Source organism: Peromyscus eremicus, chromosome 10, assembly GCF_949786415.1.
Source record: "Peromyscus eremicus chromosome 10, PerEre_H2_v1, whole genome shotgun sequence".
Classification (NCBI taxonomy): Eukaryota; Metazoa; Chordata; class Mammalia; order Rodentia; family Cricetidae; genus Peromyscus; species Peromyscus eremicus.
Window position 1 is genome coordinate 54724471 of NC_081426.1, and position 72089 is coordinate 54796559.

The window sequence follows — 72089 nt, forward strand, 5'->3', positions numbered from 1 at the left end:
CTAATTATTTCATTTCCTAAATAGGTAAAAGTCACTTTTCTAGACTGTAACTTTAAATGAGCACTCAAAATTTATTCCTGAGATTGAGTAAAGGTAAAAGTAAAGAAAGTAAAAAATTAAAGTGTAATTAATATTATATTGATGACATAGACAGGACATTCTGCATTAATAAAGTAATTCTTAGATAATGGAGAGAATAAATAAAAATTCAGAACTCAGGAAATATGAAATGAAATGTGCATGACACACTGAATATCTCACTGATGAATATTAAAGAACTAACATGCTTTGTTTGTTATTAAATGCTCTCAATTCTGTTACCAGCAATCCTATTAATAATGATAAAACCAATACTTAAGAGATATGGACTTTACACATTTCCATATTATGTAATAGATTCTATTTATTATCTGACATATCCACTTAACTGAGTGTGTGCTACATGTCTCAAACATTTACCAAATACTGGATATACAAACACACACAATGTGTTTTTTCTTTTATTTAAAATAGATTTTTTAAATATACTTCCTGATTATGGATTCTGCTGGCCTACTACTCCCAGTTACTCTATCTCACCTCCTCTAGATCTATTCCCTTTCTTTCTCTCATTAGAAAACAAACAGAATTCTAAGAAATGACAATAAGAATATTTTTTCCTCTTGAAAAATGGATTTTCCCTGTTTAGTAAAGAAATATAAGCTCTATAAGCCCATATGTATTTATTAAAGTATAAGAAGCATAATTAATTAATAAATACATTTATTTATATACATATAAAATTAAATTTACATTATATACCTTTTTCATGAGAGATTTAACACCAAAGTTAGTTAGAGATGTATCAATTCCCTTAAGTCACTATTAATCCATTAATTTATAGAGATTAATATAGGCTTAGACATAATCAAATATGTCATTATACCCACAATGTGTTTTTATGTTGACCATCCTTTTTTTTTTTTTTGGTCTGAGTAGTAGTGAAACTCCCAGTAAGAAGTTACTGGGGACTGTAAACTCCTGTGTTCATGTTGGGGATGGCAACTGTGTATCTTTTTTTCAGGTCTTCCAAGCTGCTGCTTTGCCAGTGTTGATTTCTTCGCATCTACTGATTTGTAAAATGCTTGAATCACAACTGACAGAATTCTCAATCTATTTAAATTTCAAGTTGAATATACTCATTTAATTTGTTCGCAAATCACAAGGAGTAAGCGATACCCATTTCCTGACTATTAACTACATATAATATATCATGTAGTGTGTTTCCTACACTTGTAATAAGTTCTATGTTTCACTTTCGAATTTTGAATGAATTTTAGCAACATCTAGCAAGCCAATAAATACCCTTTATTTTGGAAAATTATTCTTTAAGTATTATATTAAGTTTTGATTTATATAATTTTAAATATCTTCAAAAAAGTCTTTTATTAAATTTAGTAAATTTTTTGTAGTGCTAAGAATCTAACCTAGTGCCTCTCACCTTGTTGATAATCACTCAACTGTTGAATTACATCTCCAACCCAGAACAGCCTAAAGAAAGACAAGTACAACCACTCATTTTTTTTAAAAGTTGATACACAATATTCACAGGCATGTTGTTCCAAAACATTTTTCACAGAATAAAGAAAATAAATATTTTTGAAGGAAGCATTTAGAATCGTTTTTTCTATTTAAGACTCAACATACGCATTGGCCATGCACTAATTAGAGATGGTGTGCTGGGATGCTGTGTTTAAATTGCTATTTGAAATGTTTCTGCTACATTTCAAAATGTGATCACACACTGAGTTAAAAGCTTTTTCACAAGTACCTTGACTTCCAGTTTCAACAGTCCTATAAAATTTAGCTTTCTCGTCAAAGTGGTTATTAAAACTTGCTCATTCTTACTGTTGCTCCAGCCTGAGGAAGCACTGAGATGCTATAGTAACAGCTGTATAAACACTGTCCTCATGGAAAATTGTAAATGAGAAGAAACAAAATCCAAGGATAATTATTAATTTTCTTTCACTTAATGTGATTATTCACTATTACTTTTGTCAATAGATTTTTTTGATTGTCAATGGATAATACAGAAATTTTAATATAAAACATTAAATATGGAGCAAGAAATTTTATTGCATAGATTTGGGGCAATTATTAAAATACACATTGTCCCCCCAATTTTTCATTATTATGACACTTTGTGCTTTTAATTCTTTGCATGTATCTCTGACAGAAACTTACTGAATGAAACTCTGGGGGGAATCATAAGATTGCTTTCATCAATAGGAAACCATTTCTGCCTGGAACCGTTTCTGCTGAAGTCAAAACTTTGTCAAGGTGAAAGTTAGAGGAAGAAACTGAGGACCAGATGAGTTTTGTCATCTGTGTGCTTCACAGTATTTGTCTAGATTAATGACTGATACACAGCGGGTATTCTCTAAATTTTTTTTTTGTGAAAACTTGGAGGAAATAAATCATCACATTAACAAAATTAAACAAAACATTTTCGATAAAATGTTTTGATATGTCTTCATATCAGCATAATGTTTAATTATTTCCTAATGTTTAAAATGAAGAAGGATAGAATGTAAACCACTTGGCTTTTGAGGCATATATATTTTTACAGGTGTTATCATCCGTAGATTAGCTACCATTTTTAAATTAAACGTACACACTTGGGAATTTCATAGTCCTTTTCTTGAGAAAATATTTCCCTTCAAATATATCCAGCCTCACTGAACACAGTTTTCAAATAAATTATTGTCTCCCATTGACTAAAAGCTTATGAACATGAAAATTTCTCCAGAAATTAAATTGCCCTTCCAAATAACAGAAATATTACAAGCCAGACTATTACATTTTTATTTTATTAAAAACACACAACATTCTTAATAATTAAAGAACTTGTTAGTGAATCTATTTTAGTGTTTTCTTTGTAATTACAGTAGTTGGTAAATGTATGAATTCAAATGTTTATGCATCACTCACATTTTACTTCAGAATACTGGCCAGTGTAAGATATACTCAGTGGTTTATTTTGTTGTTCCATTATTTACACTCAGATAATACTAAATTCCATCATTGGATTTAAATATGAACTGATACCATACTTAAGTGTTTTCCTTCTTCGAAAGAACAGATAAACATAAGAACTAGTGTTCTTCCATGAACTGATGGATCGTGAGTTAAGGATTATTCTAAGAAAAAGGCTTTGCAAATTCTAACCTTGTTGATATAACTTTAATATTAATGGAATTTCAAGGAAACCTGGAAAAGAGTCTGTTAGTTCTGAAAGAATTTTCACTGGCTGAATACTTATTTTCATGACTAACATAAAATAAACTTTTAAATAGGTAGAATTATGAAGAACCCTACAATACACATATAGAATAACTGACTTCTTCTAAGATGAAAAGGCTTAGATTAATCATCTACCCAGAGAATGTAAAAGCATAAAGAAATTATAATCGGTATGATTTCATCTACATAGACTAATTTTTACTTTAATCTATGTTTATATATAATAAAATATTCAAGATTACAGCAGAATTCAAAAGGAAAATGCCTATATTTAAATCTGTTAATAATAATGATAGGTGTTTCTAATTTGGAGAGATTTTTGAGCAATATCTGTTCATTTTTCATTCTCAAACATGCTGGTTACATATGAGCCTGGTCAATTCATATTGTAATCACTATGCTGATTAATTAACATTTAAAATGAATAAGATTGCTTTCATCAAAAGTAACACATTTCTGCTGAAGCCAATAATTTGTCTAGGTACAAATAGGAAAAACAGATTAGATACCAAAAAGTGTTGGTATCAAATAGCTGGCAGTCTTCAGACTTTATTAGCAGGAATATTTCTGCTATCACAATGCTAAGCATGTGAAAGCAGATATTCAATGCATTTTAATCAGTTTACTGTCTGAATATTCATAAACAGTAATGCTCTATGTGTACTCATTTTTTTCAAGATTTTTTAAAAAGAAAATTTGCAACTATACTTTAGATAAGTGCATATTTTAAGTGTAAATGTATGAGAAAGTGCTAAATGAATATTCATTATGTAACAATTTCCTAACTACAGGAAATATTTAAGACTTGTGGCTCCATGACACTCTCCAGTTACACTCATTTTACCATGAAGATGTTCTCATTTTTCTTTGAGTTTGAATAAATAGTGTGTGTTTGTGTGTGTATCATACATTTTTTTATCTATTAATTCATTGCTAAGCACTTAAGATTGATTCTCTAGAAGTTTCCTATCTGTGACATTGTATGATAAACATGATACACTTGGGTGTGTAGGTGTCACTATAGAAAACTGACAGATTCTTGTAAATACGTTCTTAGGAGTGTTATGGTATATCCACTTGGAAGCCATGTTTTTCATGAGTTAACTAGGTTTTCTTCTCATCATAAATGATTAATGGTTCATTTTATCTTATACCCTTAGCAGCATTTCCTCTTTAGTTGATTATTACACTCAATAACAAGCTGGAAAAGCTTCAGCACAGACCAGAATTTGTGGCATACAGAACTGCCAAGTTTTACCACATATTCATTAATCAGCCACTACTATCTTGTGTATATAATCTTGCTCAGAGAGATGTATCTATATGCAAAGAAAAAAGTCACTTCCTATGTTAAGGGAAAAAAAGAGTAATTTTAGACTGGAGTTATAGATGAACTCCTATTTTCTGATATATAATATAGATCTAGTCAACTTGTTTGCCAAGTTAAGTGCTACAGAGAATTATCCTACACCGTATTAAAAGTTTTATTTTTGCATATTAAATGTCATTGTACAGTATTAAGGTAATTTGATTCTAATATGGCCATAAATGTAAAACTGAAAACCTATGGCTAGAACATAGGCATAACTCAGGCTTACCTCATTAATCCATTAAGTATGGAAGTAACAGCCAAACTTCTGGAAACAAAGAGTTTTGAGGGTGAGGGTTTGGAAGCAGCAGTTAAATTTGGAAAATTGTTATCACTCTTGGTTATGGCCATCAATATTTTGAAATACTTAGTGATCATTTTCTGAGTTGAATCCTAAAATTGTAGGTAGCAAGTAAAGTCATTAGTGAATATGTACTCTTCAAAAAGACACAGCCATTTTGAGTACTCTAATGTCTCAGATCTATGGGAGTGGCAAAGTCTTTCCTGGGCAAGGCTCAGAGGGAAGGTAAAGCCTTGCTCTGGTCTGCATGCAAGTGTTGACAATATTTGCAGAACATGTCCACAGTAGCTTTCCTCTCATGGATATTTACAGCCTAAAGACTGCCCCTGCCTAGACTAGCTAAATCTGCTTCCCTGTTCAGCATTTTGTAACAAAAGTGGCTTCTTGTTTATCTGTATATGATGACTCCACCTCCCTATTGAGCTATGTATAATAAAAGAGCTTGGCTTCTTTGGTATAGTAGTTTCTCCATCAAAGGGCCAGAGCAGCTGTTTACAGCTTTCCTATGTCCAGGTGTCTTGACAATTTTTCCTAAACTTGCTGCTCCAGTTAGCCCAGTCCCTAGAACCATGCTAGTACATTGAATAAAGATATGCTGATTTTAGAATATAAGCATTCTAGAAGACTCAAATAAGACCAGGTATGTTCAAGGTTGAATTTAGATATTAAATGTGAATAAAAGTATTTAAATATACTAAAATGAAAGACTCTTATCAGTTACAAAGTATTAGCGTCTTCAAAGTTAGGTTTTTGTCTCCTTTAATATTTAAAGAAAATTCTAGGAAAATTTTGCATTTTGAATTCAATATCCATTCATCCTTATTAATACCATATATAGCGTACTAAGAAATCTTAAAAACATCACCTGTGATCCACATCAATGACCAACATGGCATGCTATCTTATCATGGGACAATAAGTGACACAGAAGTTGATGGCCATGAACATCAGTCTAAATGAAATTAAAGCTCACTCAACAGGAGGGAAATCATGGCCCAGGTAATCTAGCCAGCTTCCTGGGGCTAGTGAGATCACATAAACAATGCACATAAACAATGACTGTCTAATTTGTTCAGAACAAACCATGAGGACTAATGGAAAGTATTTATCATTATTTATCTAAATTATTTATCTAAAAACAATATTGACTCATGAGTTTATCAAATTTAATTAGAAACAGACACATGGGAGTTTGCATACACATGTCAGTTTACTGAACATACCAGACCAATGAATGATGTAGCCTCCTATCTGGACCATATAAATAAGAACACCTTACATTGGCATGTGGTAAATCTACTGACACTAGCCAATGAATATGTCATGGAGTCAGCAGGGCACAGCTCACTGTGAAACTATTCTTGGGGCTTCAGCTCAAAATTAACCCCCTGACTAAACAGTCCCATCATGATTTGACTACTGGTCTAAACCTAGTACGTCAGGTTCCAGCTTAGTATTGTAAACAAATCCTGCACCTCAAACCAAATCTATTCGTTGAGAGGCCTGTGCCAAAGCAGTCCTGTCAATCTTTTGCCTACATTAATCTTCGTCTTGCTACCTACAGAGACTTGCTTTGCATCCATTTCTGAGGGGTCAGTCTCTGTTCAAATGGTGTCACTAAAATATAGGAAACATGAGAAACACCAATACCTCCTGCAGCTGTTTGGGCAGGACTGAGACTCTGGAACACAAGATGACACATAATGGAGTCCCAGCTAACTGAAGACCCTCTAATTTGGCACCAAAGCCCAAGGTTTTGCCTGCTTTCTGTCCTTTGTCTGCAGACACACTGTGTGAGCATAGCGTCCCCTCCCCAACCCCTGCTACTCATATACTCTCACATAATGTGGGTAGCATGCTATTTGGACTCATTGAATAGTAACTTGATATGACGTTAGCTGATTGGATATATGCATATATGCCAGTAAACATACACATTAAACCAGTTGTGCACCTCAATACTGATCTTCTGAGGCTACTTTCCAGGAAAATCATCGTAACTGTTTCTTTATCCCTCCCACACCAAGCCACTGTTGAGAGGGAGCAAAAACCCCACACATTTTAGCCTCTGCTCTATATAGTTTCTGACCCTTCCTTAGAAATCTTCTGACACACAAACTCACATGTGTGGTGTGCGTGTGTGTGTATGTGTGTGTGTGTGCGTGTGTGTGTGTGTGTGTGTGTGTGTGTGTGTGTATCATTGTGTGAAGTGTAGCATTGGACATGACAGGTAATTTAAATAATAAAGCTTTGGATAAAATTACCTATGCTTTCCCCTGACCAGTAAAGGCAAGTGAAATCAGGAGACTTGGAGGATTCCTTCCTATAGAATTATCAAGATACAGATATCACAGAAAGTCAGCCTTTTCTGTTGAGTTCTGACATGACTTGCTCACAACAAACACACTGGTTGAGACTTCTCTATTAAAGACTGTGTCTTAGTTTGGGTTTCTACTACTGTGAAGAAACATCATGACCATGGCAACTTTTATAAGGGAAAACATTTAATTGAGATACTGGCTTACAGTTTCAGAAGTTTAATCCATTATCATCATGACAGGGAGTATGGTGGCTAAGAATATGGTGGCATGAAGGCAGACATGGTGCTGGAGAATTCTACATCTTGATCCAAAGGAAGTGAACTGTCTCCCTGGGCATGTCTTGAGCATATAAGACCTCAAATCCTGCTTCCACAAGACAAACGTCCTCTAACAATACCACACATACTCCAACAAGGCCATACCTCCCAATAGTGCCATTCCTTTTGCATGTGATTTTCCTTCAAACCACCACCGACTGTACTATATTATTCTGATACTCTTCTCCTATATAATTCATTATTCTGCCACTCATAGCCCTCCCGCCAATCCTGCTCTTACGTCCTGAATCAGTAAAATGACAAGAATATTTTCTACAGTGTTCTTGAGCAAGAAGACATCGTGAGAAATTTTGCCATTATACATTAATTCATTAGTTCCCTAAGTGACCTTTATCAGAGGAACCTACCCAAGCACTGATAATACAAACTTGGCGGCAATCCTAGTAACTATGCCAATTCAACAGCACAATATACTTCTTTTGAGAATGTTTGGGTATGTTGTAGAATATTAGTTAAGATATGTTGCATTCATTTATGCTGTGAAATATTTGTTTAACAATGCAGAGGTGTGTTGCATTCTATTATGTTGAATTTGTTTAACTCTGTGAAGCTGTATTATTTTGCCTGCCTAAAACACTTGAGTGGTCTAATAAAGAGGTCAATGGTCAATAGCTAGGCAGGAGAAGGATAGGCTGGGGTGCCAAGAAGAGAGAATAAATAGGAGAAATCAAGGTTCAAAAAGAAGATGGAAGAGCAAGAAAAGGAGATGGAGAGGAGGTTACCAGGGGCCAGCCATTTAGCCACACAAGCAGCCTTAGAGTAAGAAAGGAAGAAATATATACAATAAACAAAGGTAAAAAGCTCAGAGGCAAAACACAGAAAAAGAGAAATGGGTTAATTTAACTTAGAAAAGCTGGGTAGAAACAAGTCTAGCTAAGGCAGGACATTCATAAGTAAGAATAAGTCTCTGTGTATTTATTTGGGTGCTGGGTGGCAGGCTTCCAAAGAGTTAAAAACAAACAAACAAAAAACTACACAGGTACATAATTTTCTCAAGAGAAAAGAATAGATAAAGCTAGATGAAAACTAATAAAAATAAACAAAAAATAGTCAATTATAGTATATAATATATTATACATCATAAAATACTACATTTAAAGATAGATTCATATAGTCATATAGTCATAACACTGGTAAAGAGAATGGTAACTGGATTTTGAGACCCATTTTAAAAGTAGAGGTATTTGGAGTTATAGCAGAATGAAAGAAATAAAAAGGAGCTGATTTTTCGAGGTAGTAGAAAAGTTTATAAAAAATGTTTACAGAAAGAAATGACTCTAGACATTTCTAAACATGTAGCAATGATTGTAGAAATGCATCAATGATTGTTGTAGACATAAATAGAAAACCTACAATTAAAAGCACTCCTAAAACATTTAGAGATTTTTATTTCAATCAATTATATTTTATTTCATTCAAATTCAGAATGCAATGGCAATGTGATTATAATGCCATATTCCTAATTCAATCAAGGTCAACATGGTCTTATATTTTATTCCAAATTTACTTAAAAATATAAAGACTTTAGGAAGACATCAGTATACTTGACATTAATTGACACTTTTGACATCACAACAGGAAAAGGTGCAGATTTAAATTGGGCATGAGTTAACCCACACATTCTTATTTCTAGCAGTTTCCACTGGACTTTGAGGCAATATTACTGAGGGACAGAGTTCATGGATGATAATAGAAATAGAAAAATGCTGTATTGCCAAAGTTACAGGAAATCTATGTGATTTGTTAAATTCCGTTTTACCATTATCCTCTTTCCTATTTTAAATAAGAATAACAACAAACAACCATTGGTTAATCAAACCTGACCTCATAATGATTTTTCTTTACCAAGTAAACAAGCTATATGACTATCAAATAATCGACTATGAGGAGCTTTTTGAAATTGTTAAAAAATTGAGCTTCTGTCTTCAGTGAGTAGCTCAGCTCTGCACTAACAGCCAGAGCTCAGGTTACTATCATCTGTGAAGTTCAAGTCATCTAGAGGTGACAGAACTATCATTTGCAATCCCTAGGCCAAGAAATAACATAATTCTTCTCTACTACTTTTCAAATGACTATATGAATTTACATTCTCACCAGCAGTTTGTAAGAATATCCCCTTTTTTATGTTATTTGCTTTTTTGTGTGATTACACCCATTCTATCTGAAGTGACATAGGACCTTAGTGTGGTTTATATTTGCAACTCCTTTATGACTAGTGATGATGTGTACTTTGATGTTGTGTATTTTTTGAGAAAGCTCTGTTTAGGTCACTTTCCACTGCTGTGGATATCTCTCTGTATAAATAAAATGCTGATTGGCCAGTAGCCAGGCAGGAAGTATAGACAAGATGAGCAGAGAAGAGAATTCTGGGAACAGGAAGGCTGAGTCAGGAGCCGCTGCCAGCCGCCGCCATGACAAGCCACATGTAAAGATACCAGTAAGTCACAAGCCATGTGGCAACTTATAGACTAATATAAATGGGTTAATTTAAGATAGAAGAACTAGATAACAAGAAGCCTGCCACGGCCATACAGTTTGTAAGCAATATAAGTCTCTGTATGTTTACTCAGTTGGGTCTGAGTGGCTGTGATACTGGCAGGTGAGAGAGATTTGTCCTGACCATGGGCCAGGCAGGACTGTAGAAAACTTTAGCTACATTCCATTTAATTTTTTTTTTTTTTTATGTCATTGAGTTGTTTGAGCTCCTATTGTAGTCTGGGTTTTACTTCCTTGTTGGTTGTACATTATATTTTTAATTTTGAAATCAAATGCATTTAATGTGTATTTTATGATGAATTAAACATATATAATATGTAATCATTAAATCAAGACAATGAATATTTCTTTGTGTTGTGAATCTTCTCACTTTATTCTTTATGAAATATATTAATAACTTATTGTCAGCTCTAATGTCTATATTTTACACAGAGTATTAGAATTTTTTTTATCTGACATGTGTTTACTTCATTGTACCAAGTGTCAACAAAATATTTCCACACACATTAAAAAGAAAAAAAAAAGAAATTCAGGCACATAAAGACCTTAAGAGACAAGATTTTATGAAGATTGACTCATGTGCAGTGCCTACCTGCTCAGAAAGCATTAAACATAAGACTGAGAGTCTCCTTGTATGCTAATGAAATTGGGAGGTTAATGGGAGATTGGAATGTAGATAAGGGACAAAGCAATGGGACTAGGTGGAAACATACCTTTGGCTCCTTATGTCACTTTTTAAATGAATATATTTGCAAACTAAACTACACAATATTTAGAATGTGTAGCACTTCGTAATTCAGTACAACATTTGTTGCAATGATATTGGAGACACTTTGAATTTGGGTGTAAATTTTCATCCAAATAGTTATTGACTGTTTAATTCTCCAGAGTTGCAGGAGGCTTCATGCAGGTCTTAAAGTCTTCTTCACTATTATATGCTAGTAGAAAATGTCAATTACTTCTGGGTTTTGTTGAAATTTTAGATATTGTATCATGCCAAGAATTTTTTTCCTGAAAGTACTTGTAATTATAGAGTAGGCAGCTATTAACAAGCTATTAATGTTTATAAATTGAAGCAGATATCCTGATCTGGTAACTAGAAATAATCTTTCCTATTATTTTTTATGTCTTGTAGGGGGTTTGATCATCAATTCTGAGAGAAAGGAGAAAGTACTGAGATTTAGTTGATTGAAATGACAACACTTAATATAAAAGATAAAATTAAGTTAGACATAGGATAAGGTGACAAAACATTTTTGACAGTGCTAGAGCCAATGTGTCTCAATGGCTTCCTCTGGCTGCTTTCACATCTTCCCAGGTAAATTATCTGAGACAACATGGAAATACCCTTACACAGTGCAGTGTATGTTTAAGTAAACTCTTTTTAATTCATAGTCCTGTGCTTAACCATTTTATCCTAGAATATATGTGTTCAACATGCACCTAGAAGCTTAAGCAGAAGAATACACTTATTGGTGGGTATGGTCTAAAAATTCATTAGTCTTAACTACTGAGTAATTAGCTAGATATTTATCTGACTTGATTAATTTTAAGGCTATCTTATTCAATAGCTTATAAAACTAAGGATTGGAATTTCTGGGCATTGATTACCTGTTAGATGAATTTGCACCAGGTCACGACTCTGGAATGAGATGTAACATCCTGAATTTACTCTAAGGTCATTAATTGTGAACTATCAAATCCTGTTTCCATGAAACCTAAATCACTTAAGTTAATTGTCTAGCAGTGGCCTTTGCCATGAGAGTAAAGCCCTTTATTATAAGAGTCAATCCAAATGGGCCTGTTGATCTCCTAGACAGGGAAGCACCACTCAAAAAGCAGTCTGTTAGAGACATTTCTGAAGTAGTGTAAAACAATTCCAACTGTAGCTCTGGGCAACCTCATCCCATGAGGGTGTGTGTTAGCCTGAAATAAATTCTGCCTACCTTCTGAACTTTGCAGTGTCTGTCCCCTCTGAATTCTTCCCGAGACCATGAGAACAGGGTGGCTAAGAATAAGAAGCACTGAAACTGCAATTCCAGTGACAACATGAGTTAGCTTGAAAACTAGACGTTTCAAAGCCTTATTTCTTGTTTTTCTCTGAGTAGATTCATTTGTATACATATATATGCATTTGAATGCATACATATCATATATGTATATGTAAAACACACATACAAATATATATTCACATATTTACAGACACATATATGTACATGCATGCATACATATTATACACATATATGTAAAATACATATATATGGGCATATGCACACATGTATATATGTATATAAATTTATACATATGTGTAATGCATATGCATATATGGATATAAATATGTGTGTATATATATGTGTGTATACACATATCTGTATATGGGAGAGAGAGTGTACTGAATTTTTTTTGTTTGTTTGTTGTTTGTTTTTGTTTTTCGAGTCAGGGTTTCTCTGTGTAGCTTTGCGTTTTTCCTGGAACTCACTCTAGTCCAGGATGGCCTCTAAGTCACAGAGATCCACCTGGCTGTGCCTCCTGAGTGCTGGGATTAAAGTTGTGTGCCACCATTGTCCGGCAGACTTCTTTATACAAAAGTAAAAGTATGTTCTGATATTTGTTATCTTTAAGGCTTACTTTATCCTCTTGGAATGACAGAAACTTTATGAAGATATTTGAAGCTTTCACATAAAAAACAATGGTTACAAGAGCTTGTTATTGTTTTTATTGTAATAGAAAAAGAAGGCCACAATGTAAAAACAAACAATAATATATGAAGACAAGTGAGTATCATCTTTCTCCAGAAGCCTTGCTTAGGTTTTATTTGAAAATTCCTATCTTTTCAAAAAAAACTTTTTTTTTGTATTTCAAGCAAGAATTATAAATCTCATGAAGGCTCTTATAAATTATCTTTGTAAGTGGTGCCATCAACAACTTACTTTAATCTATTAAGAATTCGTGATTTGTGGTTTACATAAAATCTCAGTAAAATTTTGAGCTGAAAGGAAATCTATAATGCTCTCAATCTCAATATAAAACATAAGGGAGGAAATCTAAGCAGAAAGCTGGAGATACAGCTCAGTGGTAAAGGGGACATACCGTCCTTGCAGAAGACCAGGATTAGGTTTATAGCATCCCCAAGGGAGCCCACAACCATCTGGTAATCCACTTCAGGGAATCTTGCACCTTCTTCCGGTTTCTGCAGGAACTTCACACAACTGATGCACATAAATTCATGCAGGGACATACATATGAAAATAAACGGGTAAATAAATCTTTAAAAAGAAAAATAATCTCTGCAAATGTCAAGGACATTTTGACTACAGAAAGGGTCTGTTAAAATGGGAACACTAATGTACTATTTCCAAAAATAGATGAAAACTATTTGAATTAACAAATACAGATGGGTCTAACCATCATAACTCCATAACATATTAGCAAATTGTTTTCTAGATTATAGAATCCTATTTCATTGGAAATATTTGGGCCGGAAGCAGAAACCAACTAAAACTCATAAAGTTATACCAGCTATTGATGGGAGCTTATAAGGAAAAAATGAACATAAAGCCTTCATATCTTTGAAAACTGCAATTCTTTTAGTGATGAGTAATGATTCTAGGGTATTGATATCTATGCAGAGTGTAGAAGAACCTTCAAGGGGCAAGGACACACAGCAGCAAAGCCAATAAAAATGCTAATTGTTACTGAAGTTAATTATTAAGTCATTAAAAATAATCATTTCCCCTGATTTTGAAATCTGAAGTATGATCCCAGCTTTGTGAAAATCAGTCATATTAGCATATTATTGATGGTTTGAACTTCCAATTATAAAAGGCTCAGAAGACAGCTAATGGCTCACATCATATGAATTTGTACAGCAAATTAAATATAATACTTAATGAAGCATAGAGGCTATTAGTGCCATTACCTATAAACACTTGCAAAAAATTTCAAAAAGAGGATTAATATGTGTTACTCCAAATTCTCAAGTGACATCTAGCAAGGTCAACTGGAACAGATGAGGAAATATTAGAGCATTGTGAACAGATGGCAACAGTCTTTCACGTTAGTCAGAAACGACCCTTATACAGGAATATTGTTCTATAGAGGTTAGGACATTTGTTGAAAAGAAAGTAGATATCCAAATATTACCATAAATAATTTCATAGTTCACCCTGTAAACTAGACACAATGTCTTTAAATAAATACATTTGAGTATTTTATGATTTGGGATTTAAAAAGAAGAAGAAATGAGTAACACATGTTAGAACATGAAAACTTAATTTAGATAAACCTCAACTATAATCTTATCCTATACTTAATACTCATGTAATAAAAGCTGAGGCCATCTTAATAGGCCATTTTTATTAATGATGTTGGTAACTTTTTTTTTTTTTTTTTTTTTTTTTTGGTTTTTCGAGACAGGGTTTCTCTGTGTAGCTTTGCGCCTTTCCTGGAACTCACTTGGTAGCCCAGGCTGGCCTCGAACTCACAGAGATCTGCCTGGCTCTGTCTCCCAAGTGCTGGGATTAAAGGCATGTGCCACCACTGCCCGGCGATGTTGGTAACTTTTATAACATAAAGATAATGAGACTAAAAGGAAGAGACTATAAACTATAATTTATTCAATCAATAAATAGCCAATAAATTTAATTCTTTATTAGAAATTAGCATAGTTGATAATATCATAGAACAGTATATAGATGATAGATAGATAGATAAACAGATAGACAGACAGATAGATATATTCATTGTTATGATTTAACATTGAAAATACTCCTAACTTTTAATGATATCCTCCTTGAACACAAAAATGGGAGTATTTCAGGTCCATGTATGCAAAGATCTTTTTAAAGGCCACTTTCTTAGAACTTCTTACCTCCCATCTTTCAAAGGGAAAATGATATTAAAAGGAGTACCATATTCCTTCTTGATAGAGGAATTGTTCTCTGTCAAGAAGGAATATGATAATCCCTACCAGTATCCTTATTATTAAAACTTACTCCATTTTTTCTGATACTTTGATAAAAAGAAATTTATTTTCTATATATTCCTCTAGATTCTCATAAACAGAGGTGCATATTGTTGTCAAAGATTCAAGGCACAGAATTTGCTTCATTATTTTCAAGTAAAAGAGAAAGGAATATAACTATTCAGGGATGCGTGCTCAGGTTTATTATTCTTATATTTGGTAATAAACACAATGAATAATTGTGGTTAGATAGAACATTTTTAAAAGTCATATAGAAAGAGAAAAGACATACTCAAGAGACACAAACTCTTTCTATTTCATTTTTTTAAAATTTGCTATTTGCCAGAACACAGCAAGTAATAATTTCAAGGTTGATAAAACCATGCTATTTCCACCTACTTCAAAAGTAATTTGAATAACCCCTTTGAGTTTAGTGCATTCTAACAAATAGATACTCATGATATGGTATTTGACAAATTCATCCTTAGTGAAGACATAAGTTATTTTATCCAACTCTCAGGTGAGCCCATGATGAATGGCTGCCCTTTCCTTATTAACAAGGTCATGATTCTCATAGAATCCAGAAGAAGCCACATTTCTTCATGGACCAAGTGACTGGACAAGCAACTGAATGGAATGCCTTCCAGCAACCCCTGAATAACCATTTTAGTTTGCTATCACCCATTTTACACCACTATTTCTGGTCTTAAACTTATTGAGTGCTCTCTTCTTATCATAAACTTTCCTCTATATCTATTCTGTCGTGTGTGTGTGTGTGTGTGTGTGTGTGTGTGTGTGTGTGTGTGTACGTATGCTTACTCAAAAAAATGTTAAAACAAAGACTACTGGGAGAAAATTTGAGAAAAAATATTTATTATACTTAATCTACTTTCAGTAACCTCTGGCTAAGACGTCATAGGCTCTAGAAAAGAACATACATAATACTGTGATTCTGCTAAATGAATACAGTATTAAACAGCGTCTTCAAGACTTGTCCTTATTTCTTTTTTTTTTTTTTTTTTTTGGTTTTTCGAGACAGGGTTTCTCTGTGTAGCTTTGCGCCTTTCCTGGGACTCACTTGGTAGTCCAGGCTGGCCTCGAACTCACAGAGATCCGCCTGGCTCTGCCTCCCGAGTGCTGAGATTAAAGGCGTGCGCCACCACTGCCCGGCTGTCCTTATTTCTATAAATTAATGCGTCTCTCACCATTCATCAGGGAATCTTTTATTTGTAGGAGATGGTAATTAGCATAGACAACCCCACTTGGTCAATGTGTAGGAGGGAATAAGAGGATGCAGAGTGCTCAATCCTGAATAGGGTGTTTATGTCAATTTCCCACATCCCAAGGCTTGGGGATCAGTGTGGCCAAGATAGTGGAGATACTGTAAGAGACATAAGAGTGAATGAGTATGGAGAAATAGTGCCCTTCTCTCAATATGGATCAAATCTCAGTATGGACAACGCAGGCAGACATCACGAAGGAAAGTCAGGGCAGAAACTTGGAGGCAGGAGTGGCTGCAATGGCCATTGAGAGATGCTGCTTATTGACTTACTCCACATGGTTTGCACAAACTGCTTTCTTAAAGAACCTAGGACCACCAGCATAAGAATGGAACCTCACACAATGTGCGGGGGACTCCCCGGTCAATCACCAATTAAGAAAATGTTCTAGAGGCTTGCCTACAGCCAAATCTTATGGAAGCATTTTCGCCATTAGAGAAATTTCTCAATTTGAGTTCTCTTCTCTTAGAATACTGTAGCCTGTATCAGGTTCACATTAAATTGGCAAACATATTTAGACATTAGCTTTAAATTTTAGATACATATTATTCTTTTGGAATACCCATAAAGGTTAGGAAACTAGTAAGGAAAATGGAGTGCAGAGGTGCTTATTAAGGAAGCAGAGATAAAATTTAATGTTATAAAAATTAAAAAGGTACAAAATGAAACAGGAAGGATTGAAGGGGTGGAGAATGGGAGATGAGGGCAGAGGAGGGGATATGAGGGGGAGATAATTTACACTAAAGACCATTAGACAAACTATAATGAAACCTAATGCTGTAGACATTTCAAAAATAAATATGTCTTAGGATTTCTGTTACTGTGACGATGCACCATGACCATCACAACTCCTATAAAGAAAAACATTATGTCCAGGTTGTTCATGTAGATCTCAACCATTTCTCTGTCATTGGGTGATCCCTGTGTCTTTCTTGGGGTCCTGTTTTCTAGGTAGCCTCCCTGGAGTTGTGAGTAGCAGTCTAGTCATACTTGTTTTACATCTAGTATCCTCCTATGAGTGAGTACATACCATGTTGTCTTTCTGAGTCGGGGATACCTCACTCAGGATGATATTTTCTAGATCCATCCATTTGCTTGCAAACATCATGATGTCATTGTTTTTCTCTGCTGAGTAGTATTCCATTGTGTATATGTACCACATTTTGTTTATCCATTCTTCAGTTGAAGGGCATCTAGGTTGTTTCCAGGTTCTGGCTATTACAAACAATGCTGATATGAACATAGCTGAGCAAGTGCTCTTGTGGTGTGGTTGAGCATTCCTTGGGTATATGCCCAAGAGTGGTATAGCTGGATCTTGTGGGAGATTGATTCCCAATTTTCTAAGAAAGCGCCATATTGATTTCCAAAGTGGTGGTACAAGCTTGCATTCCCACCAGCAGTGGAGGAGAGCTCCCCTAGCTCCACATCCTCTCCAGCATAAGCTGTCTTCAGTGTTTTTGATCTTAGCCACTCTGACAGGTGTAAGGTGGTATCTCAGAGTTGTTTTGATTTGCATATCCATGATGATTAAGAATGTTGAGCAATTTCTTAAATATCTTTCAGCCATTTGAGTTTCCTCTGTTGAGAATTCTCTGTTTAGTTCTATAGCCCATTTCTTAATTGGACTGTTGGGCATTTTGATGTGTAATTTCTGGAGTTCTTTATATATTCTGTATATCAGTCCTCTGTCAGATGTGGGTTGGTGAAGACATGAGTGGGGGTAATGAAGGGCAAGGGTCGAGGGACAGAGAGCTTAGGGGAGTGGGAGATCCCAGCTGGATCAAGAACAGAGAGGGAGAACAAGGAATAAGAGACCATGATAAATGAAGACCACGTGAGAATAGGAAGAAACAAAGTGCTAGAGAGGTCCACAGAAATCCACAAAGATTCCTCCACAATAGACTACTGGCAGTGGTGGAGAGAAAGCTGGAACTGACCTACTCTGATGATTGGATGAGCAAACACCCTAATTGTCATTCTAGAAACCTTATCCAATGACTGAGGGAACTGGATGCAGAGATCCATGGCCAGGCCCTAGGTGGAGCTCCAGGAGTCCAATTGGCAAGAAAGAGGAGGGTTGTATGAGCGAGAATTGTTGAGACCAAGGTTGGAAAAAGCACAGGGACAAATAGCCAAACGAATGGAAACACATGAACTATGAACCAATGGCTGAGGAGCCCCACTGGATCAGGCCCTCTGGATAAGTGAGACAGTTGATTAGCTTGATCTGTTTGGGAGGCATCCAGGCAGTGGGACCGGGACCTGTCCTCTGTGCATGAGCTGGCTGTTTGGAACCTGGGGCTTATGCAGGGACACTTGGCTCGGCCTGGGAGGAGGGGACTGGACTTGCCTGGACTGAATCTACCAAGTTGAACTCAATCCTCAGGGGAGTCTTTGCCCTGGAGGAGATGGGAATAGGGGGTGAGCTGGGGGGAAGGGGGGGAGCAGGAGGGGGGAGAACAAGGGAATCCTTGGCTGATATGTAAAATTAAGCTAAATTATAAAATAAATTAAAAACAAAAAAGAAAAACGTTAAATTGGCACTGACTTACAGTTTCAGAACTTTAGTTCATTATCATCATGAGAGAAACATGGCAGCATGTAGGCAGGCTGGAGAAGGTGCTGGAGAAGGAGCTGAGAATTTTACATCTTGATCTACAGGAAGCAGGAAGTGAACTTATTTGCTCTTCTTCTGAGACCTCAAAACCCTCCCCACAGGGTGAAAACTTCCTCCAGCAAGGTCATGCCTACTCCAACAAAAGCCACATATCCTAATAGTGCAACCCCTATAGGCCTGGTATTTCAACACATAAGTCCATTGGGGCCATTACTATTCAAACCAGCAGAAAATACATATGAGTACATACAATGAGTTAAAGTGGAGTTACACTATAATGTGAGGACAGTACCCCAACTAGACACCACACACTGGCAAATAAAAACCTCAGTACCTCTTTGTGAGTTGTTTACCAGTGGGTTCCCAAAGACCCCCAAACATGACATACTATTGACATTGCATTTGTTTAGTCTCAAGAACTGTGTTGTAAGATTCTTTTGCTGGAGGTATCACACATCCCAGTCATAAACATGGAGAAATGAGCTTCTTTGACTTTTGAAGTACTCTGCCGTATGCTATGCAGTTGATTGTAGGGACATAGTGCTGCTCAAGGCATATATATATATATATATATATATATATATATATATATATAGTTTTGGTTCTTCAGTTCATCTTTCCATCTTCATTATCATATGATCTGTATGTTACAATACAAATTACTTCACTAGCAATTTTTATGTACTTATTTGGAAGTCAATAATTATGGATGTTTTCTGTCACTAGAACATGCTATAATTTTCTCTTTATTTTTAAAGGATAACTGTACATACTATAAATATTTTTAAAGATAGCAAAGGAGAAGACCAATACAATAGAGGGATCATTTTCTTGTTTTATGTTACGTTTATTTTTTAGTAAAAGTAGTCACTATACTTCTATTCTTTGTATGGCAAGTCTTTTGTTCTGGGTACTTTTAAAGTTTTATGAAAATCAGTTATAACATATGATTTTATTTTCATAAAAATCCTGGATCACAGTTTGTAATCATTGACAAACTTATATATAGTTGACTTTTCCCCTAATTTTGGGGGTTCTTTTTCTTCATGATTTTAAGATAAACAAAAAAATCTTATTTCACTCCTTATTATATGTACTTTTGCCCTTAGAGAAATCAATATTAACTACCTATAAATATATTTCTGGATATTTTATAGAAAAGCAGAAGCTCATACTTTACACCCATACTCAAATGTGTTGTCCTTGTATGAAATTAACGTATATTTATTTTTTTGCACCTTGCTTATGACATTTAATAAAGTATTATGACTCTTCTTTCATGTAGTTAATATCTAGGAAAATCCTAAAACAATTGGCCAAATAAAAGCCTGATATTTTATACTAAATAGACAGTATAATTATTTTAAGCATTCCTTTATTATGATTTATGTAGTTTATAGTTGGTTAACAGTTTTTAAATTATAATTAATTTTCTGTTCCTAATTGCTATAAAGACCCTCTCCAAAATTGAGTTCTCAAGAAACTACCCTTCTCGGACTGGTTTTATTTGAGATTTTTAATAACGTGGCTACTCTGTGTCCTTATTCATCCTTGAATCTGAGGTTCAATGAGAAATCAGGATTCCTACTTTTAAAGCTGAACTAGGATTTTCCTTGTTGCAACCAATTTTAGTAGATTTTAGAAATATCTCATAAACAAGCAATGATAAACCCCTATACTGGAACCCTTACATTTACATAATAGTTTTAAAGGTATGGGGAAATCAATGAGAAAGAAATAATACCTCGACTAAGGTTCTTTTTGTTGTTGTTGTTGTTGTTTTTCGAGACAGGCTTTCTCTGTGTAGTTTTGGTGCCTGTCCTGGATCTCACTCTGTAGACCAGGCTAGCCTCGAACTCACAGAGATCTGCCTGGCTCTGCCTCCCAAGTGCTGGGATAAAAGGTGAGCACCACCACTGCTCGGGAGGCACAGCCAGGTGAATCTCTGTGAGTTCGAGGCCAGCCTGGACTACAGAGTGTGTTCCAGGAAAGGCACAAAGCTACACAGAGAAACTCTGTCTCAAAAAACCAAAAATAAAATAAAAATAAAAAAATTAGATTTATTTATTTATTATGTATACAGTGTTCTATCTACATGCATACTTGCAGGCCAGAAGAGGGCACCAGATCTCATTATGGATGGTTGTGAGCCACCATGTGGTTGCTGGGAATTGAACTCAGGACCTCTGGAAGAACAGCCAGTGCTCTTAACCACTGAGCCATTTCTCCAGCCCTCAATGAAGGCTCTTAAAAGGATCAAAATTAACTGGAACAAAAGAAACAGGAGGAAGCCATTATATTCAGGATCCCATTGTGTAACAAAGGCTGGGCATAGACATGATGTTCAGTGGGCAATGTGAGTATTTCAGGTTTTAAGTGTATGCATTTACAGGGTGCTGTGTGATGTATATTCATACACATCTTGAACTATGTAAGCTAGAACAGACCTCAAATGCTCTCATATCGTTGTTATACAAGCATTCAAAATGTATTTCTTCTAATTCTTTTGAAACTTCTTGCTTCTGTTCTCTTCTGTACAATAGAGTCCTAGAGATTGTTTAGACAGTTGGTTGTATGTGTCATTGACAAACATTTGTGCATGCTCTTTCCCCTCAGCCTTTGACCACGAACAACTTCTGTTCTTAAATTCTATGAGATATATTTAATCAACTCAAAATTTGAAATGCATGGTTAGAAATGGCCAGAAGACACCTACCAAGACTCCTGTAGGTTAGTTTGTTCTATTGAAGACATTTTCACTGATTTTCTTTTCGTTTCAAATATGTCAGCTAATACAGCCACTTAGCCTTTTATGTCTTAATTATTTTTCTTCAGTTTTGAAACAAGAAAAATAATTTATCTCAGCTCTCTTTTGCTTCTGATTTTGAAAAGTAGTCTCACTCACAAAGCAGAAAATATGTGCATTAAATTATAATGTATTAGTTACATTAATATTTTCCAATAATTTTTTCCACACATCTTACTTTCAAGATTTCCTATCAAAATAGCCTCATTAAAATTGATATGCTAATGAGAAAGTTTGCCATTTAATTTGCCTCACATTGCTCTTCATTTTGGTTCAGGACTTTTTTTATTATGATTTTTAAAGCAATTATTTCAGATGGGGAAAAAAGTAATTTTTAGGTTTGTATAATTGCACAGATGTTAATCTGTTATCTAGAAAGAAGATAATAGCAGGAGTCTGATTTTTCCTTCAAAGAGGAAGTATAAGAACATGCTCACATTACATTATCCTTTGGTTAAAAATTCCTCTAAATCCATTTAAACTTACATACACCAAGCCTAATAAAACATGTGGTACAGAACTTGCTTTTGAACATCTGATATTTGCAAAGTAGAGTAGAAAACAAATTAGCAGATGGAAAAATTGGTAATGAGTGTCATAAGATAAATGGCAGACACCTTACTTCTTTTTATGATTTTGTGTAAACTTAAAGTTCAAAGGAATGAGTTCTATTCACTCAAATACTTTGAATGCTTTTTTATCAGTTGAGCTTTGAATTTTGAATGAATTTAAGTAAGTTTGTCTGTGAAGGCATCAGAAAAATGATTGTATTCTTATTTAGACATTAGGAAATTAACTTGACTGTCATCTGAGCCTTTCCTGAAATATAATACTATAGAGGATGCAGTACATAGCACATAACCTTTTGTGTTAAAGAGAGTTCATCAACACTAGATTGTATTTATTGATGTAACTTATAAATCACTTTTTGTGTTATTTTATTTACTCTATAGAATCATGATCTATTGTATCTCTAAAATTGAATAGTCTGTTCACAAAAATCATATCTACTTTTTCAATGTAATTATTACTTTAAATAATATTAATTCAAATGTGCTGAGTTGTATAGCATTCTAGAATTGGTTGTTATCAAATTCTCCCCACTTCTTTCCATCATTGAGTTCATAAAGAATTTTCTTCTTAAGATATACTAATCTCACATTTTTAATAATGTGGCTACTCTATGACCTTACTTATCCTTGACTGTGAGGTACAAAGACAAACTAAGATTTCTCCTGGAATGCAACGACTAATATCTTCAAAAGGAATCCAGGATTACCAAGGATATGACTTTAGAAGTCTAAGAATTCAAGGTCACCCTGGATAAGCTTGGATTCTTATCTGAAGCTTATTCAAACCTTCTGAATTGGTAAAATTGAGCTGTAAATGTCAAAAAAACAGACTTCCTCATGTTATTTACTATACTTTAACTTCTATTCCAAGCTAAGAATACCAAGAGGACAATTTCTTCTGCAATGTCCTTGTGGAAAATTTCAAGTCTTAAAAGCCAGGCATGAAAATGGAGGAGGGTGGGTGCAGGAAGAAGGCAGAATGCAAATGGATCTAAATACTTTATAAATGCTTGTTTTAATAGTTTTTAGAAAACAAACTGCTTTTTTCTTTTCAGGAGTTTATTTATTTGTTATTTGTTGTTTTTATTATATTGTTTATCAAGATGCTTTTGTTTGAGGTCTGTAGAGATGGCTCAGAGATTGAAGAGCACTGACTGCTTTTCCAGAGGACCTAGGTTCAATTTCCAGTACCCACATGGCAGCTCACAACTGTCTGTAACTACCATATCTGACACCCTCATATAAACACACATGCAGCAAAACACCAACTCACATAAAATAAGAATAAAAATATTTTAAAAACAAAATTTTAATTTTGTTACATGTGTATAGTTTGTGTGTGTGTGTGTGTGTGTGTGTGTGTGTAGACCAAAGGATAACTTACAGAAGTCAAGTTGCTCCTTTTAACATTTTGGTCTTAGAGACAAAGCCTGGGTCATCAGGTTCGGCAGTAGGCAACTCACACTCACCTCCCTGCTTTTAAATATTTGAAGTTTATTTGTTTTTAATATAATGTAACAGTATGTGATTAATTCCTATTACACTGACCCTCCTACCATCTCGCATCCTTTCCCAATCTTGTTAAAACCCACACTCACTGCAATTTCATGTTCAATTTCACATTTGCATTTATTTTATTTTATTTTATTATTTTATTTGGCCCCTGAACTTAACACAGACTGCCATGTGGGAATGGTGAGGAGCTATCCACTGGAATGAAGGTGCCTCACCAGCGTTTAGAACACTGAAAACCAGAACTTCTCTACCACCATTCGCTGACAGCCAAAAACTCTCCAGGGAAGAGTAGAGATCAATGAGCCACTTTTATAGTTAATATGAACAGATTCAATCTTGTGCAAGCAGAGTGAAGTAAATCTGAGCTACTCTGAATTCATGATAGCAATGTCAATGTTATATTTAAAAGTTAGTGTTTCTTTCTAGGTAAAAATCCTTTCTTTCTATCTTCTGTTTCTGCCTCCTTGTCTGTGATGTTCCTTGAGTCTTGGGGTGGGCATAGTTAATGTCTTCTTTAGGACTAAGCATTCAACAAACAGTTATTTATTCTCAACATCTTTTTTTTTATTTTGATCTTATCTCATACATTATATCCTGACTGCAGTTTCCCCTCACTCTTCTCGATCCCTCCCCCTTCCTTGCCTGTGCCCAGATCCACTTCTTCTCTGTTTCCCTTAAAAAAAGAGGAAGCAAGTCTCCCAGAGATATCCACTGAACAGGGCCAAAACAGATAAGAGGGCTTATATTCATAATATTTCATAACACTTTACTATAAAAGAGGAGCCTTCTCTAATCAAGTTTGAGCATGGCATTTATTCATTGGTATGGATCAAAAACCTTTAGAATGTTTTACAGCACATACATTTAGAAAAACACTGATTGTAAAAGAACTTCATTAGTAAAAATTTTGGAGGGTATTTATCCTCTAGACACATGAGTATATTTGTTTATTTATTTATTTATTTTGATTGTGGAGGTTTTATTAAGCTAAGGATTTCCAAAATTTTTAAGATCTCCTTGAAAAATCAAAAGGTTTCACAATTCTTATGAGTGATTAAAGGTAAATTTCAGCATAACAAAAGCTAAATATAAATGAACATTCTAAAAGATACTATATAGCATCGTCTCTAGTCCACAGTATTTCTTAACTTCGGCTTAATAACTAATGTGAAACTGTGACCACATGATATTGTTCTTTTCCAAAATAAAGAAATATACTTGATCTAATACTTTTATGGATTCCACTTGATATCACAAATAAATATTACTAAAGTAAAAAGCATTTTTATATTTCAGAAAAAAATGAATATGATGAAAAAATTGATACTGCATGGAAGGTATAGTCATGGAAAGAAATTAAAGATCAATGTTTGAATACAGCACAACAACCAGTGTTAACAACACGGAAAATAGAGATCCTGAAACAAAGAATGAATTAGGGCCATAAGTATCAGCAAATCTTTCTGACATCTGGTTTATGTAAAGCATCATGGGAAAAGTGGACAGAAGTGTTTCTGGAATTACTGGTAGTAACTGATGCCAGTGGATTTAAAAGTGCAGAGGGCACACTGAAGTGCTTTCATCTCCTTCAGATAACAATGAAAACCATTCTCTTGTGATAATTAAGTCAATCCACAGACATATTTTATATCAGTCACTAAAACATTCAGTGTTTGGTAGGAAACAACTCCCACTGTGAAAACTACAGGAATCTTCAGCATATTCTGTTGAGAGCCGAGGCGGTTAACACTAATTGGTCATACATAAATATATATGATGTACTATTGCATGAGTAGTTATTTCAAGAGACATTGAAGATTTATCATGGGAAAAATATATTCCATGAACACAAGGACTATTGTTTCATCAGCCATGGCAAGCGACTTAACATTGTTGACACATAGTGTCTTAAGCTATAAAATAGGTATATTGAATAATATAAATTTTATATAACTTATATTGACTGGTGTGTGTGTGTGTGTGTGTGTGTGTGTGTGTGTATTAAAAAAGAAGAGTATGGAGACTGTTGCATGAAGGTGGGAGATTTGTGTATTGAAATGGTATGCCATCTATCTGATGACCTGGGATCTTAGTCTAGCTCTAACGTTAACCATTGTCATACAATCGATTTCCCTATCACAACTCCCATACAGTGTTTATAGTAGGCCAAGCACTTTTCTATATTATGTATTTTTATTAACTCGATCATTCTAATAGCTTTGTGTTATATATTAGAATACACCTGCTTTACACCTAAGTAAAATTAATGACAGAGGTTTCATGTAAATCCCCTAGATTTAAAGTGCTGGAACAAAATAGATCCACACTTCAAATCCAGGATATTTGCTTTAGATACTATACACTTAGTGACTGCATTAGGCGCTAATTTCTACATTGGCTATCTGTTTCACTATTTTCGTGTTCAATACAAAAGTGTCTACTTCACTAAATTGTTAATAATTAAATGAGTGAATGTTTACAAAAACATGCTTAATATCAAACCTGGGTCATAATTAATTCTCAGTAGGTATTAGTTATTACATATTTTGGATATCTTAAAATAAGTTACTATAGAGTAACTTTTTACTAATATTTTATTTTGGTCACTAAATTTTCAAACTACCTATAATTATGAATGTTGTCACATCCATTTTCTTTTTCTTTTGTTTTCTTTATAGTTCCATACTAATACCCACACTTTCTAAAATTTTCAGTCTTTTCTCTAATGAACAGTGCCAAGTGAGACCAAGAACATGGTGGTATGATAAGGTGTGGAGAATAAGGCATGTCTGAAATTCAGATAGTATTTAAGGGATGAATGCTGTAATTTTTTTAATAAAAGTAAATATCAGAGTAGGAAAAATGATATTGCAATTAAAAACTAAATTTTAAGTATACAACTGTATGAAGTGGGAATCTTCAAGGTGAGTGTTCTTTCTTTTTAGCAATTAAACATCCCTCCTATATTCACTTCAGGGGGTGGTTTGTCATCCAGCTTCCTTCTTCATCTGTCCCAACAAGTAAGGCTGTGTTAAAAATCTTGCTTGTTTGCTAGAGGAAAGAAATGTCTGTTCAAAACTCTCCAATTCTTAAGCCCAAAGTGACTGTTATTTTTATCAAAATGTAACAAGTGAAAAGCAAAGTTAATAGCTATAGTAGAAAAATCAGGATTGGCACGTACTAAAATGTCAATCATATACCCAGAGTATTAGAGTTACTTTCTTTGATTGCTTCTATGGAGACCTGTTTCTTATTAACAGCCTGAGGCCATCCGCCTGACATTTTCATTTGTATTTCTACCCTCAGCCGTAAACTGGGGAATGAGTAGAAAACATTAATAAAACAATCATTCAAAGTGTGTGAGATGCCATGATGAAATGTCAAGAGGAAGTGTCCACCTTTGAATCTCTGTGAAGAGTTTAGTACAACACATGGTCAAGAAGCAGGGAAAGACAACATGGAAACAAAACAGGAAAATTAATTCAGAAGTTCACCAAAACATTTCCCCTTTCTTTTTAGGAAGGGCCAGAGAAGTAGCCAGAGAAGGAGAAGGACTCCAGGGGCCAGTCACCTAGCTGCACAGCAAGCCACAGAGTAAGAAACAAAGAAAGGTATATAGAAAAAGAAAATGAAAAAGTGCAGAGGCAAAAGATAGATGGGATAATTTAAAGTTAAAAGCTGGCAAGCAACAAGTAAGCTAAGGTTGGGCATTTATGTTTAAGAATAAGCCTCTGTGTGTGGTTTATCTGGGAGCTGGTTGGTGGGCTCTCCAAAAGAACAAAAGAACAAAAAATAAATAAAATCCAACAACACATAGGCTAAGAACATTTTTAATTACGGTAGCTCATTTACTATAGGAAGGAAAGCATTGTCCTCCATTATAAAAAAAAAAAAGTACATTACTTAATTTTCCCAGGATAATGTTGCTAAATCTTACTGCTATCTTTGTAAATACTAGAAAAACACCTACTAGCAACATATTACATACTATGGACAATACATACATAATAAATATATGTATGACCAGAAGCACTGTATTTGAAACTTTGTGTGTAACTTATGAAACAAGCATCTTTTCAATATAAGGATAATTTATTTCTGTGAGTGAGGTCATAGAACTTTCTATATTATGTTTGAGTACTCCTTGACCCAGAACAATTCAATTCTGTGTACTAAGGTACAATAATTTACTCTTGCAGGAATCACTAGGATGGATCACAAAGAATGGACTTAAAAGGCCATGGAGCATAAGAAAGCTCTTTTGTTAAAAGGTTTATTTCTGTACTATTTACTTTCTGTTGATCTCTTATAAACTTCACTAGCCTTATAAATCTTCTTAGCCTCCTCTCAATCCTTGCTTTATATATTAGAAAACAGGGATGTCTGTTTTCCCCTGACTTTATTAAAGACAAGAATGAAAAAGCTCAGTAGACACATTCAATGAATTTAATTAGCAAATCAACATCACATTCATCAAAATCATGTACCTACAAGTCAACAGTATTGCCACGTATATGTGAACATGAAGAGTCAAGGCAGGAACGCACTGCCTCAAATACTTTTCACAGACATTTTAATAGGGTAAAACATACTAGTTATCCTAAAGACTTTAAAACAATCTTTAATAATTGAACAAATAGAAAGGAATGCACATCTTTTTGTAAGTTGGTTTTTTTATCGTGAGGTTTTGTTTGTTTGTTTGTTTGTTTGTTTGTTTGTTTGAAGAGGAAATGGGACCCAGATGAGGGATGAATGAAGAGGGACAGACTCAGTTCTCAGCAGCTCAGAGTTTGGGTGCTGGTCCTTATCTCCTTTCTTATCATTATGACAAAATATCTGACACAAACAGCTGAAGGGAGGAATGAGTCGTTGTGGATCATGCTTGCAGAATGATTTCCATAGCACAGAAGGCAGGATGGAGCTGATCCATATATTGAAGAGGAGTGTGGGGTGAGAGGTGTTCACATGGTAGGAGACAAGAAGGAACTTGATGAGTTAGCAGCGATGAGTGTCATACTCAAAAGCCAGATCCTTGTGGTATACTTACACCTGCCAGGTCCTACTTTTAAAACCTCACAGATTTCAAAATAGAAACACAGTTTACAAACAAAAGGTTGTAGCCGGAGGCTTTCTCCAGTCCTGGCAGCCCAGCAGTCCAGCATTTCTCTGGTTCTGCCCAGTCCTGAAGTCCCATGGCCACTTATAAAATAATCATTCAAAGGCTTTTATTAATTACCAACTCTATGGACTATGGCAGGCTTCTTGCTAGCTGGCTCTTATAACTTAACTCAACTCATTTCTGTTCATCTATATGTTGCCACGTGGCCATGGCATTACCTGTCTGCTGGCATCTTGTTGCTCCTTGGGCAGCTGTCTGGGGTCTCTCCAGCCTCTGCCTTTCTTCTTCTTCCTGTCTCTCTCTTGGATTTTCTGCCTGGCTATAACCTGACTTGCCATAGGTCAGAGCAGATTCTTTATTAACCAATCATAGCAACACATATTCATTGCGTACAGAAATACCATCCCACCTCAAAGGGTTCCAAATATGAGTCTGTGTAGATACACAGACTATTGCAGCCATAGAGTATCTCCACTATCTCATGTTGCAATAAGCTATGTATTCTAAATTTGAAATCCCCACTGATCACCACACAGCATTTCCTTTTTCAATCTCCCAATTCTTCATTTTTCTCCCTTTTCAGCCCATCAAGTTTATAATTGACATGGACTTCCCACTTTTTTTTTTTTTGTTTTGGTTTTTTTTTTTTTTTGGTTTTTTTTCGAGACAGGGTTTCTCTGTGTAGCTTTGCGCCTTTCCTGGAACTCACTTTGGAGACCAGGCTGGCCTCGAACTCACAGAGATCTGCCTGGCTCTGCCTCCCGAGTACTGGGATTAAAGGTGTGCACCACCACCTCCCGGCCCCCTTTTTTGTCTAGGTCTTAGTTTCATATTAGTCTCCATTTTTTCTCATTAATCCATGTTATTTCAGCTTTTTCCAAATAATTGTTTCATTTATCTAAGTTTCTTCTTAATTCTTATGCTAGGAGGGGGCTCGTTTTGTCAAAATTAGTCAAGTCCCACTTTCTCCTTTTTTACTGAAATCTAGCACTTTTTCTTTGCACACCAGTTATAGAAATTACCACTACCTTGAAGCTGAAGCAACATTTTTTTCCCTTAGGCTCAGTGGGAACAAAGATCCCTGGGCAGTAGTGCTATTCCCAGGTCCTGGAGCATCTAGTCTTTGCTTTTTCCAACATTTAGATTATTTGTCTTGTATTTTTTGGTTCTTAACCCTTTTCTTCATCTCTGGAGACAATAAAAAATTCCCATGTTTTATTTTTATTTTTATCTATTTTGAGCTTCAAATCTCCCTCTTCCTCTCGAACACTTTTTATAACATCCGTGGCCCACTCAGATAATCCAGAATGATCTAGTGGTCTTAAAATCATTAATTTAATCATACTTCCAAAGTCATTTTGCTGAAAATGTAACTTCTACATGTTCTTGACATTAGGAACTGGAAATCTTTGTCAACCATTCTTTACTCTACTCCATCTATGTAGGACACACTGTATTTTAAGATAAAAATGAACATATTTTTTCTTGTCTTAATGATTAAAAAAAAACAAAACTAAGAAGTTTTAGGAAAATGGAAATTTATTTAGTATAACTTAACACTGAAAATCTTGGTGGAAACTTTAGACAACAACTCACATTTTAGAAGAAAGTAATACATGAAATATGTTGATGATATTTATTTATTTGTAGTAAAATGTGATTGTGTTGAGTGTATGCTAATATTATTCCTTTTCTTCACATTCAGATAAGTGTATAGCATTATCATTGTGCTAATGAACCAACTCTATTGATTGTACCAGATCAAGCCACACTAGCAGCTGTTTACTAATCAACTGTTACTTTAGTAAAATTTCTATACCTTGTGCCTCAAATCCTGGTCTGACTTTTGAATTAGGATTTTGTAGTAAGACCAAAATGATTACTTTAGGACCTGTCATAATCTCTTGTGTCCCATCTGGATATTCCTTTGCAAGGTGTCAATGTTTCACATTTTAAAAATCAATTAATAGGTTTTAATTGTCTAATGCAAGAATACAACTACTTTTCTATACCATTTCAAAAGTAATTCCTTCTCTTATAATAATAAAATAATTATGTCATTGCAATTCATTAAAAATTTTTCTCTCTATCAAGTCAGATCCGTCATGTCAGCTGACTTCCAAATAACCACAGAGACTATTCATTAATTATAAATGCTCAGCCAATAGCTTAGGCTTGTTTCTAACTAGCTCTTAGATTTTAAATTTACCCATATTACTTATCTACACTCTACCATATGGCAGTAACTTTTTTCAGCAGGGCATGTTCATCCCCCATTTCTTCTGTGTCTGGCAGGTGACCCCTCCTAACTCCTTCCTTCTTCTTCCCAGAATCCTCTCAGTTTGGCTGTCCTGTCTAACCTATTCCTGTCTAGCTATTGACCAGTTAATTCTTTATTAAAACAATGAGAGTAATGCATAGCCATAGTGTACAAAAGATTATTCCACAGCACCACCCTACTGCAGTATCTTGAATGTAATTGGCCTCATAATGTCATAGAGAGTGGCACAAGTAGGAGGTGTGGCTTTGTTAGAGTAGATATGGGCTTGTTGGAGGAAGAGTGCTACTGTGAGAGCAGGCTTTGAGGTTTCCTATGCTCAGGATACCAACCAGCATCTCAGTTGACTTCTTGTTGCCTGAAAGATGTAGGCATCTCAGCTACTAATCCAGCAATACATCTGTCTTCAAGCCACCAAGCTCTTTAACATGGTGATAATGGAATGAACCTCTGAAAGTGTAAGCAAGCCACCCCAATTAAATGTTTTCTTTATAAAATTTGCCACAGTCTTGGTGTTTTTTCACAGAAATAGAAATCCTAACTAAGACACCTATGAAGTTGAATTTCCAAGTAATGATATTGTTAATTGTATTATTATTTGAACTCAATGGAACAATCACAATGGAAAAATTAAATTACTAGTACCCAATAGAGTATGATGCCTCAATTTTCCTTTGACAATGTTATGATAGTAGTTAGCAAATTATGACCTGATCTTTACCAGAGTACAAAAAATAATTTCCACTTCCCTGAAATCCTAGCACTGTGGACAAAACATCTGAGTAAAAATGATCCTGGCCATAATTTTAAAGACAAAGTGTGTTGTGTCAACTACAACTGAAAATGTAGTAATTTCTCCTTTGTAAAAATAGACAAATTAACCAGTACTTTGGATATAGCAAACATTTTCATTGTCAGAAAAAAACATGTTTAAGAACAGTGTGAATGAAGACTTCACATTATATCATAGCAATTAGCAATTTGAAAAAAATACTAAGGGAAGTTAACCTGTAACATGAAAATATTGAATATTCATAATTATTAGAATGCAAATCTTCAGAACAGGAATATCTTGAAATAGAAATAAGTATGTCCATTTATGTCCCATGAATAACAGATTTATATTGCTTTCCTTTTTTTTTCTTTTTTCTTTTTTTTTTTTTTTTTTTGGTTTTTTGAGACAGGGTTTCTCTTTGTAGCTTTGCGCCTTTCCTGGAACTCGTTGTGTAGACCAAGCTATGCTTTTCAAACTATAATCTACAAAAGAAATTTTTTGAGCCAAAGTATCAAGTATTGCCTTGAACTGTGGACAGTGCCACCCTAGACTAGTAGTTTTGAGTATTATAAGACAGCAGGATTAGAATACCATGGAGAACAAACATTTAAATGGCATTCCTCCATGGCATCTGCTTCAGTTTCTGCCTCCAGATTTCTACCTTGGGTTCCTGCCCCAGCTTCCCCGAATTATGTACTTTATGCTGTAAGATGAAATAATCCTTTCCTCCCAAAAGCTACTTTGGATAATTTTTTTATCACAGCAATAGAAACCCTAACTAAGAAAAGAGACATACTGCAGTTTGTTGTTGTTTTATTTTATTTTTAAATAATAAAGTAATTGGTTCTTTGAGGAATTTTCATAGATTGCTTTTGTTGAAAATTATCATCCACCCCCTTAAATACTTAATAGAATATTATAACTCCTCAATTGAGGAGAAGAAATACTGACCAAAAATATTTACTATTGTCCATTTACCTGTGCCTTCATCACAGACGTGCATACCACAGAGATGGCACTGTGGCCAAGAAATAAAGCCAAAACACACATCAGTAAAATGGTAAACTTAACTTCATATTCAAAGGGCATTTTATCAACAATCCCTGAAAATTGTGTTCCCAGTCAGCAGTATCAGAGAAAATGCCCTTTAGGAATCACTTTGATAAGACATTAACAGATTTAGCCGTTGAGATTACTGGTGGATTGAGAAGATGAAAACTAACTATGCAATCTCAGATCTTCCATGTTTGTGTACATCTACACATCCTGAATTAGAAAGCATTAAAATCTAGACACGGAAAATATGGTAAAAGTTTAGAGGACCCAATGGGAACCCACACATGAAAGCACTCATTTTGGAAACCCTGTGGCTGTTTGTTCGCCCTCATAGATATCTTTGAAGCTTTAAGAGATTATGATTAAGTAGGATTTTCCATGATAAATTTTAGCTCTTAAGCTTCAAAAATCATGATGAAAATATACTTCTAACTGCCAAACTTAGCTGGCAGTACAAACCAATGCTTTCACTTTCAAAATTCCCATTTCTCTGTTAGGGGAAACAGATGATGTAACTGTCCCACACTGAAGTACAGCAAAGCAGAGGCTTGCACAGTCTTTCCAAGCTGAACACCAGAGGACATTTTTTACTAAGAATCTTAACCCTAGAAAAATGGATTTTTGCTGTGGGATGATGTTCTTGTACACTGTAAAGATTTGTCACTCCTATTGGTTTAATAAAACATTGATTGGTGGCCGGGTGGTGGTGGTGCATGCCTTTAATCCCAGCACTTGGGAGGCAGAGCCAGATGAATCTCTGTGAGTTTGAGGCCAGCCTGGTCTACAGAGCGAGATTCAGGACAGGCACCAATACCACATGGAGAAATCCTGTTTTGAAAAACAAAAACAAACAAACAAACAAACAAAAATGCTGGTTGGCCAGTAGCCCGGCAGGAAGTGTAGATGGGATGACCAGACTAGGAGAAGGCTTGGAAGAGGAAAGGCCGAGGTAGGAGTCACCAGCCAAACATAGAAGAAGTAAGATGAGAATGTTGATTGAGAAAAGGAACCAAGCCTTGTGGTTAAACATAGACAAGAATTATGGGTTAATTTAAGCATAAGAGCTAGTTAGTTATAAACCTGAGCAATAGGCCAAGCAGTTTATTATTAATATAAGCCTCTGAGTGTTTACATGGGACTAAATGGCTGTGGGACCAGGCAGGAAGGAAACTTCCATCTACAGACTTTTGGTTAATTAGACTTAACACTTCATGAATAAACACATTAAACATACTAAATTTATGTATGGTTTAGTAAAACCATTTACAAGTGCCTTTGTTAATCTCTAAACAAAATAGGATATGAAATCATTTCCAAGTACATTTTAAACAAGTCTTACTTTTTAGGAATACCTTCTAAAAAACGTTTCTCAGAAGCCACATTTTTATTGTTGATGTCTTCCATAAGCATCCTCTGGAGATGCTTTCATGCTATGTGAATTGACCTAAAATGTCAGATAAAATATTTATTGCACTGAAATTTATTTCATGATTTCCAAATTGTTGTAGGGGTAGATCTTTTGAGGTTGTCACCAGGATATAACGATTTTCCCAAATCCATAGCCATAATTATTTTCAAATGATGTAATGGGTCCCTACTACTCATCTCAGTAGTTTTCTTTTCCCCTCACTCTTTCTTCTTACATTTTAAGGAAAACCTACTCTCCACGAAACTATATATGATTCATGCAGAATAGGCATTATAGGATAATTCTGTGAGTTGCAAGGAAGGAACAAGTCCCCGTCTGATTATCAATCATAAAACCACACGAAACACTGTTGGGAATGTTCAAATATGTATTTGGCACTCAATAAGTTGACCTTACTTGCTTTGTCCAACAGCCCACTCATCATCATGGTTTTATTGTGGAGATTTCTTCCCTACATTAGAATCATGTGGTATGTTTATTTAAGGATGGCAGAACTTTCTGCACTTAAGTATCTAGCAAAAACTTACAGCCCAAGTCACAGTTAAGTATCCAAAAGATATTCAGTGGAAACATCTGCTTGTCAGTTTCAAGTGCTATTTAATCATCCGGTCATCAAAATACTTTCTCCCAGGAATGTGGTAAAGCATCTAGTAGAAGTAGTCTAGCACTCATGAAAAAATCATCACAGTGGATCATGGGTAATGAAATGATAGGATCTAGAACCACCCAAGAAACATGTTTTTAAGTGGGTCTGTGAAGGGATTTCTGAGAGGCATTAACAGGGCATGTCTTCATTTCTCTACATCCCAGGAAAAATAAGAACTCCTTGCTTGTGTGTCCTCCCTTCTTGTTGAAGTACCTGCTGTCGCTGCTGCTGCTGCTGCTGCTGCTGCTGCTGCATCTTTTGTTAACACCAGTCTAATTTCAATGACCAGTCACATAGACTGATGACTGGAGACTCTCTGGAATCTTCCAAATTTTCAACATTGCATTGGAACTTCTAAGGCACCGAGCTTTGTGGACTGAGGAGCTGCTAGCTTTCACAGCATCTCTAAGCAGACAGAGCAGCAGACAGTGATAGACTCACCAGCCCCTGTTAGTTGTAAGCTGTTCTTTGTAATAAACACACTTTCCCTCAGTTCCATTTCCCCTAACAGCTCAAGTAAACATGTTTTAGAAATATTGCATATGGTGATGAAACGTGATTTGATGCCTTCAGTTTTGGTAACAGGTTCTCCGTTTCATAGTGTAAATAACCTTGAGATTGATATTACCAATAGGGATTTGAAAACAATTGTCCTTCCATTCTCTTAGCCTTAAACTGCTAAACTACTTTTGACCCACCCCAGCACCCCAGAGATCACGAGAGATCACCCAGTTCTCATGGTCAACTGGGGGAAGTATTTCAGGCAAAATATCCTAATTCCTAAACTTTGTCTCCTTAAAGTGTAATAGTGTTTTATTTTGTTTTGTTTTCATCACAAATTATTCGATCTTGAATAAATTAACAAAGAGCAACTTAGTAGATATACAGAGCCAGGAGGAGAATGGATGGATTTTAGCATAGATTCATTTTTTAAGTGTGATGATGGAATCATTAGTGCTGGGCTTACTCTATATAACGTTCATAATCAGATCTTTTCTCCAAGGATTTCCTAACCCTTTTTCTATATTGTTTCCCAATCTCCTTTACTTAACATTGCATCAATGAGAATGCTTAACATTGCATCAATGAGAATACCTGTCTACTGTTAGGACAGAATTTATATCAGTTTGACATGATTTCTGGACAAGATTTTATTGTTCAATATATTTATAATTTAGTGAGAAGACAATCCATTTGAAGAGGATTTTTTTAGAGATCCAATTTATTTAGAGATACTTTTCTACTCCAACAGACAATAAAAGGAACTTGTCCCTTCATCTCTAGTAGTAAAACATAGTAAATACTGTGAAATAATGTGCTTTAGTAAAAGATTATGGTTTGAAGAGGATCCTTGTAGTTTCATGTTGATTCAGTTTAATATAGGTAAATTACTCAGGCAAATCATGCTTTGTGCAATAAAGATAGAAATATCTATAAATCAAAAGTATTTGATTTAACTATTATGTAACTTGAGCTTAATTGCATTATTCATTCTGTTAATTATTTTTTGTCAGCTACAGACTCATTCAGCCTTCTATAACATTCAGTTATTTGCTCTTTTAAATTTTACTTTGCCCCCAAAGTGCTGGATTTTGTGTAATTATCCCTGAATCAGGTAACCAATCTTTATATAGTCTCTTAACTAAATGATTTTCTTTAGAATTTTGAATTTTGCATTCAACGGGGGCAGGGTGGTGGTGGTGAAATCATGCACATTTGCTAAAAATTTGTGAGAACAAGAGGAAGAGTTCTGCATCATAGCATATCCTTATAATTCCATGCTGTTTCTTAATTCATTTTTAAATGGAGTTATCTATTTAATGTTGGATTCAAACTGCAATCCCTTTGACATGGGACTTCCATTTATACCATAAACAAAAGGCTCAAACTGAAGTTAGAGGTCAGCCCTCAAGGGCATGTGTCCGAATAAGTAGAGTTTCAGCCGTCACACTCCTTTCTTTAAGGACTATTCAAACATTTTTTTCTACAAGCTTAAAACGACTCACACCATATTCTCCTGTATGTATAGCTAGCTACCATGCTCTCTTTTGCCTGTGTGCCATGGCCTCTCTGTGATATTCAGAAGTGCCATGTGTTCTCCTGTAGAATGTAAGTACCAATAGCTCTTACATTTCAGGTAGTTCTTTCATAGAAGGCATGCCCTCTACTGGACTTCTGAGGGCAGAGTAAACCTGAAGAAATCCAAACAAATAAATCTAATCCAATCAAGTGCTTGTTGGAGACAGTGTCTGCTAGTTAATAGAAAAATGTAATCACTTTCATTCAAAAGTACCAACTCTTTCTAGTTTTAGGTAGTAGTGACTTAGAGTGGAAGAAAATCCATTTATTATAAAGATAATATCATCTGCCATTAGATTCACCAGCTCACTCTTAGTGTTGACAACTGTAGTAGCTTATCGAAGACAGAGGGCTCGGGGTTGAGATGAAATGAGGGACAGAAGTGACTATAGAGCTTGTAGGGTATTAGGGAGGCATTGGAACATCTGAGTTTTTCTGAAAGTTCCCAGTAGAATGTCAGCAATAATTCATCAGCTTCCACAAAATGAAAGAACATTTCAACTGTCTTTGATAACCCTTCTATTCTTCCATGACACCTGCTAGTGGGAACTTCCAGCTCTGTAGAGTAGTCTTTGGGTTACACTTATATGCAAACATTTTTGTTTACCTAAAACACATGAGAATATGTTAACAATGTTGTATAGCAAACAATTGAAATTTTAATGATCATAATTAGCTATTTTAATTAAAGTTTTATTATAAGACTCTCCAAATTTCCCAACCAATATTCACTACAAAAATATTACAGTAAATTTTCTTAAGATTGTATAAAAGTCATGAAGATAACTATCTTTCATTATCTTAGAATTTCCAATTATATGTAGAATTAATTCATCCTGATTGATCTACCTTTCATCAGTTGAATTAAAATATAAGAAAAAACAATAGTTTCTGGTGACTTAATTTATGTATTCCCTAGGAAAAATTATAACCAAAATAAGAATAAAACAACTCATGAAGTCAGAGAGGTTATGAACTATCACAGACACACACATAATGGTACAATAAAATAAACATACACAGCTAGAGTTCTATATGATTAGTGATTGTCACATAGTATAATATATAAACACTTCATAAGGGAATCATTTGTGATAAGATTAGTGGGCATTATTTACATTATTTACAAATCGTTAAAGAAACACTTGTTTTCTACTTAGAAAATGCAAGCAGATCTAGTATTCATAGATCATGGAAATAGAATGAAACAGCAAGGATGTACAACTTTATATTTATGCTATTATTATAATCTAGTTACTATTTAAAATATGAAAGATGTCCTGAATTTTAACACTTTAGGTAAATATCAAAGAGTGATACTTGTGGGTTATATAAGAGATCTATGGTTAGTTTCTTTGGAACCTCAGTACTGATTTCCCTGGTGGCTGGACTAGTTTACTTTCTTCACCTGCATTTGATCTTTTGTTTCCATAATGATTACCATCACGACTGGGATGAGATAAAATCCCAGTGCAGTTTTAGTTTGCATTCCTCCAATGGCTTGTGAAGTTGGTGAGCAACATGAACAATGAAAGAGGAAAGAGTGAGCAAGCAAAGGAGACTGGAGCATGGAGCAGAAGGCTCAATATAAAATGTACACTTGAAAATGTTCTTATGTAAAAATGCAATGTATTATATATTTCTATGATAAAAATTTATTTGAATATATGAATTCTGGAGCATGGAAAGTCATTTTTGAGAGTTCTTTCTCTGGAGAAAATTTACATTCTACCTCTCCAAACAATTATCAATTTCCAATAGCTCACCAGCTATCGGTAGGATTTATGACATTTACCTCCCCATGTGGGGAATATAGTTGGCTTGATATTGCGTATAAACTTCTCAAACAACATTTTAAAGGAATTCAAACAAGTTTAGAGAGATATTAATAAATAGAGCAACTTGTACGCATCTGAAATGAATGTCAACTAACATAGACAATATGGAAAGTAGTATCAAATGTAATTCTTAAATAGAGCTAGGGTTTCTATTGCTGTAGTGAAACACCATGATCAAAAAGCAAGTTCCAGAGAAAGGGGGTTATTTGGCTTATACTTTTCTATCACTGTTCATCATCAAAAGAAGCCAGGACAGGAACTCAAACATGGCAGGAACCTGGAGGCAAGAGCTGGTTGCTGCTTACTGACTTGCTTCCCATAGTTTGCTCAGCCTACTTTCTTACAGAACCTAGGATCACCAGCCCAAAATAGGCTGGGCCCTCTCCCGTTAATAACTAATTAAGAAAATGCCTTACAGGCCTGCATACAACCTGAATTTATGTAGGTAAATTCTTAATTGAGATTCCCTCCTCTCATACAACTTTAACTTGTGTCAAGTTGACAAACTATCCAGCACAATACATATGCATAACTTGATAAAGTTTCCTATCTGGTGAATATATGTAAAGGAAATGGAGTCAGTATTGAAGAACTTTCTTCATTTTCATGTTAATTACAATATTATTTATAAAGACAATGACGTAGACCCAAGTGTCCATTGAGAGATGAGCATATGAAGAACACACACACACACACACACACACACACACACACACACACACACGAATATTGTTTGGCTTTAAAAATTAAAAATAACTGAAAAATAGTTACATGCAACAATGCTGATGAATCTGGAGAAGATATGCTAAGCCAGACAGAAATACAAGTACTACTTCTTTTATTCATTTCACAATGTGTGTGGATATGTATATAATTTATAATTGTACAGTTATATTTTAATAAAGCTGAGAGTAAATAAAACCCCCAGGAATTTTGGGATTACTTTATAATGGAGAAACACAAAGGTTCTAATAAAACTTTTTTTTCTAAGCTTCTACTTGGCAGCTTCATCAACTTCTAACATGAGAACAATTTGTGGGGATCACATGGACATCTATGGAATTGAATGTGAGGTCTTCAAAATTTTGCTAAAAGGCTTTTGAATGTCCGCTAGTGAGAAATTAATTCCAAATTAATTTGCGATAAATCTGGGTGTTTCTAACAGTACTCATCTGTGTTCCACCGTGTAAACTGCCTGCATCCTTGGTTCTGAACACACAACATGCCCGCTTTGCTCTGTACTCAGTGTCATGTCATGCAGTGCTGCTAAAGGCCGTCTGACACTTCAGGGAAGAGCAGAGACTTTTATATTCCAACTCATAGTGCTTTTCCTGGACATACAATGGTTTTTGTTCTTACCAAAACATAATGTGTTGGTTCAGGAAGTCAAAAGACTATTAATTTTGATTTAAAATTATCTTTCAATATGTAAGTATCAAATTAGCATATCTTGGGTGGTACTGTGTTAGAATGTTTGATTTAAAATATTGTTTGGGTTGCTGACTTGAACTTCATAGAAAAAGGATTAAATAAACCTTTACTTGGCATTAGAACAAAATTTCCAACAATTTATAAAATTATCCTAACATACTACTGACATTGTATAAAACACATTTATATGAATCATCATTCTCAGTAGTGATCATTATAAAATGAGAATGTAGATTAAATCGTAATTGCATACAATATTCTCATCCCCTTCAGTATTAAATATTCAATGAAGATTTAATTTTGTAAATACAAATAAACAAGCAAGTCTAAATTTGCCTTCACTATGATATTCTTCAAGAAAATTATTATTACATTCCATTTTGCAGAGGGGTAACTGAGTTTTAATAAACAATTTTTCTAATTATTCATCCTTATCTTGTTTATTCTACAAATTTTGCATTAACAATATAATGAAGCTCAAAATTGAGATTAGTTATATAATTTTTAAGTTTGAATTGTTATTTGTATTCTATGAACAACATTTAGGAATTAGCCTGCTATTGAAATCTCAATTTAGTTTTGCAAAAGTAAATATATTCCTTGATTTTTAATCATGTTACAATATTTTTCAGATATTGTGCCAAAAATAATGTTCAAAATCCTACACTTCTTAGCTAAAAAAAATATCAATTTTGATTCATTAAGAAAAATTAAAATAATGAAATTACAATGTGAATAGACAAATGCAAGGTCAAGTAAAATATTTATTCATTGAGTAAACATTATCATGGGCAAACCAAATACTTTCAATGTGATTTTTGTCGACTGGTTTGTAAATTCTATGATGACAGGCACCTTTCATTCATTACTACTGGGCCTCACACACTGACCGTATTGACTACCACATACTGACTCCTAAAATGAGTACATCTTCATATAAGGCAGAATGGAAAACCTAAATGCTTCTATCCCAAGGAAAAAGGAGAATTGCTATGAATAGTTTATTTTCCTGCCACAAAGACACTCCATTTTGAATCTATATTTTTAAATGCATTAAAAATCTTACACATCTAGTAAATGAAAAACGACATATGAAGCCGGGCAGTGGTGGCACACAACTTTAATGCCAGCACTGGGGAGGTAGAGGCAGGTCCATCCCTATGAGTTCAAGGCCAGCCTGGTTTACAGAGTTCCAGGACAGGCTCCAAAGCTACACAGAGAAACACTGTCTCAAAAAAAAGAAAGAAAAAGAAATTAAGAAAGGAAGGGAGGGAGGGAAGGAGGAAGGGAGGGAGGGAGGGAGGGAGGGAGGGAGGGAGGGAGGGAGGAAGGAAGAAAAAAAACTACAAAAAAACTACAAATGAAACATTTATGTCTAATGTGAACTTCTCTTTCTGTGTCAATGTTACATTCAGGAATGAAAACACATGTTTCCTCTTGATAAACTTTGAGCAAGTTGAACCCATATTTGAACTTTCTATTTTTCTCCTTGTGTTTTTCGTCTCTCTGTAGTTTGTGGATACTAATTAGTCTGTCTGATATCTGTTACTGTCTGAACTGTCCTGTACATGACGTGTGTGTGTGTGTGTGTGTGTGTGTGTGGGTGTGTGTGTGTGTGTGTATCTGCCTGTGTACATGTGTGTGTCTGTCCCTGACTGCACATTGTGCCTGTGTATGATCTCTCTTTTACTCTGTATGTGTGTGTGTATCTGCCTGTGTACATGTGTGTGTCTGTCCCTGACTGCACATTGTGCCTGTGTATGATCTCTCTTTTACTCTGTGTGTGTGTGTGTTTGTGTGTGTGTGTGTGCGCGCGCGTGTGCCTTTCCTAACAAAGGGCTTTGTTCTTTATTTATTTATTGAACAGCACAGAAATAATAATATAGGGCAGGAGTGGGGAAAATGTTTAATAGATACATTTAACAGGCCTTTAGAAAGGAAGAAGTTACTTTACTGAGCCCAATTGACACAGAATAGCACTTACAAATTATTCAACCTATCCACATGTTACTTCCACCCTTTATGCAGTATTTATTTTATTTAAGATTGCCTTCAACCTGTCGACTGCTTTCGGGAAATGATTAATACAACACACACATGCACGTATATATTAACCAGGATAAGGAGCACTAGAAAAGGACAAAACTTACAATGTATTTATCAAAAGTTGAAAAAGCAGATAAACACAAGGAATCCAAGGCATAGTAAAGTTAACTAGATTTTTATTTTTAAATTGAGGTTAAATTTAAATGGGCTGAGTACATAGTAGGATAACAGGTTAAGTGCATAGCCCTATATGATCTCAAGGCATATTATCAATTTTGTGGCAAGGTCTTGCAAAAGTTTGGCTTTTTGGAAAGAAGATATTTTTCACAAAGTGTATTACTACATCATCCCTATGTTTTTATACCACAACATGGGCTTTATCTTCTAATGTACAATATCCCTAATGTGTACATCATTTGACCCATAAATTCTATGCAGAATTATTTGGTATATTGGGTGAAAATATTAAATAAAGAACAGAACAAGGTACTAACACAATGATTTAATAAATTTATTTTAATATATTTTCATCTACATGAGGATATTCTACTTTCAATTTCAATAGAATATTAAATTTAAATGTCAGTCATGAACATATTATATTGATTTGAAAAACAGAATTAAAAATTCCTATTTCAAGTAATCCAGTGCACCCTCTCTTATAAAGGGTAATGCTCATTATTATTGAAAGAACCAATTAACAAGTACATTTAGAAAGATAATAAGTGTAACAATTCCAATTGTTTTCCTATTGAAATTGGTTTTAAAATATTATTTTTGCAGGATCAGCAAGACGTACTGTTTGGAAGACTAAAGCAAGGCCTACCCAACACTGTTAAGGACCATCCCACTCAGAGAGCCTGAGTGTCAGTGCTGCTGAAGGGGCATGTGGGCTGAAGATGGTTCAATCTCCAAGACAAATTGCTCCCTACAAACAATCAGTTTGTGAGTTTTTAATCTCATAACTTATTATATGTTTTGGTATGATAAACAATGAATTTTTTTCATACTAAAACATTTCCCCCCTTTGAGGGGCAAACAACAGGTATTAAAATGTTCAATTAATTTTGTCTAGATTATTTAGTGTGTTTTGTAGACTAATCAGTAATAGTTCGTTTTTATATTTAAACAGGTTTTTAAAAAATATTTTTATTTTATAATTAATTTAATTTTACATATCAGCCAGGGATTCCCCTGTCCTCCCTCTTCCCACTCCCCAGCCTTTCTCTCCAATCTGCCACCCATTTCCACCTCCTCCAAGGCAAGGTAACCCCTGGGGCAGGCCTGGTCCCCTCCTCCCTACACCAAGGCTGAGTAAAGTATCTCAGCATAGGCCCTATGTTGCAAAAAGCCAGCTCATGCACCAAGGACAGGTCCCAGTACCACTGCCTGGGGGCCTCCCAAACAGTTCAATCTCATCAACTGTCTCACTTATCCAGAGGGCCTGGTCCAGTTCCATGGGGGCTCCTCAGCCATTGGTTCACAGTTCATGTGTTTCCACTAGTTTTGCTATTTGTCCCTGTGCTTTTTCCAATCATTGTCTCAATATCTCTTGCTCATATAATCCCTCCTCTCTCTCGTCATTTAGACTCCTGGTGCTCTACCTGGGACTTGGCTGTGGATCTCTGCATCTGCTTCCATCAGTCACTGGATGAGAGTTCTATCATGACAGTTAGGGTGTTTGGCCATCCGATCACCAGAGCAGGTCAGCTCAGGCACTCTCTCGACCATTGCCAGTAGTCTATAGTGGAGGTATCTTTGTGGATTTCTGGGGACCTCTCTAGCACTCTGCTTCTTCCTATTCCAATGGGGGTCTTCGTTTATCATGATGTCTCTTTCCTTGTTCTCCCACTCTGTTCCTGATCGAGCTGGGACCTCCCGCTCCCCTAAGCTCCTTCATTGTTGTTGTTGTTATTGTTGTATTAGGGACCTGGATCAATGGCTCAGCAGTTTAGAATACTTGCTGATCTTGTAGAAGATTCAAATTCTGTTCCTATAACCCAAGTCAGACAGCTCACGACTACCTGTAACTCCATTTCAAGGGGTTATGACATTATCTACTTGAATTCAAAGTCACAGTTCTCATCAACACACATACACATAAGTAAAATTATTAAATACTAAAACATAAACTATTGCAGTTATATAACCAGTTAAGCTCTTCATTAACACTTTAATTCCATGTGTTGTTTAGAACTTTTAATAGAATCAAGTTCATGGAAAGTGTGAGTTTAAATTATTCGTCGCCCGTAGACAATAAAAAATTGACTAAAGTAAACCACAGAAGTATTTATAGGTGATGATATTAAAATGGACAGTTTGGGTAAACATCATAGTTTATATTGCTTTTTCTTCACTTTGATTCTTTGTGGAACAAAAGTGCTGAGACTCCTGTCATATATAAATGTCATTATATGGAACTTAAGGCAATAAGAGGGAAATACAGTGGCTGTCTGCTTTGGAATTAAGTTAAACTCTATCTGTCCTGATCTGAAAACGTTATTGTCACTTTTACTTTGTAAGTTCTATTTATACAGATGCCTTTGGGCATAAAGTGCTTTTTCTACAAGTCTAGTTGCCTCTTGTAAAACCTCCTTCTCTTGGTTCATTGACAGCTCATCCACCAGCAAAGCTCAGGAGTGACAAACGTTAATGACTGAACCACATATCTTGATTTCCCTCAGAATCTCAATATAATTTGGATTCAATACTCACTTTGCAGTTATTAGCTCATCCGCTCTTTCAATATCTCCTTTCATCCATCAGCGATAAACTATGTGCCAGGAACAAAATCACTTGAACTAAGAGAGTTTAAAAAAAAAGTTCACTGTAATCTGCCATCATTTACTTAAACTTACACTGTATTTCCTAATTATCACATCTAATAAATTACAATTTAACTTGCTACTAATAATTGCTGAAAAATAAATGTATCATTCCCTAATACCCAAAGATTTGTGGCATTTTTTGGTGTGCTTCAGCGTATAAAGTCTGGAAAGCAATCTCTACTAAAATAGCAGATTATAAATATCATAAGCAATAATATTCACTTATTCAGCTAGCTTTGTGTTTTGAAATATTGTAATACTCCAACCAACAGCATACTCCATACTGTATATCATGACTCATGTCACTTAAGGAGAATACAAATGCCATCACCATATTATTTTCTGTAGTCATCATCTAATCTTTTGTCTAGTATTTCAAAACAAAAAAATTGTTGTATTCCAAATAATTCTGGTAATAGTTTAACTTCCAAGAATATAGGATTTTTCACTAATTTAGGCTGACAAAATAAGTTACAAAACATTATAAGAAGTATGATTGAAATTTACAACTCTATCAATAGATTCCTATGTATATATGTATGTTTAAAATATACATAAATATGTAGGCTAGCTAGTAGTATATAGATAAAGGTATTCTGCACACTGGAGTAAATGACTATAGCCAAAGTAATTGTCAGATGTGCATGTATTAGACCATAAGAATTATAGCAAGAAAAGAAATTATACACAAGCATTTCTCATTTTATAACTGATCGTGTGAATGTTTGTAACAGAATGAGTCCACTTTCCCCCAAAAGGTAGATTATGGTTGCTGATACAATGTAAGTGATTAATTATCTAGGTTTAGGTAGGAAAATGATTCCAGAATTTCCTGGTGGAATTATATAAAAATATGGGTTCCTAAGAGCACAAGGGGTCAGAAGATGCAGTGGAAGAGTGAGTCAGTGGAAGGATACAGTGTGCTCTGTTGCCTTTAAAGACAGAGGGAGATGTCTACACACAAAGGGATGAGGATGACCTTCAGACAGCAGAAGAGGCAAGGACACAGACTCTGCCCTTTACCTGCAGAGGACCACAGGTTGCAGACATCTTATTTGTGTTTGGGAAGATTGAAACATTAACAGAGTTAATACTCTATTTTACTGAAACTTCAAATGTCTGCTTAAAATAGATAGATAGATGATAGATAGATAGATAGATAGATAGATAGATAGATAGATAGATAGATATAGATATAGATAGATAGATACATAGATACATAGATACATAGATAGATACATAGATAGATACATAGATAGATAAATGAGAAATAAATAAGACATGAAAAGCTCAACTGGGCACACTAACATAAACGTTTTTACATCTACAGCATTGCACTCTATGACTTTCATGAATTGTGCTGAATTGGACTTTGAGGAGGTAGGTCTGTATAAATTAACTACAAATTTCTGATGCAGACCATAAGAAAAGAATTTTTCCAGCAAAGGTCACTGACATCCTGGTAGGGTGACAGAGTGGCTTAAGCAATGGTATGGTTGCCATGTTTAATAAATTAGTCCTCTTAGTGCCCTTTTCACACCCATTAACTCACTGGCTACTTAGCTTGTGGAGTAAATGAATGTAAATGATTCTCCACCCAAGCATGCCTGTGATCGGTAATTCCTAGCACTGTTGTTGCCTGTTTGACCCCCTGAACTAAACATGTTTACCTTTAACCTTCAGCTAACACCCCTACAGGAGAACTTTGGCCTCTGGGGCATCTGTGATCACTGATGGGAGAACCTCCTATGACTTCAGAGAAGCAGGAAGGTGAAGGTCATCCAAAACTCACCTGAGTTCCAACTACCATACCCTCCTGCTAACATCATGCTGTACAAGATCCTGGCTTATCTGCACATGCTCTTGGTGGTTCTTCAGTATTGAAGAGGGTAGAATGTTGACTAGGCTAAGGACTCCATCGACTCATGTAATTTATGCCGAAGTAGGCTTTTACATAATGAAGCTGCTGGAGATTCACCTCTGTCCCAATAAGTAGACAATAAACTCCTTGGTTCACCAACCTGGACTTGGGTGGAGTCATTTCTGAGACCCACCTGGGAAGCAGAAACTTTTGTGGATTTCCACCATATGATAGGAAAAGCCATATGATATCCACAATAAGAGTATTGCAAATTAATTAGCAAATGTGCCAGTGGTGGGCAGATGCATATGATTTTCCTAACTTAATAGAGATAAATTACCTTGTATTTATACAGTAGTTGGAATAAGAAGTAGTCAGTAGAGCCAGGCGGTGGTGGCGCACGCCTTTAATCCCAGCACTCGGGAGGCAGAGGCAGGCGGATCTCTGTGAGTTTGAGGCCAGCCTGGTCTCCAAAGCGAGTTCCAGGAAAGGCGCAATGCTACACAGAGAAACCCTGTCTCGAAAAAAAAAAAAAAAAAAAAGAAGTAGTCAGTAAGGTTTTGCATTAGCCTAATAGAACAAACTTACTCTTATGAACATTGGTTCATGCTAAATTTTCATGAGTAAACATCCTTCAAAGGCTGGGTCCACAGTGTAGTGCTATAGGGATGTAGGGCCTAGTTGAGTCCTTCAATCATTTGTGTGTGCTTCAGTTTCTGGCCATGAAACCATTTGCTTTGTTCTCATCACACTATCAAACTGCAAGCTAAGATACTATGTCAGACAACAGAAGGAAGCCCGGTTAAATATGGGGATAGTACACTGCCATGTGGTTCCTCCATAAAGCACTGCCATAGGCCCAAATTAATAGGTCCAAGCATCAGAAAGAGAAACCTCCAAAACAACAAATGCACAATAACTACCTATTTTAGGAAGTGGGTTTCTTGTTGCTTTCTTATAGCAATGAAAGCATATCACCAAATAACATAATGATTTAAAATAGCACAAGTTTATTAACCATTAGTTCCAATGTATAGATGATAAATCTCAGTAAGATCAGCTGGGTCTCTGTGTGCATTTCATAAGGTGAAAAAGCATCAAATAGGCTTAACCTTTCATCCAGAGATTTGAGGAAAAATTCACTTCCGGAACCATGTGTTTCCTTAGCAGAGCTCAGTTCCATCCTGTTGCATGACTAAACCATTTTTTTTTTAATTGCTTCTCAGTCAGATTCTCAGCTTCCACAAGCTGACCTCAACTTTAAAACTGAAACAGACTACATTGAATCTTTCTCATGTTTGCAGTCTTCCTGACTAGCCCCCCAACAATCTATAGAGAAAAGACTCATCCAATCAACTAATACCCATTCATGTTGTTTGCACATAAGTAATTAAGATACTTACTTAACCACCTCTGAAAATATTAAACCCATGAAATATAACATCAGATCCAAAACATCAGCTTTCATTGAAATTCCGGTTTCATCACCAAAAGATATGCAATGGACATATAATTATGGCTATACTGTTCTGACCACAAATTATATGCTAAATGTTTGTGACACACTTTGAAGTTCAGGCTATTAGATAAGTACTTGTAATGTAACTGAGCTTTGAAGTGATTAGACCCTCTCAAAAGAATATACAGAACTCATTCCCAATGTACAGACATAGAAAAAACAGACTAGAATCTTGGAAAAGCTCTCATCAGACTGAATTAAACAACATGACAATCTTGAATTCCCCAGTGTCCAGAACTCTAAGAAACAAACTACCTAGTCTTTTGTGTTCTGTGATAACATTGCAAACTAATACACTATGTCTGACAAAAGAAGGAATCATGATGAAACACTGGAGTGGCCTCTTGAATGTCTAGAGCCTAATGGAGTTTTAGATGAGATACCGTGAGGCTCAGGTACTATTGAGATCTGGTGTGTACTTCACCATCTGAAAATATTGATCGATACTTTGTCACTGACAATCTGGTGGCACAGGGGATCATGGAAAGTGAATATTTCTATTTCCAGCAATCTACTTGAAGAATTGCAACCTTTTTCTCTCCAGACTTTGACCTGGTGAGTCTATTTCAGCTCCAGGAAGAGAGGTTTCTTAACAGGTGTCACAATAAGAATTCCATCAAACCTGGCTTCCAGCTGCCATCCGGTATTTTGCATTTCTTTGGCTCTCTCATGCAGATTGACTTGTAGGTAGATAAGGAGTTAACAAACTTGGAGAAGTATACATACATCTTGTATGTATGTGTACATACACATGAATACACATATGCATAGACTTTCAAGAGTATGTATACCTATGTGTATAATATGTGTGCATGTGGATATAAATAAAAAATAACACATCAATATTGAAAACTGTGAATAGAGCCATGTTTGACTTTTTTAAAGAAGTATTTCTTGTCAAACACAGGTTTAAAATTCATTCTACCAGTGTCAAAGTAAAGTGTTATATATGTTATGATCTTCGGTAAGTCTGTTGAATCCATGAAATAGCCACGATTACCATCTAGCCATCAATGATTTGTCTTATGTGCTGAACCAGAAAACATACAAAATCTACCACAGTGAGCAATAAAGAGGGAGTGGTAAAGAAGGGGAAGGCAGGAAGCCAGGAGCTCTGGAAAGAGAAGTTGGAAGAGGAGAAAATAGAAGAGGAGAGGGGAAGGGAGGGAAGAGGAGAAAATAGAAGAGAGGAGAAGGGAAGAGAAGGGGATGGGAGGGGAGGAGAAAGAGGGAGTGGGAGGGGAGGGAACGGTATGAAGGGAGGGGGAGGGCAGGGGGCAAAGGGGAGGCAAGGGGAGAGTAGGAGAAGGAAGGGAAAGGAAGAGGAGGAGGGGGCAGAGAGGTGAGAGAAGGAAAGGGGAGAGGGGAGAGATGGGGGAAGGGAGGGTAAAGGAGAGAAATTTTATATTAATACACAGGGAAAGAAGCATACTAGCTTCAAAATATTCACGATGTCAATTTATACTTGTTGAAAATACATGTAATTTGCCATTAAACTCTTACAGATTCAAAAGTACCCAAATCCACAAACACATCAGAAATATAGCAAAATTTTCCAAAACATCATGTATTGAAATAAATAAAATCTCAAATCAGCTGGCTGGTGGTGGCACACGCCTTTAATCCCAGCACTCAAGAGGCAGAACCAGGTGGATCTCTGTGAGTTCGAGGTCAGAGTGGGCTATAGAGTGAGTTCCAGGAAAGGTGCCAAAGCTACACAGAGAAACCCTGTCTCAAAAAAAAAAAAAAAAAAAAAGAAAGAAAGAAAGAAAGAAAAGTTGTCTCCCAGATATTTTACTTGAAATTGTTCTTAATCTGAAATTTAGCTTGCAGTTTTATCTACGTTATGTTGGCTGCTGGTGTGATCCATGAATACAATTATAGAATTTCAAATGTCTTAAAGTTTTTTGTTTTGTTTTGTTTTATTGGCATCATGGAATTAATTATTGGTTTGTTTCAACAGAGGAAGTACAAGGCACTTGTTCTGCATTTCTTCACACTAATGGGCAAGTAGAGTGGGGATTAATGGCATTCAGCCTTATCAATTATTAATTCATAAAATGACATCAGTCAGCAACGCTCACCTAGTCAGAGGATATCTCATTACTTAATCTATGAAACATTTTACTATTTTCCTGTTCTTGCATGTTCACAACAAAATAAGATCATCAGCCTTATTGGAACAATGAGATAAGTATGTGAACATATTTTGAGAATTCACATTAAACATGAATGTTTCCACTCATTGTAACTCATTCTTAACCACAAACCCTGTCTTCCTGTTTGCAGTCTCAGTGATCAGGTGCAGAGAAGCTCTTTATGGATGTTAGAGAGAACCAATGAGAACAAGTCTTTGAAGCCAGACAAGTGTGGACTCCGGACTCCAATCTACTGCAATATCCAAGACAAGTTTTTCAACAATTTTAATCCTTCATTCTCATGTGCATAAAATATTAAGAATAACCATTGCACTTTATCTTGAGTGACTTTTAAGTTTTATTTTTATTAGTTTGCAATTGTGCTTCACTATGACATTTTTCCAATAAGATTTATTTTGTTGTTTTTGTGCCCCCTTCTTCCTCTCATCATCCCCTCCTCCTTCCTTTGTGTCCTCTCGCCTATAGTAACCTCCTTTCCACTTTAATGTCACATGTCACAAGGTTCTACTCTCCAAAGGTGTTTATTGAGATGCCTGACAGGTAGTAAACATTCCATAGATGTTACTTTCCATTGTTTTATTATTGTTAAAAAATGAAAACTTAATGAGGTATAAATAAGATCAATTGAAGGAACATCAAAAGCTGATGTCTCTTAACTGCCAATTTTTTGGGCCATTAGGTTTGAAAATAAAGATTAAATCAACCATATTTAACCCAAAAACAAAGTTATGCCTTTGTGGTCATTGTACAATTCAGGTACCTGTGTTTCACTTTATGACATTAGATAATATTTTTAAAAACTGATTATACCATGAGAATACTAACAGTGCATGTTAACATATTCCCATTTTAAGGTTTTTTAATTATTAGTTACTTTTGAAGCTGAGGGAATAACACTATTGTTTCAAATGCAGACATTTAAGTATGCAACCTCTAAGCGATCAAATGAGTTTAATTCTTGTACAAACTCGGCAATCAATTTGTTAGGACAGTTCCCTGCGTATTGAAGAAGTAATAACAGTTCAGGCTATTTATAATTTTCAGCACATGGATACATGTGAACAAAGCTGGCTTAAATATATACAATATTCTTATTGGGCTATACTATTATATCACAAAAAGGATTTCAAATATTTCATTTGAATAAAACCAAACATGAAAGTTTTTCTTCTTTGTACCTATATTGCATGAAATTGTTAAAATGTTACTAGAAAGCAGGAATGGCAATGTGAGTTATAATTGTTGATACTTATGTCCTAATCGATAAATATTTTTTTAATTCAGAAAATGTCTAATTCCTTATAAATATTCATATGATCTCATATGAATAATTATGGATGTATACTAATAATACTTTTCATCAAAAGATACAAGTAAGCAGTCCGTTGAAAATTTCCAACCTAAAGCACACTGAAACTTACCTTAAGTGACTATGTGACTGTACATGACGGAATATGTGTGTGTGACTGTCCAGTTTTCTTTATAATGGACACTAAGATTACTAGAAAGAATATCAACAAAGGTCAAGTACCCTGCTCAGTGTGACAAAGCTATACCATAAGCAGACTAGAAAGCAATGACTTCTAGGAGCTAGTAAATAAAATCAAAGTGCTCATCAATTATAAACAAATTAATATTTCCCTCATTAGATAATAGGAGTAGAGCATGCACTCTGTACTAGACATTTCAGAATCAAAAGATTTACTGAACTAATCAAGTAAATTTTCCTTTTCCCTTGCTTTCAAGGCCTAGAACCTTCATAGATCTTCTTTCAATGGTACAATAAAATTGTCTAACTAAAGCTAAGTGTGATGAGCCTGAATCCTAGAACTTGGGTGAGGTAAGCAGGAGGATTGAGGTCAAGGCCAACATCAGCTATGTAGTGATTTCAAGGCCATACTGGGTTTCATGAGGATCTGTCAAAAGAAAAAAAAAGTCTAACTGTAATACTTTGGGCAAAAACTGAACTAAGAAAGGAGCCAGGACTTTCTTCACTATGAAGCAACAGTGAATGATTCCTCCTGTGAGCCAGCAGAGACAATACGAATTTTCATATCCATATGGCAATAGTGTAACTTCTTCCCTCATTAATGAGGTATACCTCAGGCTTCCAACTGGGGTGCTATCAAAAGGGGCTTGGTTGATATCATAGTCTTTTATCAGGACCTAGCAAAAATAAGGCCACTCTTCCTGTGCTACAATGGAGACCACATGCAAAGCAATAAGGTGGTACTCATGTCCTTCTAAGTCAAGGAAGTATAATGGAGGGCTAGGAATAAGCAAAAACAACCTTTACAATTATATGGAGAATTTCTTTATGTTTCAACAGTGGCTGCGTGATGATCTTGGATAACTTTTCCAAATTGATGAAATGTAAATTAACAGTAATATCAAGTTCAAGTAATGATATAGAAAGTTGGGTCACTTATTCATTCATGATTAGTATGTAAAATCAAACATACAATTTTGAAAATACAAAAAAATTCTTAAAAACAAAACCCATAATGTTTTAATACTAAGCAATTGCCATTATGGATACTTTTATCACAGAAATGAAAACATATTCATGTAAAATTCACATGAATATTAAAATAAGATGTCATTATAATAGCTTAGCTATTACACCCAGAGTTTCTATGTGTAGTCCAGACTGTCTTGCAACTAGCTCCTCAGAATCAGATTTGCCTTCCTCTGCCTCCCAAGTTCTGGGATTAATGGTGTGACCACCAAGCTCAGCTCATACTAGTGTTCAATAAGGAAGTAACTATTGATATACACAAAAGCCTGATAAATCTACCATACATTGCAGCTTACCAAACAGAGAGTCCTCATCACAGGTTGAGTATTGAAAAGTTTTATACAAAAAGAAAAATATAACATGCTCTAATTAGAAGGCAGCCTGATGATTTATTGATATAAGGCTTCATTACTCCTGAATATGAAGTATGAGAAAAATCTCAGCTGTTCAGTGAATTATATGTGGTACTAATGTACAATAACTCAATATATACTATCTCACAGTCATTAAAACACTCACTAAATAATTGTTGTAAACTCATTTAGTTAGAAATTACTAATTTCTGACACAGGGGATCAGCCACGTCCTCTGAAGACTGATACAACACAGAAAGGGACTTTACAAATAGAAATAAAAGCCAGATAATAAGAAATTGATACACAAGACATCAAAAGAGTTATTTATCATAAACTGGATAATTTCTAGGTATCACAGAATGCCAAACATTAAATTACAATTAATTAAAAAACTCTGATTAATACATGTAAACATTTCAGTGGCAACATCAGAGAGGATTTATCTACAAATTGGAAGCAAATGAGCTCTGGCAATAGACTTTCTCCAGGCTCAACTTAAAAGAGCTTAAAATTAAGCCCTCATCAGTTGATCATCAAACTTACAAATAGAAGAAAAGGGGGCAATAATCTTTGGGTGATTACAACAAAAAAATCAATTTTAACCGTGCAATATTCATAATTACTAGAGCTAAGTGCCAACAGGAAAGTACCTCTCCTCGCTGGAAGAAACTCATTCAACAGAAAAATAAATAAATAAATAAAAATAATTAGCAGACATAATCTCCCAATAATGGTACTCTGTTCCACAACTTCAGGAATATAAAAGAAAGTCAGAACAATGAGGAAAGTATGAGAACACCCCCCAAAAGAAGAAATAAAACGCAAAGTTAACAATCTAGGTACTGAAGAATCTATAAAAGACTGGTGCTGGATAGTATGAAAAGCTTTGCTAAATAATAGCAAGCCTGGTGGTGGTGGAGTACACCTTTAATCCCAGCACTTGGGAGGCAGAGCCAGGTGGATCTCTGTGAGTTCCAGGCCAGCCTGGTCTACAGAGCGAGATCCAGGAGAGGCATCAAAACTACACAGAGAAACCCTGTCTCAAAAGACAAAACAAAACAAAAAACCAATAGCAAGCCTAACAGTGAACCAGGAAGTGGTAGTGATATTCCTTCATGGTTTCTGCTTCCAGGCTCTTATCTTGAGTTCCTTTCCCAACTTTCTCCAGTGATGGAGTGTGACTTGGACATGTATATCCCAAATAAATCATTTCTTCTCCTCAACTTTGTTTGGTGAGAGTCTTCTACTATAGCACCAGAAATGAAACTTGAATATTTTGACTGAGTATTTCACAGAGATTTCTTGACAGCTCTGAAGACTGTGAAACCCAAGATTATGAATCTAGTGTTTGTACTGTGACATCTCATACTGAATGTTGGGATGGTGAGAGAGGATGGAGGTCAGACCCATCCTTTTATGAGGAATCCATTCCCATGATAGCTAGCCAAGTCTCCCATCAACCTGTCCATGAAAGCACACTCTCATAATTTAGTCATTGCTTGGAGGTCAGACTCCTTAATACCGTAACAATAACAATTCTATTTCAATGGGAATTTTGAAGACGTTAAAACCACAGACTGGAGCATGTATGTATACACCACTCCAGCTTATCTACACTGCCCATAAAATACCTGTCACTGTCAAAATCATCTGTGACTATGATCACTTTCCAAAATGATAATAGTGTTCAATCACGGATTAAATTTCAATGATTTTTTAATCTATTTTCAGATAATGGCATTTTTGTTCTTTCCTCTCCTACATCCTCTCTATGTGAAGGAGTTTTGCCTTCCCTGGAGCTTTTATGGTTAATGTTGATGGATTCAGTACAGATTGTCCAAGTCATTTTATCTTTACTTACAAAAGAAACCTACTGGGTGATGGAATGATGCTTTATAACACTAACAGTGCACTTCATTTGTAGTTATTAAACACTCAGCAGGCTCCTCACCACACTGACATTTGTTTCCTAGTCAAAGCTCCTGTCTGACACGGCACCACTGTGCAAGGTGCCATTTGCTGAAATGAGAATTCAGCTGGGATAATTAATAAATGCCATGATGCTCTCAAACAAGTGCATAATTTGGTTTGTGTGAAATAAAGTGCACAATCCAAGGACAATCAACATGACTTTTCTTGCTTGGTGCTTAAGAGGTTTGAAAGGCTTAGGTGGGCATCTGGCCTTGTTTTTTGTAATTATTTTACTTGATCACATGAAGCCACTTTGAAAAAGCTTCAGATTAGCATAGCCAGGGTATTAATAGATCTGTTTACTAGGGGAAAGTTAATAATTATGTAAATATTCTTTTATCACAATTAATGCATTGTTATATGTTTATATCTATACAATGAATATATGAAACCCATCTAAGCCCTGTCAAAGTATGCTTGCCATATAAATTATAAAAAAATGATTTATTTAAGTAGTCATAGACATGTACTATTAAAATTTTCTAAGTTGTATTAATTCAAGTTAAGATTAAACAACATAAAAGTAATCATCCTGTATTGATTCTTATATAGATAACATTTTCTAAGAAAAATTAAAACTAAGCTGAAATGGGAGATTTACATGAGTTTCAAGAAAAAATATGGAGTAAAATATAATTCAAGTGATCTACGGATTTAGAAACATTACCATATACACATACAATAGTTCCTTAAACAAATTAGGAAATCTTCTGACTTTATAAAATCAGCTCTATTATGCAGTTGTTGCTGATAGAGACAGGAGCAATTGTAGTCCAGTTTCACTAATAATTACAATAGAAGGGTAATGTATAAAAGCTCATTCTCAATTATTGTTTTCAGTTGTTTAGTTTTAAAGCTGTTTTTCTTCCTTTTTGTCTACACCATCCTTTAAGCGAACATTTGGACTCTATAAGGATGATGTAGGAAGCCAAGTGAGAATAGCCTCACTCAGTAAAATGAATACAGCACATGGTACTAAATGTTTGACCCAAATTCACACCAACGGGGAAAGGAATTCTCCATCATCATAAGAGAGAACATGACTACAAAAATCAAAGAAAGGTTTTACATTTAAAATCATATTTTATGGTTTTTGTTAAGTGATCAGATCTATTTTAAAAAGTAAACATGCTTTTATAACAATAGAGTAGCTGTTATGTAAATATAGTTAGAGGATTTTGAAAACAATTTTCTTTTTTCAGGTTCTGTGAAATGAAGGTAATTAGAACATTAAATCACAATTTCTAAAACACATGTTAGACAGTATTCAACTTTTAATAATTAAAATTAAAGTAATTAAGTACATTAAGATTATTTAATATTTGTTTAAGAAACTGAGTCACTCCTCCACTGTTGGTGAGAATGCAAACTTGTACAGCCACTTTGGAAATCAATATGGTCACTTTCTTAGAAAATTGGGAATCACTGGGCAGTGGTGGTACACTCTTTTAATCCCAGCACCCAGAAGGCAAAGGCAGGCAGATCTCTGTGACTTTGAGGTTAGCCTGGTCTACAAAGTGAGTTCCAGGAAAGGCACAAAGCTACAGAGAAAACCCTGTCTTGAGAAACCAAAAAAAAAAAAAAAAAAAAAAGAAAGAAAATTGGGAATCAGCCTCCCTCAAGACCCAGCTATACCACCCTTGGGCATGTACCCAAGGAATACTCAATCATACCACAAGGACACATGTTTAACTATGTTCATAGCAGCACTATTTGTAATAGCCAGAACCTGGAAACAACCTAGATGCCCTTCAACTGAAGAATGGATAAAGAAAATGTGATACATATACACAATGGAGTACTACTCAGCAGAGAAAAACAATGATATCATGAGGTTTGCAGGCAAATGGATGGAACTAGAAAATATCATCCTGAGTGAGGTAACCCAGACTCAGAAAGATAAACATGGTATGTACTCACTCATAAGTGGATACTAGATGTAAAGCAAAGGATAACCAGACTGCAACTCACAACTCCAGGGAGGCTACCTAGTAAAGAGGACCCTGAGAAAGACACAGGGATCACCCAACAACAGAGAAATGGATGAGATCTACACGAGCAAACTGGGAGTGTGTGTGTGTGTGTGTGTGTGTGGGGGGTAATGGAGGGCAAGGGTTGGGGGAAAGAGAGCTTAGGGGAGTGGGAGGTCCCAGCTGGATCAGGAGCAGAGTGGGAGAGCAAGAAGAGAGATAACCATGATGAATGAAGACCCCAGGGGAATAGGAAGAAGCAGAGTGCTAGAGAGGTCCCCAGAAATCTACAAAGATACCTCCACTGTAGACTACTGGCAGTGGTCAAGAGAGTGCCTGAGCCGACCTGTATAGCTAGAGTTTTCCTGCCCGGCCCATGGTCAGAGCAAATCTCTCTCACCTGCCAGTCCCAGAGCCGCTCAGAGCAAACCAAGTAAACACAGAGACTTATATTGGTTACAAACTGTATGGCCGTGGCAGGCTTTTTGCTAACTGTTCTTACAGCTTAAATTAATCCATTTCTATAAATCTATACCTTGCCACGTTGCTCGTGGCTTACCGGCATCTTCACATGCTGTTTGTCATCGTGGTGGCTGGCAGTGTCTCTCTCCCTCAGCCTTCCACTTCCCAGCTTTATTTTCCTCCTTGTCCCGCCTATATTTCCTGACTGGCCACTGGCCAATCAGTGATTTATTTATTTTCCAATCAGAGCAACACATTTGACATACAGACCATCCCACAGCAGACTTGCTCTGGTGACTGGATGGCCAAACACCCTGGCTGTCATGATAGAACTCTCATCCAGTGTCTGATGGAAGCGGATGCAGAGAGCCACAGCCAAGCCCCAGGTGGAGCTCTGGGAGTCCAATCAGCGAGAGAAAGGAGGGATTGTATGAGCAAAAGATGTTGAGACCACGATTGGAAAAAGCACAGGGACAAATAGCCAAACTAGTGGAAACGCATGAACTGTGAACCAATGGCTGAGGAGCCCCCATGGAATTGGACCAGGCCTTCTGGATAAGTGGGACAGTTGATTAGCTTGAACTGTTTGGGAGATCCCCAGGCAGTGGAGCCAGGACCTGTCCTTGGTGCATGAGCTGGCTTTTTGGAGTCTGAGGACTATGCAGGGACAAGTTTATCAGCCTTGGTGTAGGGAGGAGGAGACTGGACCTGCCTAGGCTGAGTCTACCAGGCTGGGGTGACTGGCCAGGGGGGACCTTGTTTTGGAGGAGGTGGGAATGGGGGTGGGTTGGGGGAGTGCTGGGGGGTGGGAGGAGGGAGAACCGGGAAATCTGTGGCTGATATGTGAAATTAAGTTAATTATTAATATATATATATATATGTAGATATATATATATGAAACTATGATTTACATGATGATAAAATGGCTTCTCTTTATGACTTTTCTGCTTTGTTTCTGCATTAGCACAACATACTTAAACAAATTACTGAATAATGTCATTGTTAAATGTCAGTATTCATCAACAAAGATTCAAGAATAGTTTGGTTAACTTAATTAAGAGTCCAAATAGTAATTCAATTTCCTAAGCCTTATCCTGAAGAAATAAGTAGTGTCTGGTTTACTCTGGTATTAATCTGAGTGACTGTCCTTGTTAATCTAGAAAATCCTTCTTGAATAAGCAGATGCCTGTCTGAGATTATTTTCAATGAAAAGGATCCAACTGGGTAATTTGAATATTCCCTGGTTTTCTACACATTCATTATAGATATAATATTATAGATATATACGTACATGTAGATGTAACGGTCTTATTAAATAAGAAACACAGAGCCAAATGCAGAGTTAAAAGCCCAAGAGGTCAGAGCAGTAGCTAAGAGCTGATACTAAAACTGTCTTCTTATCACCCGCTGCCACTGCTGTCCTTCCCCTGTGAATGTTTTAGTCTCAGCTCTTAGCTACTGCTCTGACCTCTTGGTCTTTTAACTCTGAAAAAAAAAAATCAACAATTTCCAGAATTTAAAATCCTGAATCATGACAGGACACTAGTAGAATTCAGGTGTTTCTGGTACATGGACTACTCTCACCAAATGTGAGGTTGAACTGTTGGCCTTGTGTACATCCTACTTCACAAATGAGTCTGTCAGATATACTAAGCCTATATGCTGAAGATGATGCCACAACACTGCAGAGAAACCTCAGGTGACTGTCCAGGCAGCTGGCAGTTTCTGTCAACTCACATTTTTTTGGAAGCGGCTTGCTTGCACTTCCTGTTTTTATTTTTGTTAGGTAATATTATTTCCTTCTTGGGTCTCTGAGGGAGTTGAAGTTTAGATAGTTATAGTTAGTTAAGGATTAGATAGGTATAGTTTTCCTTGTTAAGAATTTTAGAAAAGAAACTCACTAAATAGGTGTAAGTATATAAATCTGAAAGACATAACGAAAGACCCTAACCCTTCAGGCTTACACCCCCCAAGCCCCAGGAGAATAAGGAACTAACTAAAAAGAAAACTAGTTCCAAGGGCAAGCTGACTCAATCATTATTCAACCACCCCTGTAATAATGTAAAAAGATTTCTGTTAAGAGATGTGCTCAACTGTGACTGGGATAGTTGCAGGTGTTCCAGGAAGGACCACTGTGACCTTTGTGTAAACTCCACTCCCGCCCTAATATCCTCCTTGAGGCTTCAGGAAGAATGTACATGTGGACATGACTGTACCCACTCTGTGATCAGACCATGATCTTGTGAAATGAAATTGTGTGGGAATTGTAATCTTATGGCTTTTGTGGGTTTTTCCTTTAAAAGCCCCCATGGGGCTGCAGTAAGATGCGACTCTTGCTCTCAGGACAAGAGTTTGCCCATCTGTACAGTTGCTTCAATAAAAACCTTGTGCTGTTGCATCAACTGGACTGGAGTCTGGGTTCTTGGGATACCCACTTGAGACCCTAGATTTTGGGGTCCAACAATTATAAGATAGTTCTGTTAGTAATATAAGTTAGGATAGAAAGTGAATCAAGTACATTTTGGACTTAGCAAAATAGGATAGATAATGGAATTATTTTCTCTGAGTTTGTCAAAAACAAATGGACTAGACATTGTTTAGGTATTTATTACCTGTATATATTGTATATAGTTATTGTACTTTTTTTGTATATAGTTTTTCTTATATTAGTTATAACGTTTTTCCTTTTTTTTCTTTTTATTAAAATAGAAAGGGGAAAACATGGTGATACTTTATTTGTGTTGAAATGTGATTTTATTTGTATGTTAATAAATAAAAGTGCCTGAGGGTCAGAGCTAATATCAAGCCATAGCAGAAGTCTGGCAGTGGTAGCACACACCATTAATCCCAATCACATGACAGGCAAATCTCTGTTTGTTCAAGGACACCACCAGCATGGAGACACTTGCGTTTAATCTCAATACCAACCACAGAAGACTTGGAGGTCTGTACAGACAGGCAGTGATGAGGAGATCCTATTGTTGGGTTTACAACCAATGAGAAGGCAGAACAGAAAGTCAATAAAAAGACAGATACACAGGAAGTAGGTCTCTTTCTGAGGGGAAGGACGACAGCAGCAGCTGGTGATAAGAAGGTGGTTTTAGTTTCAGCTCTTAGCTACTGCTCTGACTTCTTGGGCTTTTAACTCTGCATTTGCCTATGTGTTTCTTTTCTTTTCTTTTTCTTTTTCTTTTTTTTTTTTTTGATTGATTGAGACAGGGTTTCTCTGTGTAGTTTTGCACCTTTCCTGGAACTCACTCTATTGCCCAGGCTGGCCTTGAACTCACAGAGAAGAAGAAAATGAAAAAGGACACAGCTCCTTTAAGAGGCAATGCTGCTCAGCCAACCAAACTAAATAGAAATGTGAAGCTAACTGAAAACATTTGTGGAAGAACAGATACCAGCTTCTTACAGCTAGGAAGGTCAAACGTAGTTCCAGGTCATTCACTCTACCTTAAACCAGGCCACAGGTTTTAGCCTTGGCTCTCAACAATCTGAGAAGCAGCCAGAGCCAGCGTCAAAGCTGGGGCAGAGGTCATAGCCATGCCACTTAGCAGTTTAAATGCTCAGGCAGTCAAAAAAGACTAGAGATACAGAGTAAAAGTGGTCTAAAAAGAAAAATCTCTAAATAGATTCCAATGTGTTTAAAAATGTGTGTAGGCTTAAGAAAGAAAGGAGAAAAAATACCAACAACATTAGAAAGAAAGAAATAGTTTAAATATGATAAAGCAAAGCCTTTAAAGAAAGAGTAAAAGTAATATGAAAGAAAAAAGCCATGTTACTATGGAAAATACATAGGGAGTCTGGATCCTATATTATGTTGATTTTGAATTTTTTGAATGCTGATAGCAAATGACAGCTGATGCAAGACATGGGATTGTGAATAGGACTAATAAATTGAACCAACCTAGATACTTTAAGGCTATCTTAACTTCAAAATGGATGTCACAGAATGTATTTGTTAAATGGAAGTCAAAATTGCTTTGGGAAAGACATTTTGCTTTTGTTCCCATAGGAAATAAGAGAATGTGGATTTGTTCCAGGTTAATATGGATAAGGTTTGATTAGGAAACCTCCTGAATCTTGACAAGTGATATATATATATATATATATATATATATATATATATATATATATATATATATATATATCAACAAATTTTATAGCTGGTCTTCCCAGGACTTGGCCATTTTCTCAATTTTCTCAGGAATCCCTAAAGAGGCCTTCACCCACAGACAACAGGAAGCAGTCTAGAGAACATGATAACCACATTTCCAAGAGATCGATGGATTATTTGTTATTTGGTGTGTTATGGATGTTTGTTATTATTTAGGGGAATATAAGAATGTAGGGTAAAAATACAGCTATTAATCTTAGATATTTTGCATTGGCATAGATTTTGGTATATTGATACAAATTTAAAGTTATACTTTATATATGTTTCTACTCTTGTTTGGAGTATTGTGTTTATGCAGCTCATTTAAAAATGTAATGTATATTTAAGAAATGAGATTAGTAGTTAATGTATAATAATCAAATTGTAGTCACATTAGGTATGTTTTTAAGATTAAGCAGGTATATTTTAGACAGATAGATGATTTTCAAACACTTAAAGGACCTATTAAATATGACATTTAAGATGTGTAATAACCTAAGGTTTTTGAGACAATGAAGCAGGAATGCTCCTGGTAATACTAATTTACTTCAGAAAAGGATGGTGGTCATCAAAGAAACTCCATATGGAGTTTATTTTCAATGTGGCAAGCCTAGCCATTTGGATAAAAAACTGCTCTTGCCTTGACTGCTGCCAGTATGCTGTACAAACTGGACAACCAGGACACGCAGGAAAAATATTGTTGAATTTTACCAAGAAAAGGCAAGACAGTCCTTCAAAATTCTTGCTTCACAGAAGAATCTGCCAGTATTCTGTAGGACACAGAGGAAAGCGACTGACAAACTTTGTTAATACAAGGCAAATACAGTCCTTCAAATTTCCTTCTCCATTGAAAAGTCTAGCAGATATTCCAAGGACTGTAGGCCAAAAATTGTATGCCCCAACAATGCAGAGGAACTATGGGTGACTGTCCAGGCAGTCAGATGTCTCTGTTGTTAGGTAATATTATATCCTTCTGGGGTCTTTGGTGAAGTTAGAGACTAAATAGTTAGAGTTACAGTTTTTTCTTAGTTATGATAGAAAGTAATTTAGGTATAAAAATTTGGAATCACTAAGATGAGATAGATAATGGAGTATTTTCTCCGAATTTGCTAAATGCAAATAGAATGAATATTGTAAATGTAATTCTTACTTGAAAACTCTTTTTGTTGTATGTAGTTTTATTATGTTAAAATTAAAACCTTTCATTTTTATTTACACAAAATGGGAAATGTTGTGGAATATTAGTTTAAGATGTGTTACATTCATTTATGCTGTGGCATTCATAAGTAAGAATAATACTCTGTGTTTATTTGGGAGCTGAGTGGCAGGACCCCAAGCAGTTAAAAAAAAATGCAACAACACCTATCTAAAATTTAAAGCTCGCGATGTAGAAGAAGAGTGTTTTAGGCAGTAGAATTCAAATACTCTACAATCATTAAGCATAAATTCTTAATCAAATACTAACCTATAAATTGTTCCCCTAATTTTTGCTTTGTTCTGTTTGTAATGATGCATATACAAAAGATACGGAGTGGCTCTGAAATGTACTCTGGAATGGATTTCAATGCACATTTTTAATAAATTTAATACACTTTTGCAAATATATCATGACAGCGCTTCTAACATCGATTTTATGGAGACATAAAATGTTGGATTTTAAAAATAGGGAACAAATGCATTGATCTTATAATGAGAAAATAATGCTGAGTTTGTCCCATGAATATCATGAAAATATTGAGGCACATTTTATTGATGAATTGGATGACATTATTATATTTTAAGTATGAAGAAAATGATGAAATTTCATCTGGAGGCAGTTACTTTATGGATTTTACTACTAGCTGTTTTACAGAATTCATAACTCACAAGAATTCCAGTTTAAGTACACCCAATTTTCTAGGGATTTACCATTTTATTTTCATATACTGCAGAGAAAATGGCTGTGTGTTTGAAAAATTTACACCATTCACTATATGAGAGCATATCGTACAAAAGAGGAGGTTTTGACAGAAGATATATTAATGAGAATATGGGAGCAGAACAATCATAAACAACTCTAACATGTTTTTCTCTGATCTCATATTAATATATTTATTTGAAAATAATGCATTATATTGAATAATGAATCCATAATTCAAAGATTTTTGTTAGAAACGGAACAATGAAAGCACAAAAGTGAGATAGTCTACTGGAATATTTTCCCTATAGAAATCAGTTTTTTAAAACAACAAAAGAAAAAATACAATTGTATAGTAACAGTAATGAAAATTTGACAGATGAGTTGACAAGTGTGTAAATGATGTTTCATTTCAATTTTTATGTCTATTGGTAATTTGCTTGCATGTATATCTGTGTACCATGTATATGTCAGGTATCCTAGGCCAGAAGAAATCCCCTGAAGCTCTAGTTGAAGAAGATTGTCACCACATAGTTGCTGGAAATCGAACCTACATCTGTTGGAGCAGCAAGTACTATTTTTTTTTTCGAGACAGGGTTTCTCTGTGTAGCTTTGTGCCTTTCCTGGAACTCACTCTGTAGCCCAGGCTGGCCTCGAACTCACAGAGATCCGCCTGACTCTGCCTCTTGAGTGCTGGGATTAAAGGTATATGCCAACACCGCCCGGCACAGCAAGTACTCTTAACAACTGTATCATTTCTACATTCCCACGAATGATGTTTCTAAGTGATATTTTACTTTGTGTTTATTTTATTTTTAATTCTAAGAATTTATTCTTTCCTTTTTACAGTTTTTTTTTCTTAATGAGCTCTGGTAGTTTTCTGAAAACTATGAAAATGCCTGAGGAAAAAAAATATACAGCAATCTTTACAGTCTTATACTTAAGGAACTAATTCTTCCATAGCATTTAAGTAGGCTCTATGTTGAAGAAGTGTTGCCAACCCTCCTGCAAATCCATAGGAAAATTTGGCGCTCATTTGAGATATTTCTGGCTGTCTTATCTTGAAAGTAGAGAAGGCACTATGAACTTGTAACACATAGAATGTGGGAATACTGCTAAATTTCATGCAATTCATAAAGCAGCTTTTTACAAGAGAGTTTTCTCAAAGCCAAAAGATAAATATTGGCAGTTAAAAAGCTTTGATGAAGTAGAAATGCCAGGTGGAAAGTCAGAATAATTCCTTAATGAATGACATCAGAACTAGATTTTCACTAATTTTTCACCTTCACTAAACCTTGTTCTGACAGGTTGTTAGAGATTTGGGTTAAGCATGAATGGTTATGAATGTTAGTACGGAATGTCTAGATTTAAAAACTGCTTCTCAAATCATTCTTCTTCCACAGAATGGAGAGAATAGAAATATTTTTTTTGTGATTTTTCAGCAATTGAAATTGATGTAACACATATATAATTTCAGATTCATGGAAGACACTCAGTACACTGCAACTAACCACACTTTAGTTTGGATTCTTCCCAGAACAGAACCTGGGGAAAGTACTTCATTGCAGAATTGTAGATGTAACCAACCGTCTTATTAAATAAGAAACACAGAGCCGATTCAGAGAAGAAAGCCAAGAGGTCAGAACTAAGAACCTTACCCTTCCTGCTTCAACGATCCTGCTTCAGCCAAGAGAGCTCTTTGAAAAGGGGCCTACTTCCTGTGTGTATGTCTTTATATAGTCTAGCTGTTCTGCCTTCTCATTGGTTGTAAACCTAAACATGTGACTGCCTTGTCACTGCCTGTATGTACCGCCCTCCAGGTCCTTAAAGGCGTGCGCCACCACCGCCACGCACTTGCTATGGCTCTAAAACTCTGACCCCCAGGCAACTTTATTTATTAACATACAATTAAAATCACATTTCAGTACAAGTAAATACCACCACATTTCCCCTTTTCTATTTTAATAAAAAGGAAAAAAAGAAAAAGGTTATAACTAACAAAAGAAAAACTATATACAAAAGTACAATAACTATATACAATATATACAAATAATAAATGTCTAAACAATGTCTAGTCCATTTGTATTTGACAAATTCAGAGATAATAATTTCATTATCCTATTTTGTTAAGTCCAAATGTATCTAATTCACTTTCTATCCTAATTAATCTTCAACTATAACTAACTAATCTTCAACTATAACTAACTAATCTTCAACTCCCTCAGAGACCCAAGAAGGAAATAATATTAGCTAACAAAAATAAAAACAGAAAGTGCATGCAAGCAACTTCCAAAAAATTTATGAGTTGACAGAAACAGCCAGCTGCCTGGACAGTCACCTGAGGTTTCTCTGCAATGCTGGGGCATCATCTTCAGTCTATAGGCTTAGCATATCTGACAGACTCATTTGTGAAGTAGGATGTACACAAGGTCAACAGTTCAACCTCACATTGGGTGAGAGCAGTCCATGTACCAGAAACACCTGAATTCCACTAGTGTCATGTCATGATTCAGGATTTTAAATTCTGGAAATTGTTGATGGTTTTTTAATTCAGCTGTCCATTCTTCTTGGCTGTGTACATATGGCTTCATCTCAGCATCCTGTTCTTCTCCACATCCCTCTATCAAATGCCAGTTTACTATTGAGAGGCGTGAGCTTAGTTACTCTTCAAGAATAACTGTTTCAGCTGCTGTTCCATTGCACATCAGAAGCCATCGGCCCACTGCCTGTTCAGCTGCCTTCGAAGAAAAGGGCACTGTACCTTTTCCGAGTTGCGAAGGCCACGTCAGGGATGGTGCCATATTGTCCTGACCTTAGAAGATGCCTTTTGATAAAGCCATAACCATGCTTGTTTAGGCAAGAATCAGTAGTCCTTTGTTTCATGTCCTGTCTGTCCATTTTGTCAGCTGTTGATTGGAGGATACTTTGTTGTCCAGTGGCTAACTTTTGCCACAATGAAAGCTAACTCCATACGCAGTTTCTTCAATGCCCATATTTTCTCTGAAGTAGATTGGTACTGCCAGGAGCCGACAAGTCTCATAGTCATAACAAAAAAGAAAAATTTTCTAAGTTATTAAAACATTTTAAATGCCATATTCTGTAGTTCTCTGAAGGGTTTGAAGATGACCTATCTAAAATATATCTGCTCAATTTTAAAAACATATCTAATATGACTACAAGTTCTATTGTAATGTCTAACTACTAACTATCATTTCTTTATATCCTAATAGTTGATAATAATAACATTCAAGGATCAGAAAATTGCATTGTTAAATGAACAGTGTAAGTACAATTAGAAATATACATATAGCATTTTCTAACAATATCAATTTCAATATATATAATTTGTATACAATATAAAACAATCCAATCCAATGTAAAGTATTTAAAACTAGTAATTGTCTTTTTCTTCTTTCTTTCTTTCTCTTTTTTTTAAACAAGAACCTTAAATCTAATCTGCTTAGTCTTTTTCCTAACCCTTGACAACAACTTGTAACCAACCGCCCTAAACAATGAAAATTATCCCAGACCCAAAACCCATTAAAAAGACCAAAAAACCACCCGCCCCACACCACCTCTTTGGGAATGTGGGCGTCATATTCTTAAAATTGCTTCCTGCTGGGTATGGGCGAAGTTATCTTTATCCTGAAAGAAAAATTTTAGGTTAATTGTCAAGTTCTAGGAAAGGTAACTATATCCTTCATTATCCAGTCTGCGTATAATGCCAAAGTTCAGGGTTTATCTCAAGTCCTTATTCAAGTAGTCTTTGAGACTGGATCATCTCATCTAGTCATCTCAAAATTGCTCTGAGCACCTTGTAGTTCAAAGCGGATCTGTAGATGATGTTTGTCAGCTTAGTGATGTTATTATTGTCCACGTGGAATTGTTGTTGTTGTGGGGCCCCAACTTCTTCCTGGAGACTTCAGTTGATGTTAGGCCTGGCCGTGAATTCCTGCAGAAAACTGATAAGAGACTCGAAAACAAAGACATATATATGCAGTTAATTGAAGCCTTTTTTTCTAGAATTAATTAGTACTCTATATGACCATTCATATCTTAACAAAGTTTAAAATGTATATATCTATATATCTATATATCTATATATCTATATATCTATATATATTAATCTTGTAAGTTTTGATATAAAATTTATACTTTAAGAAAAGTTTAAAGAATCAGAATAGAATCAAAGAGTTGAGATTAGTAATAGAATAGTCCCTTAATTAATTTGGCTTTTCTCCTGTCTCATAGCAGAAGATGGCTCTTTTATTCTGGCATGATACAGGGAGTTTGCATTTTCCTTTTAACAACATGCTTGAGTTTAAAGAAGGAGAGAGCCATTCTCCAACTCCAAAGTCAGCTTTAAATTTTAATTGGACTGGGACTATTAGAAGACCAATAGTGTTAAATCTTTAAAGAAAAGCAGAAACAAACATTTAGGAAGACATAAAATTTTTTAGATAATATATACCCATACGTCATTTCACTCTGCTTCATGGGATAGATGATTTGTCCCTTCTCTTCAGTTGTCTCATTTGTCCAGTGTTCTTCAGATTCCTTAACCTTCATTCTCCTAAAAGCCAAAAATAAAAACCTTTCCCCAAGACTAATTTTGGGGATGTTCCTTTTTGGCAAGTTATTATCTGATTAAATGAAAAGACATGTGTTACTGGTATAAGTTAGTTTAAATTGGATGTTCATGTTGGTTGATGAGCTATCACCTCCTCTAATTAAGAGGTTTCTCTTGTTCAAATCGAACCTTTATCAATTTTGATGGTACCCACAACTTATCTTCTCCTGTAGAAACAAAAGCAAAACCTCGTCCCCAATGTAACACATACCCTGGTTTCCATTCTGAGGTCAGCACATCCTTAAAGTATATAGGCTGATTTAATTCTGTAGTTTTTTCTATTATCCAATGTCTCTCTGCAGTTGTTGTTCCTTTCTCATTGGCACTAAGAAAATTCAAAGTTAATAGAGCATTATGCAGTCTATTTCTGGGGGTTTTTGTTACCCCTTTCTGTTTATTTAGCATATCCTTTAGAGTTCTGTTTGATCTTTCTATAACTGCTTGACCTGTAGGATTATGTGGTATGCCTGTAATATGCTTTATATTGTAATAAGCAAAAAACTGTTTCATTTTAACAGAGACATATGATGGAGCATTGTCAGTTTTGATTTGTGCAGGTATACCCATGATGGCCATAACTTCTAGCAAATGAGTGATTACAGAATCAGCTTTTTCAGAACTCAAAGCAGTTGCCCACTGAAATCCTGAATAAGTATCGATAGTGTGGTGTACATATTTCAGTTTTCCAAATTCTGCAAAGTGAAACACGTCCATCTGCCAGATTTCATTCCTTTGAGTACCCTTTGGGTTACATCCTGCTGGTAATAGCGTTTGATTGTAGAAGGAAAAAGTAGGTCATTTCTTTCCTATTTCTTTGGCTTGTTGTCAGGTTATGGAAAAATCCTTTTTTAAACCTTTACTATTGACATGATGTTTTTTATGAAATTCTGAGGCCTCCAGCACATTTCCTATTAATAACTTATCAATCTCATCATTGCCTTGTGCTAGAGGGCCTGGCAGTCCAGTATGGGATCGAATGTGAGTTATATATAAAGGATGACTCCTTTTCCTGATTGTGTCTTGTAATTGAATAAATAGTGAAGTTAGTTCTGAAGCATCAGGGATAAATTCTGCAGTCTCAATATGTAATACCACTCTTTCAGCATACTGAGAGTCAGTTACTATGTTGAGAGGTTCTGAAAAATCCATTAATACCAACAGAATAGCATACAATTCTGATTTTTGAACTGAATTATAAGGACTTTGAACCACTTTACTTAAATTTTCTGATTTATAACCTGCCTTTCCTTGTTTGTTGGCATCTGTATAAAATGTACGAACTCCAGATATGGCTTTTCCCGTACAATTCGAGGCAAGATCCAATCAGCTCTCTTTATAAGATCAATTCTATCACTTTTGGGATATTTGCTGTTAATTTCTCCCAAAAAATTACAGCAAGCTCTTTGTCAAGGTTCACTTTCTGTCCATAATTTTTCAATGTCCTCCTTAGTTAAAGGTACAACAATTTCTGCTGGGTCTATTCCTGCTAATTGACGAAGTCTCAATTTTCCTTTCCAAATCAAGTAAGAGATTTTTTTCCACATAAGTTTTTAATTTTTTATTTGGTTTATTTGGTAAAAATATCCATTCTAATATAATATCTTCCCTCTGCATTAAAATTCCTGTAGGAGAATGCCTAGAAGGTAAAATAACCAAAATGCAATCCAGCTTTGGATCAATACGATCCACGTGCCCTTCATGTACTTTCTTTTCTACCAAGGTCAATTCTTTCTCAGCTTCAGGTGATAATTCTCTTGGACTATTTAAGTCCTTGTCACATTCTAAGGTTTTGAACAAATTATGCAGTTCATCATTTTTTACCCCAACAATAGTTCGTAGATGAGAAATATCTCCAAATAATCTTTGAAAGTCATTAAGAGTCTGCAGTCTATCTCTCCTAATTTGCACCTTTTGGGGTCTAATTTTTTGTAGCTCTATTTTATATCCTAAATAATTAATAGAATCTCCTCTTTGTATCTTTTCAGGAGCAATTTGTAATCCCCAGCAAGGCAAAATTTTCTTTACCTCTTCAAACATTCTTTCTAAAGTATCTGCATTTGAGTCAGCTAGTAAAATATCATCCATATAATGATAAATTATAGATTTAGGAAATTTTTTACGTATCACTTCCAATGGCTGTTGTACAAAATATTGGCACAGAGTTGGGCTATTCAACATTCCCTGTGGGAGGACCCTCCATTGAAATCTTTTAACCGGTTGAGAATTATTATGAGTAGGCACTGTGAAAGCAAATCTTTCTCTGTCTTTTTCTTGTGACAGTATTGAAAAGAAACAGTCTTTTAAATCAATAACTATGAGAGGCCATCCTTTAGGTAACAGAGTAGGCAAAGGAATTCCAGATTGTAGAGAGCCCATTGGCTGAATTACTTTGTTAATTGCTCTAAGGTCTGTTACCATTCTCTATTTACCAGATTTCTTTTTAATAACAAATACAGGAGAATTCCAAGGGCTGGTTGATTCCTCAATATGCTGAGCATTTAACTGTTCTTCTACCAGCTCTTTTAAAGCCTGGAGTTTCTCTGTTGTTAAAGGCCATTGCTGGACCCATACAGGCTTGTCTGTTAACCATTTTAAAGGTAGAGCTGTTGGTGTATTTGGAAGATCATCAGTTGTTGTGCCCTGTTCTTGTATAATATGGATGGCTGGTGACCACTCAGAATAATGCCTTCTAATATTTCTCTCAGAAACATGTACTAATTTATGATTTGTTTCTGAGATTGGAGGGATGTTAATCTGAGTATTCCATTGTTGCAACAAGTCTCGACCCCACAGGTTCATAGCTATGTTAGCCATATATGGTTTCAATTTTCCTCTCTGTCCTTCTGGACCTATACACTCAAGCCATCTTGCACTCTGTTTCACCTGAGATAATGTCCCAATTCCTAACAGTTGAATGTTTACCTCCTGAAGAGGCCAAGTTGGATGCCAAAATTCTGGTGCAATTATGGTAACATCCGCACCTGTGTCTACCAGACCAGACAACAAAACAACATTTATTTGTATCGATAATTTTGGTTTTTGTTCATTAATAGAAGTTTGCCAAAAAATTTTCTTTATATTTGCTCCTGAATTTTTTATTCTCTCTGTTTCATCATCCTGACCAGCATGTCTTATTCCAACAGGCATTTGGTTATTTAATTGCTCTGGGTAGGGGTTTGCTCTACGACTGCAGGAAAAGTTTAAA

The 72089-nt window shown here is 35.4% G+C and overlaps 1 long non-coding RNA gene across 1 annotated transcript; it reads left to right on the forward strand.

Annotated features, from left to right (window-relative positions):
- Positions 1-9986: 9986 nt before the first annotated feature.
- Positions 9987-43496, forward strand: LOC131921218 (uncharacterized). Its single transcript, XR_009381901.1, has 3 exons — positions 9987-10048; positions 27380-27471; positions 43341-43496. It is a non-coding gene; the product is annotated as an uncharacterized LOC131921218 (long non-coding RNA).
- The last annotated feature ends 28593 nt before the right edge of the window (positions 43497-72089 follow it).